Raw genomic sequence first — 67,518 nt, 5'->3', positions numbered from 1 at the left:
TAAAATTAATGACTAGATACTACTTGTATAATGAACTAATTTTTAATATATTCCTATGTTTTTAATTGTGTTAATTTAGTTTTTAAGCGAAGAGTTTTTTTTCAATTATTTATTTCATCTATTTTTTTATTCAAATTAATAATAATAAAAGTCATGTGACTTGAACATGATATATTTAACGCCTAAGATGTCCTTTACTCTATATAGAATAAATAATTTATTTGTCCCTATATTTTAAAAGTTATTTCCACTAAATCCACATGTATAATTTGTATATGTTATATTTTTAATTTTAAGTTGATAAAGAATAGTTTATTATAAAAAAGTAGCTTATAAGTCCTAAGCAATTCTCGCAAAATTTAGTTAGTTTTTTTATTATAGACCTATACCCTACGATATCTTAAAACATAGAACAAGCATATATTATTATGATTAAATTATTATTTTAATCATGTATGTTTGCCATATATATATATATATATATATATATATATATATATATATATATATATATATATATATAAGAATCAATTGCGTATATGTTTTGCTTTTCTAAGATATTAAAAGGAGAAAAGTCTATTTTTAAAATATGAATTTATAGATCATATATAATTAAATTACATATTTTTTTTGTTAATTTTCTGAGTACATTATTGTACATGGATTGATTGAAGATATAACTAAAACTTGAAGAAATAAGAGGTACAATTATACAAAGACATCTTTTAAAATATAAAAATAAATAAAGTACTTATTTTATTTATAGTACAGAGAATTTTAGAAATCAAAATATATTACATGTAAGTTATGTAATTTTTTTGATAATATAACTTTAAAAAATAAATGAAATAATATATTAGATAAATATTATTTACTTAGAGATTAAATTGATATAATTGAAGTTATAACAATATATATATAAAGTTATAACAATATATATATATAAAAGGTCGAACAAATTGAGCCATTTTCCTTTGAAATGCCTAATGTTTTTTCTTTGAACCCATGACTAAGTATATTTTTTTGCCTATTCAAAGAATCTTGGTCCAAACTTCATCGAGTTCGCTTGGTCATCACATATAAACATAAAGTTATAGATTTAAAACGGTTTGTTCACTTACGATCTTAAACAAGAAACTCATTTTTCACTTTAAAAAGAAAATTATATAGTAATTTTGAAGTTTTCATACTTTATATTCTAAAGACACAAGGTATCATCCTAAGAATAGATTTACAAGAAAGTTAATCTATTTATTATTTCATATTACATTCATCTTGAATAGACATTACAATGTTATGGTTGTCTGCTATTATACATCAAAACTGATATAAAAGATAATCATGAAAATATGATCGCAATATTACAAAGAGAGGATTGTGGCAGAAAGAATCATGAAAATATGATCACAACATTATAGAAAGCATATCTTTTCACCCCCCCCCCCACTCAAGCTTATGTCAGGATTTGATCGATGAAGAGCTTGCTATGATTATGAACAAACTTGAGAGAACTTAATGATTTTAAATGACATGAGCTACTTATTCCCAAACAAAATGAACATCAATCTTAATATATTTAGTGTGATGATGATAAATGGGGTTTTTTCCCATGTTGATAGCATTGATATTGTCGCAACATAGTATAGAGGAAAGCTTTACCCAATGCTTTTCAGAAGGTGCATGAATCATACAAGTTCAATGGTGGTTGTCATTAACGTGCAATACTTTGCCTCAACTATTGAATAAGACATAATGGTTTGCTTCTTGATCCCCAATATAACAAGTTATCACCTATATAAATAGCAAATCTAGTGGAGGAACGACGATTATCCCTAGAACTTGCCCAATCTGCATCATAAAAACCATGAAGTGCAATGAGAGAAGCTCAAACAAAATTGACATTGGGGTTAAGAGTGCCTTTGAGATATCAAAAAATATGTTTAACAACAATAAGATGAGTGTCACAAGGATTTTGCACGAATTGATAAACATGATGAACAACAAAAGAAATATTAGGTCACATCAAGGTTAGATATTATAGAGAACCAACAAGACACCAAAAAAATATAGGTTCAGACATGAGATCCTCGTCATTAGCAATCAACGAAGTACCAAAATCCAACAGAATGAATACATGTTTAGCACTATCTATATAAATTTCTAAAAAAGAGATAATAAACAACATGTTTAGGTGACATTAATTGTGGACTCATCACGAGGAATTTGAAGCCCTAAAAAGAAATGAACATCAATAAGATCTTTTATGTGAAATGTGATAGATAAATGAGAAATAAATTTGCTGACTTATGAATTTGAGATTTTGATTAGAAGGATATCATTAACATAAATTAAAATTAAAAGAATATTTAAGACTTGACATCAATAAAATAATGATTGATCATAGGGATATCTTTGAAAACCAATTTGTTGAATATAGTTATTGAACTTTATGTACCAAGCTCGAGTTGCTTGTTTTACTCCGTAGAAAGCTTTATAAAAGTGGCTGACATGACGAGGACAAGAGGAGTCCTCAAAACCAAGTGTTTGGGATTAATAGACATGTTCTAAGTCATCATAAAGAAAAGTATTACTTACATCAAATTACTTAATAGACTATCCTTGTGACAAACCAAGCATAAGAATCAATCTAATATTATTAGGTTTAACTATTAGATTAAATGTTTCATCATAGTCCAAACCAGGAAGTTGTGTGAAACCACAAGCAAATATTACAACTTTATACCATTCAGTTGAACCATCAAATCATGATTTAATTCTAAACACCTATTTACTATTAATGAAATTGATGTTTGGTTTTCTAGGCATAAAAGTCCATGTATGGTTGTTATGAAAAGCATTAATTTCTTCTTGCATGGCTTGCTTCCATTTTGAATCAACTAGAAATTTCTTATACATTTGAGGTTCTTACAGTTGGTTTGCAAGATCAGTGATAAAATAAGTATGTATTAGGTGTCTTAAAGAAAAAAGGATCTTGGTTTTTAATATGTATATGTGAATTGGTTTGATCATATGATAAGTTCTATAAGGAATATATGGTGAGATAAGCTCAATCTATTTTTAAAGAGCACAATTTTGATGCGTCCTAAATAGTAGTTGGAGGATCCTAGCATGATGTACACTAAACCATAATAGAACTAGAAGGATGCAAATGGTTAATTAATGGAATATGATTAGTTACATATAGAGAATTTAAAGGAGAAGATTGTGAAATAGCAATCTAAAGAGGCTTGGAAAGTTCATGAACTTTAGATCTAATAGAGCTTTATAGACACGTGAATAAAAATATAAGTTAATTAAATTTTATAAGCTAATAGATATAGGTGTGGCTCATATGTATGTCAAAGCATTAATACTCTTTATTTTGATTAAAGCATTCCAAAAACATATATCATATAGATTTATACTTTAGCTTTGACCTATGAAAAGGTGTAAGGCTTGAATAACATGCATATTCAAAAACTCATAGAAGAGTATAAGATAAAGGGGACCTAAAAACAAGCTCATAAGATGACTTGTAACCAAGATTAGAAGTAGGCTACTAATTAATAATGAATATTGCAATGGTAAATTCTATTATCCAAAATTCGATAGGAATAAAGGCATGTGCCATTAACATTAAAATGGTTTTCATAATGTGTCGGTGTTAACATTCTACAAATGTGTTTGCTTTGGTGTTCCTTAACATGATAATTTGTGAATAATCCCATAAGCTAGAAAATAAGTTTGTAAGATTTTGTTAACAAATTCACCATTACCATCACTTTAAATTATTTTAATATGAGCATTGAGCTAATAATTTATCTGCTTCGGGAAAGAACAAAAAATGGTAGCTACATCAAATTTAAAAGTCATAGAAAAATGTCATTTATATCAAGAGTATTCATCGACAATGATTAAATAAAATCAAAATTCATCATAGAAAGGACCAAGTGCACGACCCTACATATCAGTTTGAATAATATGTACAAACGAAGTAACACAAAATTGATGAGACTCAAATAGCAACTTTATTGATTATTTCAAACATAACTTTTTAAAATTCAACATTTTTATTCAAATATGGAAAAATAATAATAAAAGTATAAGAGTCTAAGATTGAGGGTGTCTAAGTCGAGCATGTCATAAATTGTTGGGTACTTAATTTGCTAGAAGTCCAACTAGAGAATGTAAATGTCAGTACAGGTTGATTATGTACATTTCATTTATCACTAAGCCTTTAAGTAGCATTTATTCATTCTGATTAGTACTTAAAAGTGTATTTTTATCAAGATTTTATATCATCATTTTGCACTTGAAGTATTAATAACTCCTTAACTAGAGCATGTTTTATAATAACATATCTAATAATATAAGATACCTTTAATATATAGTAAATGTTCATCTTAAATACAGGCCTATCAAATAAATCAAATACGACCCGAGAAGAACAAATCTGAAATAAAAGAAACTAAAATCAACTGCTTGTGATTGTTGCGTTTCTTTGTTGTTTTGCAGGTCACGGCGTCGCCAGCGTTGCAGAAGAGGAGCGGAGAAGAAACTTGGCCGGCTGTTTTCCCGGCACGCGCCGCCACTGGCGGTGGCGCGTTGGAACACGCGCCACAACTGTTCCTGCTCCAATTCCTGTGCAGAAGGGTTCCCTTGCAATTTTGGAGTTTTAAAGGACCATTTTGTAAATTTGAAATTATTTGATGGATCTTTTCATGATAAGACGGCAAAAGAATAAAGAAGGATTTAATATTTTGATTGGATCACGGTGTAGAAGTACAAACTTGTACGGAAGTTGTATTTCTAAAATCCGATGAAAAGACAAAATTTTTAAACTTCTTTAACACATCAAGCCATGAAGCAGCTTACCTCAGGTAGGGTGCGTTAGGGGTGCTAACACCTTCCCTAATCACAATCAGTCCCTTACCCGTGAATCTTTGACAAGACCAGTCAACTCGGGTTTCCTAGTAACCCTCAATTAAATACTAGGTGGCGACTCCAAACAAAATCAATTCCAATAACAGAGAGCAAAAAACCGCCATCGCCAGGACGGGCCGACGCCGCGTGCGGGTGTTTTCCGACGTGCGACAGAATGGCGACTCCACTGGGGAGGTACTGTTTCTAACAACATTGGACTAAGCTTTGTGTATTTGATGTGTTTAAATTTTGCTATTTTTGTCTCTTTAATTTATCCATGTATTTTTAGAATTGTTTCATGCATCACTTGTATTTATTTTTGAAAGCACACACAAGCTTCTAAGTTAGGTGGGGAGTAGCAGTCTGCCTCATGACTTTCAGTCGGGGTTCAGATTTGTGAAATATCCAACTATGAGCTGAGTGTTTACTCGGTAATGGCGGTCACAGGGTGCCCTGACCATTCCTTGTAAACCCCTATACCGCCTTCACATGAGGTGGTCACTAGGCGGTTCATAGACCCTTTTGAGACCAGGTAGAAAACCTCTCATGTTCACATAATCAATAGAACCTGTCCTTAGGTTGTACGTGCTATCATTTATCTGCATTGGGGCAAACCCTTCTTGAAACATCTTGAATTCAAGATTTGTGGGTGACAGAATGATCGTCACTCCGAAAATTTTCATTGTAGAGTTTGGGCAAGAATCAATATTCTTGTTTCATCATACAAAAGTGACAATCATATGTCACCCCTCGAAGGGCAAGTTCATCATATAGATTGCATGCTCATACATTTTCTCATGCATGCACCAGAATAAAAGGTGGGTCCCCTACGAGTCTGCAACACCCAATTTTGAGTGGAAAAAAAACATTGGAGATACAGAGTGTGCTCGCCGCAGCACCCATTTTCAAAAAGAGTTGGAGTCTCTGAACAAAAGCTTGACTTGCCTCTGGCTTACTCGAGCAAATACTGAGAAATGACCATAGGGAAGTTCCTTCCAACTGACCTATCATCTTTGTTCAAACCCCAACAACTCAGCCCAAAAAAAAAAAATTGGGGGGCAAACATGATCAAGAGCCTAAACACAATCCGAAGGGGAATTGCACCTCCGTGGCAGAATGGAGTCTGTTTTTGTTCTCCCAAAAAAAACCTACCTCTGCTTGATCATGCCTGCAAAAAAAAAATTCTAATTTTTTTTTCTCTTTTTCAACCTATTCCAGTTTTTGTCGGTAATTTGGCTCAAAATTCCACAAGACTTTCTCTGTCAAATGAGCCTTTCCTGTGAATAAAAGCATGTGTTTTCTTTTTTTTGGTGTGTTCATGCAAATAACATACTAAGCACACCTTTGTACTTACAAAACCACCGCACCAAGAATCCTTTGGTGTTTTTCCCTTTTTCCCAAAACAACAAACGTGACCCCATGTTTTCACAAGGATTTTTGGGAAATCAAAGTTTAGTACAAAAACAGAAATCATATTGGTGTTTGTTCAAACAAACAAGTTTTGAAAATTCAGGTGATTCCTTATAGAGGTAACCATACACCTAAAAAACCCAAAAAACAAAAAAACACCATGAAGTGACTCTAAAGCTGAGTTTTATTTGCATGAATAATGAGAAATCACTCTGCATACTCGCATGAAAGCAAGGCTTACCGATCCTAAATGCAAGCATTTGAGATGAAGAAAGGTCATCTTTGATAATCCTCTCACAATGTTGAAATATATCCTTTGCAGTCCCCTTTTGAGCCTGGTAGTGTTTTTTGGAAATAATCTTGACTAGGATCACACCCTACACTGGGGGGAAAGTGCCAAAAAATCCTCAATGATTGAAAGTGCCCAAATAACTCTTGAGGGCATGAAAAACCTCAACGATTGAAAGTGCCCGAACAATAATGGGGGGCACAAAAGAAAATTCTCAATCAATCGAAGGTGCCCGTACAAAGCTGGGGGGCATGAAGAAAAATCCAAAGGATCAAAAAATTCTGAGCATAAAAAAAAGCAAATGCAATGACGCTCAAGACCAAATGAAGAAAACAAAGAGAAAGAGCCCAAGCCCAACACTGGGGGGCACCGTGGACCATTTTATAAATCAATTCCAAGGTCCAGAAATGTATAAAAAAAAAGAGTTTGGGATATAAGCACAAGTGATCCTTAGTCTTAAAGTCCCTTAAACACCTTTTGAGCCTACAAATATCCTTTTCTTCATAGCCAAGAGCCCTTACCTCTTAGGTAGTGTGTTTTCCTAACCATACCTCCCTTTTAATGTGCCTTCAAGCCATCACACCTTAGGTAGTGTGTTTCCAACCCTACTTCCATTTTCGAGCGGGCTTTCGAGCCCTCACACCTTAGGTAGTGTTTTTTCTAACCCTACCTCCTCTTTTAAGTGGGCTTTCGAGCCCTACTTCCTTTTTCGAATGGGCTTTTGAGACCTCATCTCTTAGGTAGTGTGTTCTCTAACCCTACCTCCTCTTTTGAGTGGGCTTTCGAGCCCTCACACCTTAGGTAGTGTTTTTTCTAACCCTGCCTCCATTTTTAAGTGGGCCTTCGTGCCCTCACACCTTAGGTAGCGTGTTTTCCAACCCTACTTCCTTTTTCAAATGGGCTTTCGAGCCCTCACATCTTAGGTAGCGTGTTTTCCAACCCTACTTCCTTTTTCGAGTGGGCTTTCGAGCCATCACATCTTAGGTAGTGTGTTCTCTAACCCTGCCTCCTTTTGAGGGGGCCGTTAAGCCCTTACCATTTAGATAGTATGCTTTCTAGCCCTGTCTATCTTCCTTAAGAATGTGCCTTCAAGCCATCACACCTTAGGTAACGTGTTTTCCAACCATACCTCCTTTGTAGTGAGCCTTCGAGCCCTCACACCTTAGGTAGTGTGTTTTCCAACCTTACCTCCTTTTTAATGTGCTTTCGAGCCTTCACACCTTAGGTAGTGTGTTTTCCAACCATGCCTCCTTTTAGTGCGCCTTAGAGCCATCACACCTTAGGTAGAGTGTTTTCCAACCCGGCCTCCTTTTTAATGTGTCTTCGAGCCCTCACCTCTTAGGTAGTGTGTTCTCTAACCCTACCTCCTTTTTTGAGTGAGCTTTCGAGCCCTACCTCCTTTTTAGTGTGCCTTAGAGCCCTTACCTCTTAGGTAGTGTGTTTTCTAACCTTGTCTCCATTTTCGAGTGGGCTTTCAAGCCCTCACCTCTTAGGTAGTGTGTTTCCAACCCTACTTCCATTTTCGAGTGGGCCTTCGAGCCCTCACCTCTTAGGTAGTGTGTTTTCTAACCTTGCCTCCATTTTTAAGTGGGCCTTCGTGCCCTCACATCTTAGGTAGCGTGTCCTCTAACCCTACCTCCTCTTTCGAGTGGGCTTTCAAACCCTCACCTCTTAGGTAGTGTGTTTTCCAACCATACCTCATTTTTAGTGTGCCTCCGAGCCATCGCACCTTCGGTAGTGTGTTTTCCAACCATGCCTCCTTTTTAGTGCGCCTTAGAGCCATTAACCAGCTTAGGTAGTGTGTTTCCCAACCATACCTCCTTTAGTGCGCCTTAGAGCCATCAACCACCTTAGGTAGTGTGTTCTCTAACCCTGCCTCCTCTTTTTAATGTGCCTCCGAGCCATCACACCTTAGGTAGCGTGTCTTCCAACCGTACCTCCCTTTTAGTGTGCTTTTCGAGCCATCACACCTTAGGTAGTGTGTTTTCCAACCATAACTCCTTTAGTGCGCCTTAGAGCCATCAACCACCTTAGGTAGTGTGTTCTCTAACCCTGCCTCCTCTTTTTAATGTGCCTCCGAGCCATCACACCTTAGGTAGCGTGTTTTCCTAACTCTGCCTCCTTTTTAATGTGCCTTTGAGCCAACCATCTTAGGTAGCGTGTTTTCCAACCATACCTCCTTTTTAATGCACCTTAGAGCCTTCAACCACCTTAGGTAGTGTGTTTTCTAACCATACCTCCTTTTTAGTGCGCCTTAGAGCCATCAACCACCTTAGGTAGTGTGTTTTCTAACCATACCTCCTTTTTAGTGCGCCTTAGAGCCCTTACCTCTTAGGTAGTGTGTTTTCCAACCATGCCTCTTTTTTTAGTGCGCCTTAGAGCCCTTACCTCTTAGGTAGTGTGTTTTCTAACCCTGCCTCCTCTTTTGAATGTGCCTTCGAGCCCTCACCTCTTAGGTAGTGCGTTGTCCAACCCTGCCTCTTTTTAAGAGCTCCCTCGAGTCCTAACCTTTTAGGTAGTGTGTTTTTCTAACCTTACCTCCTTTCGAGTGCGCTTTCTAACCTTTAAGAGGATTCATCATTCCTCAACAAGATGAGTCAACCATATCTCATCCTTTTTTTCTTCTTTACAACGCTTATTATCTAAAGTCTCTTACGAGACTTTCTACCATAAGCATTGTAAAGAGGGGGGCAACTGTCATCACCCAATTTTGGGTGATTCCCCAAAATTCACTTTTCTTTCAAAATAAAAAAATCAAAATAAAAAAATAAAAATAAAATAAAGGCTGGCAATGCGGAGAAAGCCGATCAAGAAAGGCTGCAAAAATAGGCGAAAATCAAGCTGCAATTTTCGAAAGAATTTCAAGGCCCAAGTATACGCTGTTATGCCCAAAAATAGAAAAATACAAATTCAAAGGTCAAAGCAAATGAGTATCGGATGAATTTGCATAAAAATTAAGTCCAATGACATAATTAAATTTTTAATGGGCCAATTTGATTTAATCAGGGGCCAAATTGAATTTTAATTATGTTTAAGAATTAATTTAGGCCCAATTGAAGGATTTAATTAAGTGCAAGGACCTAATTATACTTTAAGTGGGTCAAAATTAATTGGAGGGCTTAATTGGTGAAAATTAAGTTTGGGAGCTTAATTTGGACTTAATTGAAAAATCAGAATTTTAAGAGATCCAATTTAATTTTTACCAAGTGAATTGATTGAAATTAGGGGCCAAACACAAAACTTGAGGGACCAATTTTGAAGCTCGAAAAACTATTTTGCCTATAAATAGCCTTCATTTTCAGCTAAGAAGGGGGGCATTTTTTACAACAAAAAAAAAAGAAAAAAACCTAACCCTAAAAAACTTAATCTTCTTCTTCCTGCAGCAGCCGCCTCCCCCAACAAAAACATTAAATTTTCATCTTCTTCCTCGGCCGGCCGTCTCCCCCCAGGGCTGGATTTTTGTTTCATCTTCTTCACCCCGTTTATGCTCATCTTCCCTTCCTCGGTCTTCTCCCTCACCAAGCAGCTCAGCCACCATTTTTCCTCTTCCAGCCAGACCCTCTTCATCCAACCCGAGCAGACCCAGCTCCTCCATCAACACCAACCCTCGGCCGCCGCACGCCAAAGGCTTCCCCTCTCTCGGCCGACCATCTTTCTCCCCAGCTGCGAGCCAAGACAAACCCATCTTCTTCGCCATCAGCAGCGACATCTTCCCTTTCTCAGCTGTTCCCCACGCCCTTCCTCCCTCGCCGTTAGCAGCAGCAGACCCGATCTCCTCAGCCGTCGTGGACACCGGCCAACAACAGTCTCTTTTCCCCTGGTGGTGGCAGCGACAGCAACATTCGGACCAGCCAAGCGAGCCGCCTTCTCCTCCAAAAACAGAGATCGGACGCTAGCCCCTCTGCCTTCGATTTCGTTTTCTTCCAGCAGCGGCGGCGCCTCCCCGTGCAGCAGATTCCTCCTGCAGCAACCCCATCGTCTTCTTCATCTCCTTCACCGCCGGTCGCCAATCTCGCCGAAGCAGAAGAGAAGAAGATGAACCCATAACAGCTGACCCGAAGCAGATCTAAACGACCCGAGAAGAACAAATCTGAAATAAAAGAAACTAAAATCAACTGCCTGTGATTGTTGCGTTTCTTTGTTGTTTTGCAGGTCACGGCGTCGCCAGCGTTGCAGAAGAGGAGCGGAGAAGAAACTTGGCCGGCTGTTTTCCCGGCACGCGCCGCCACTGGCGGTGGCGCGTTGGAACACGCGCCACAACTGTTCCTGCTCCAATTCCTGTGCAGAAGGGTTCCCTTGCAATTTTGGAGTTTTAAAGGACCATTTTGTAAATTTGAAATTATTTGATGGATCTTTTCATGATAAGACGGCAAAAGAATAAAGAAGGATTTAATATTTTGATTGGATCACGGTGTAGAAGTACAAACTTGTACGGAAGTTGTATTTCTAAAATCCGATGAAAAGACAAAATTTTTAAACTTCTTTAACACATCAAGCCATGAAGCAGCTTACCTCAGGTAGGGTGCGTTAGGGGTGCTAACACCTTCCCTAATCACAATCAGTCCCTTACCCGTGAATCTTTGACAAGACCAGTCAACTCGGGTTTCCTAGTAACCCTCAATTAAATACTAGGTGGCGACTCCAAACAAAATCAATTCCAATAACAGAGAGCAAAAAACCGCCATCGCCAGGACGGGCCGACGCCGCGTGCGGGTGTTTTTCGACGTGCGATAGTAATATTGGTGTTACTTAAATAAGATAACTAATATGATCATGTTAATAATTTATAATGAGCTATTAATGATAATTCATCCGATTGGAACCTCTTTTGTGTGTGGTTTCTAGTTAAGTAATAAAAAGAGTTTATATTATACTTATTTGAAATAGCATTAGTGGATCCTCTAACTTTACATTTGTTTTTATCATTGTTTAATCCTCACATTAATTTCACATCTCAAAATTCTCTTGAACTCATTATTATTATTATTATTATTATTATTATTATTATTATTATTATATAGTTAATCTCCTTGTGGTTCGACCCTGGTCTTATTGGGTAATTTATGACTTTGACACTCCTGCACTTGGAATAAGACATTAACTCTTTGATCGTGTCACATTCCCATGTCCTTAAGAAGAAATTCACGAGGATTAAAAAAAAATAGTTATTATCCTTTGTAAATTGAAAATAGATATAGATTTCTTTTTAATATCGAGATAATAAAAACATTGTTCAGTTTGATATTAACAATGGGCAACAAAAGTTGTTTAATATCATATATAGGTTATCCATGTCCATTTCCAATCATAACATAATCATTTTTTAGATAAGAATGAATACCTTGTAATTTACTTATATCACATGTCATATGATTATTTGTGCAAGTATTGAGATACTGAGTATCCCCTATAGTATCAATAATTTATAGGGCATCAAGTTTTATATTAGTATAACATCCATTTGCTTTATGGTTTGAGCCTCTATGCATAGAGAAAATAAATGTCACCATTTCTAAAACTACTTCTATATCCATCATAATTTTATAATAGTTATGGTTTAGTTTTAAAATGACCTACTCAGCATCTTTGTATCGTGATTAAGAGTTGGGCAGATGATTGACACCATTACGGTTATAAGGATCATGACCTTTATGAGGTCTTATATTGGTTTTGCCATGATTTGTTTAAAATGCAACATTGGAAGAGGTTGATCATACTATTATAAAGTCTTATTTTGAAATCATAAAGTTTGCTAAACCAATGGAAAAGTATCCTAAGCATTAAAAGTCACTACTATAGGATCAAACTAGGATCCTAAGCATCATATAACACAAATGACGAACTAATATTCATCTATTGGCTTCTTTATATAACAGAGAGACAACACTAAAGAGTTGGCTTTTTACAGATAGTCCTTTAAAGAGAAAATGCCTTATTGAGAGACTATAACTTGATTTTCATATGTTAAATCGATCCCAAGTATGATTACCATGAAAAGTCTTCAAAACTTGCCAAGCTTCATGAAAGGATTCATTGTTAATGACTTAGGATAAGGGACCATCAAACAGAGATCTATTGATCCATCCAAGAATTAATTGGTCAATGTGCAGCCAGTTAGCTTTCGCTAGGTTGATTTGTAACATATCATCCTAACCAATAATAGTTGGTGATAGATATGAAACTTAATTTTACATGTAACTGAGAAGGCCATCACTATATAAAAATGCAATGACCTATGCTTTCAATAAAAGATAATTGTTGGAGACTAACTTAATGGAGATATTATGTAAATGAGCATTAAAGATGAAAATTCAAGAAAATGAGAAGTGAATAAAGGTAGGATTGAAGAGGTCGAAAACCTCATTGTTTGCACCTCTAGTAGCTCTGATATCATGTAGAAAAGTTAACCTCTTTATTCTTTCATGTTACATTCATTTTAAATAGAGATTACAACATAAATATTGCTACACATGAAAACAGATATACAAATCAAAAAAAAAGAATCATGGAGATATGATCACAACATCATTGAAGAAAGGATTTATGGCAAAGAAAATCATGAAAATATGATTACAACATCATGAAGAGCATATATGTTCAAGATAAACATTACGGTGAATTTGTAATATATAGAACATAAAGTACGGTTCAAAATATCAAATGTTTAAAGTTGTTACCTATTTTGTGAGCCCTACATAAAAAATTAGAAAAAATGAAAATACAAAAAAAAATATTGAAAAGAAATCAGAAAAATATATATTAATGGGAAGAACATGAAGCATGCCTCGAAAATTGCCAAAAAATGGTTGGGAATGATCAAAATATACAAGGTTGGAGAATTGGCAGTTCAAATTTGACTGATGAAGGCCTTGTTGATAAGAAAAAAAATAATTTGAGAAGGAAAATACAAATTTAGGTGTTTAAGGACTTAAATGGTTTGGATTCATTCTTCGACATTAACAGGTGATAATGGTTCAGATCATGGTCTCTTAATGATCCTCATTACCATTCAAAAACTCATGATAAAGGCACAAACAAAAAAAGCTGGAAAGAGACATCAGCCCTTCAACCACCTATCCTCAACATTGTTACCACCTCTCTATCTACTCTCATAGACACACCTACATTGTCATTCACCATCACGACTTAAGTAAAGATACCAAAGAGACCATTACTAGTGGTTGGATGGGTTCACTTATGCCAAATGCACGTTGTTCATGGTTAAGAATGTGAAAAATAGTTAACAAAACAATGTTGAAATGTGTTTCTGGTTTGTTATAGAATATAGACTTTGCTTACTGATTTGGCCTTTGATTCTTTGTTTATTGTTGTTTTGATGGTTAAAGAAAATTATTTTGAGCATGATTAGGATATGATTGCTAAATTTAGGCTATTTCCTAGTTTATTAAGGCTTATTTATAGGTTAAACTCTTGTTGAACTTTTTCTAGGCAATTCTTGGTTTTTCTGGTAAATGTTCTTGGGAAGAATATTTCATTGGTTCCATAATTTGGACTCGTTTTAGTTTATTTCTTTTCAATAGACACTTCGTACGACACCATTAGCCAATAATCTAGGGTTTTTTCATCAATAACTTGTATTTCAGTGTTTTATTCTCATGGTTTCGGTTTAAAATTGAAATCTCATCTGATCAAATCGTGATGATTCGGTGATAATCGAAGTGAATAAATGTTAAATTATTGATCCTTGCATGATTTCCAGCCTTCTTATGCCTTTGGGATTGTTATATTTGGTCTGAAATCAAACTCGCATTCTTGGGTTCTTTTATAGTGTTCTTCGCATTCTTCATCAGATTCCAGCAAAAATCTTTTGTTTGATCTTCATATGTTTTGTTTTTATTTTGGGTTGTGTTAATGGGCTTGGGCCTCGGGTTAGGAAGTCCAGCCTATATGGTTAGGCTAAGCCCATTCTAAGTTTAATCTCTGGGCTTGAGCCTTGAGAAGCCTAGCCCACGTGACTAAGCTAAGCTCATTCCTGAAATAAGGCCATATTTGGCTAGTCAAGTTTTTACCAAGAGGAAAAAAAATGTTTTTTTTTTGTGTTCTTAAGGTGTGTTTGCCGAACACAGCCTTAAGACAACTTTTAAGCCTCTGACTTTTAGTTGAGGCGCCCTACTAATTTTCTAGCAAGGTTTATTATTTTTTTTTTTGTGCTTTATCCAAACAAGCCTCAAATAGTTTTCAAAAATTCTGAGAAAATCCAAGGACCATATTAAAATTATTTGTGGATCCCTCGTGTGTTTTTCCAGCAATTTCACTTAATATTGAGTTATAGACTTACACTATAAGATACGATTTTTCAAAATTGCAAAAACAAATCAAAAATTTTCCTTATTCCTAAAATACAAAAATATTTTTTTTGTTTGTGCACATACAGCCAAATTCAAACAAAATTCAAACATATTTTTATTATACTTTGAAAAAAAATAAAAATCAGTCAATATATAGGTATCATAACCAGTTTATGATTTTCCATTAGAACTTAGCCTATATTTTAAAAACATAAAAAAATATTTTGTTTTTTTAATATACGGGATTATGAACTTTTACATAAGACATATTCCCGATATTAAATAAAAAGATAATTTCTTTTATTTTATGTTTTAACTCTAGAATAGCTAGGCTTAGCACCCCCAGCTATGGTCCATTGTGCTGGATTGTACCAGCTTTAATCATTAAACAGACCAACAATTAGAAAACATAATATTACTTTAATTTATATCAGATAAATAAATAATATAATTTATCTTTGATAAAGTATTTTAGGTGTAATACGTCCTTTTTACACCGAATCAATCTTTTTATTCTAATTTTAAGTTTAATTAGGATTTTTAATGGATAAAATATTACGTGATAATTTTTATATTCTGTTTTTACTGAGAAGGGACTTGTCCTTTCCCCTCAACCATCTTAGTCGAAGAGAATAATTACTGATAAGCAGCACACGTGAGACATGTAACACAGAAGTTGCAGTGCAAATGCAATTGCATGATTGATCAGGTAGAAGCCAGAACTAAAGATATCATGTTCACAAAAAAAGCAAATGCTTATAAAAAAAAGAGAGAGAGAGGGAATGAAAGCGCGGGAGGGCGAGAGAATAATCGTGCAGTGCAGCAAACAAAAAAAAACCAGGTGCACGTAATTTGTCTATACATGTTGACAGGACCAGAAGGGGGCTCCAAATGTCCTTACAGTAACAAAAGTAGTGGATAGGGATGATCACTGTGTTTGTTTGAGTGCAACTTTTTGCAGGACCTGAAATGTTGACACATCAAGTAATTTGGAGTTTGCTCTTCTGTGCTTTTTTCGCACATTTTCCCATGGAAAAATGATTATATTCTTCTCTATCTCACCAGATGACAAAAGTGCATCAGCAACTTGAAAAAGAAAATAAAAAAAACTGCTCTTGTTCATGTATGTTCTTTTCGGGATGTGATGGACCTCCTGGTCATGCATATCTTTATTGGAAGCAGAATTTCTGTGTTCAACACAGGATAGCATCACAGCCATTCTTCTTGCTAAACATGTCAAGGAGCTTTTCCTCCATATCTTGCTTTCGGTTTTCCATTTTTACATTATCTTCTACGTGTTATAAATCTGTCTAGATACCCTTTATTGCCTGCGTCTCTTTCTTTTACCTTAGTGTGGATGTGACAATATTGCTCACTGATCACCATACTTGATGTTTCGCCAAGATTGGCATCCTAAAGCTCTGAGATACACTGCCCATTGTGTGTCAACTCTGTAATGGAGTCTGCACGATTATGTTCTTGCAAAAAGGGTGTTGTTGATAAGGGGAGATCAGGCAATTACCTTATGGCATGTGCATGCACCTTTCTTACCCGAGATAATTGACTACTTAACCAGCTAAAATTCGTGGCATATATTTGGTTTTTTTCTTATTTTTTACACCAAGTGTCAAGTAAAAAACCCATTTTAATACATGTTTTATGTTATATTCTGCTTTAGTTTTGAGTTTTGACCGAATATTCAACAGAGGAAGAGCAGCCAAAGATATCTTACGATATAGAGAGAGCATATCTCGTACCCATCAACCTGATTGGGACGCTTTATAGAAACCCTACTCTGTGTTTTTCTCATATTTCCTTTCACATATCAATGTGTGAGGGAGGACCCTCTCTGCCCTGCCATGCTGCATGTACGGATATCGAGGCAACTTTTGTTTTTCTTTATTTCTTTCTTGCATTTGATAGTATTTGTATCCTATCTCTTTCCTTTTTTTTTCTTTTTTTTTATTTGCTCGTAGTGTTAGGTTGTCAGTTAAGAGGGTTCTTTTTTTAAAACAAAATAGCGCTGTAAAAAAAACAATAAAACAATTTAAAAATTAATTTATTTTCACCTAAAAGCAAATAAAAAATCCCAATAACCTTTGTAACCTCATTTCCAATCCCAAAACAAACTATACTTAGTTTAAAATCTAAAAATTAATTCAAATCAAAACACGTCTTTTGAATTCCAATCTACATTTTTTTTACTTGATTTAAGCTCAAACCGTCTCCATTGAATTTCCCTCTTAAAAATGAACCAGTGACACTAAGATTAATGTTTTTGTGGCTAGAATGTGGTAGCCGGAAAGCTTGTTCTCTCTCTTCCTTAATTGTCAATGATTAAAATATAATAAAAATAAAGTTATATGACCAAAACATAAAATGTGAAAATTATAAGGATTGAAGTGAGAAAACATGTCGCATGAATAGTGCAGTGAATAATGATTTATGAGTGTATGAATAGTATTGTGCATTGAAAAAACACCCCCAAGTCTTTTTAGTTTCTTTTGTTAATTGTTAAGTGTTAATAATAATTTTTTATTATTAATATTTATTTATTATATTTATTAAGTTTTTAGGACATTTGTAGTCTACTTTAGATAATTACTATCTATATGACCCGCACTTCACCGCGGATCAAATAAATATTTTTTCAATAAAAAATAAAAATATAGGTTTCTCCAACGTGTTTTGTATATAAACAATTCTCAGAAACCCAAATGTTTATACAAACATGTAATTAAATATATCAATATTTGAACAAGAGATAACTAAGATTAAAATATTTGATCTTGCAATATGAACCATACGCTCAGGTTTGTCTAGTAACTTTGTATCTTAGGATATATATTTTGTTCAATCAAATGATTATTCGTTCTAATATAAAGTAAAAAAAAAATAAAGTCATCAATGAAAGCATATTGAAAAAAAAAACTATAAAGTCCACTTATCAAACAACTCAATACTGAATAGAGATACTGAAAAAAATATAATTTAAAAAAAACAATGAAAAAAAGATATTGGTCAACTTGGCTTAACTCGCTAACCTCGAGACCATGGGCACATAATTAGAATAAACTCATAGAGAGGAAAGTAAAAAATTAAAAGCACAAAGATCAATTCTTAAAAAAAAACAAATAAGCAAAATTCTCAATAAAAAACATTTTTACTGGTGAAACTATAAAAAAAGATTAACAAAAACAAGGATGAGATTGAAAAAAAAACAGTCAAAGTAAGATTAAAAAAAAAACAAAACATAAAGTGATTAAAAGAATAAGAACTAAATTGAATATAAAAAATAAATGATATGACACACTCATACTTCAACAAGGATAAGATAGGGAAAGAAGGATCAGGAGAGGGGAAAATTCCTTTAGAGCCTAACCAAAGCTCCATCTCGCACACATACAGCACCACCAAGTAGAGGACGTCAACGCGCTTTCAATACCACCTTAAAGGTAGTGTTTAGCTGTAAGACGTCACTACATGGATTGCTCGAAAGGCGTGAGCAGCGTCGACATTGCATTCACAAACTTTTTTTTTATGCGTTTTTATATTTACCCTCTTGAGAATAACAAAAAAGCAAAGATCAAAAGATAATAATAAAAAAAAAGCCCCTGCAAGGGAGCTTTAATTTCTTTTACCCTGATGGCATGTAAGTAATTTTATTGTACATTAAAAATTGAAAATCCAATAAAGCCTCTCGACAAACTTGATTATTAAATATAAAAAATTATAAAAATACCAAAACACCCCTAACCATTAGTTAATGAGATTTTACTTCTAAACGGTAATTTAGTCATTTTACTATGCATAAAAAATAAAAAAGATATAAATGCTCCTGGGCATAAGCCTTAAAAATTTTGATTCCAATGGTAATAAAGTTATTTTACTATGCATAACAAACATATAAAGACATTTATACCCCTATGAGAACACCAAAATACCTCTAATAGCTAGGCATTTAGTTTGTTTTTATAGGGGTAAAATGGGAAAAATACTATGGACCACCCACAATGTTTTTCCTATGTGTTTTAGTATTTCTTACTAACTAAGTGACTCGTGCTCCACCAATAACCAAATAAAAAAAAATTGAGCAAAAAAATTGATATTCAGGCGACGCAATCATGTTTTAAAGAATAGAAAAAACCAATGTCAAATGAGAAAAACTAATGTCAAATGATGAAAATCAAAAAAAAATAACCTAAAAAAACGATGTCAACTTATGTTAACTCATTAAGCTTGTGATCTAAATCATTTGACTAAAAGGATTAAATTTGACGAACTTGAAAGCTTAATCTTCACCTAATCAAATGTTGAAGGATGATATTGAAAGAAAAATCAAACATAAAAAAAAAAAGCAATTATAAGCCAAGAAAAGGCTTGAACCCGTCTGGGTTAGCCCGCCAAACCCACGAGTTATGTTATGAAATTGAGATAACCTGACAAAAAGAAAAACAAAGAAAATCACGACACGTAATTTTTAAAAAAACCAATGTCAAATCATGAGATGAAAAAACATAAGTCCCAAAAATAAATTGAAGCCTACTCTTATCCTAAGCCATTTGATTGGTAGCATTGAATATAAAAAAAAAACCCACATAGGTCAATTCTTAACAAATCAAATATTAAAGGATGAAATTTAAAAGAAAAACCAATTACACAAAAGGATCCAAAAGAAAAAACAGAAATTAATAGCACAAAAAAAAGGTATAAGTCCACCCGGATTAACTCGTCAAACACACGGAGTCAAGTCATGAAATCAGGATAACCTTATAAAATGAAAAAAGAAGAAAAACATTAATTCTATTTTTTAAAAAAAAATCAACATCAAATAATGAGATCGAAAAAGTAAATAAGTCCAAAAAACAATGTACGTCTATGTTATCTTATAAAACCCATGACCCGAGTCATTTGATCGGAAACACCAAATTTAAAAAAATCATGAATCCTAAATTTCAATAAATCAAAGATAAAATGGTGAAATTGAAAAACAAATCACAAAAAGAATTTAAAAGAAAAAATAACAATTAAATGAATGAGAGTCAAATTTGAAAAACAAAATGAGATTATGGATAATTTTAGATTGAAGGGCTAAATTGAAAAGAAAAATCAATTCAACAACAGAATTAAAAGAAGAAACCATCAAAATAATAAGAACCAAATTTTAAAAAATAACAAATTAAAAATTTTAATTAAATGATAAAATTGAAAACAATTGAAAGTTTACAGAAGAGACAAGAAAAAATGAAGGAAAAAAAAAGAATCGAGACTAAATTTTTTTAAAAAATTAGATTGAATGATGAAATTGAAAACAAATCAAAAATTTATAAAAGGGTCAGGGACAAGAATTACAAATCAAAAGAATAAGAAATGACACTCAAATATCTCCACTTAAAAGGACTACCCTGAAATTTTAAATATCAATCGTGAATTTTAAAGGAGGAGAGAGGGAAGAAATAAAAAAAAATGTCAGTGGTGTCAAACCTAATAGTCTTTGGCAACACAAGTCTTCTCTCTAAGGAGGCAAAGCCAATACGGTTTAAACATCGTCGTGGAAGGCGATGGCCTCACACGCGACACACTAAGGATACAGGGGTTATATCATCAAGTTTTTAAATAATATTTATATATATTAAATTATATAATTTTCCCAAGCTAGCCTGATAATTATAAAATAACTTGAGTGCAGAGATTAATAAGAAAAAAAAAAGCCCCTGGCTATGTAAAATACAATTCCAATGACATGCAAGTCATTTAACTATTTATTAAAAAATAAAAAAGACAAAAATATCATTGAAGGTAAGCTTTAAAAATATTGAATTTGAGAGTATAAAGGTCATTTATATTATAAAAACAGAAGGATGCAAATTATCCGACAAATAGACCAATGTGAAATTACTAAATTACCCCATTAAAATTGTTTTTTGGTTTATTTCAAAGAAAATAGGTATTTCACTCTAAAGTTCAACTAAGCCATTTTTTTTTTCATTTTGATCCCTGTCATTCAATTTCACTCTAAAGTTAAATTGATTATCATCCATTCCTATCATTGTGGTGAGTTTTTGCTGTTTGACTTATCATTTAGCGGGGGGAACTGGATTGAGTTCATGTCGTTGTCAAGTTCTTGGATAGATCACATGGGGGTGGCTATGAAAGGCAAAACATGATAGTGAACTTTGGGCTACCGGCCTTTCTGGATTGAGTACAAGGTCTATGAAGAATTGCCAAAGCCATGAGAACAATTTCAAAAAGATAAATATTCCCATAGAAAGACCAAATTCTTTGCTTTCTTTTTATTTTCACAAATGAAGTTGTAGTAATTTGCATAGCAAATAAAAAAAAACAGAGATATGCTTGCTTTCTCTTCATTTATCTAAAAGAATTTCCAAGACTGGGCTCTCCAGTCCACAAGTTTACATCAAAATATCCATCCTGAATTCTTTGTGTTCTAACTTTGGTTTATGAATAATTGAATAAAAAGCTTGTATGTATACATGCATGTATACATATGTATGTACGTATCTTCTTCGGTACTAGATATGGTCACCCTCATGTTATGTAAAAAGGTGCTACTACTTATTTCTGATTTCTCAGATTAAATTTCAACTTCTTTCGTGTCCATCTTCGTATGTTGGCAAATAAAACTGATCTCAGATCAAAATTACCCAGAGGAGGAGGAGACATGCATGCTCAGAAGAAAAAATATATCAGTAGTACGCTAATTGATGGAACAGTCATGCTGCAACATTCCCTAAAAACCTTCTATCTGCTAAACAAGCAACTTATGCTTTTCTTTGAGCAGGCACCAGCAATTAGCATACATGTGGGAAACCAGTGGCGCTGCTGACCATTCATCAAGAACACTCAAAAACTGCAACACACACCAGCTAATTTTATATGATGGAATTATTCACTAGCCTTTTTAGACCTTATCACTCCAAGCTTGCCTTTACACTTTAAAGTATTTTTGTTTCCAACAATGATTATGGAATATGTAGACGAAGTGCAGGAAGTATGATGAAATGCCAAAGATGAGAGGAAAATGAACATCTAGTTAGAAAACTTTTGTTGAAACAAATACAGCAAACCATTCCAAAGATGAGAGGAAGTGATCTCGAAATGCGCTTTGATCATTTGAATTATACTAATTTTTTGAAGCCAAACAAAATACATGGGTCGAAGGTATAAAGTGTTAATAGAACTCCAAATGGTAGCTAAATAATGATTCCAAAGGAATGATCTTATATTGTTGACATAAATTAGAAATCAGAAGCAGAAAGACTTCTCCAAACCAACTTACTGCATTTGCAGCTTCAGCCTTCAAACCAGACTAAACTTGCGAGGTCCGAGTAAAACTGGCGCTCTTTCTCAACATTGAAGAATGGTCAGGGACAAGTGAAAGATCATTTTGAGTATTCAACAGCCACTGTCAACACTCTTGACAGGTCAGCAACTAGAGAACCATTGTTCTCTGGATTCTCGAAGACTCTAACCAGACTTGATGGTCAAAAGTAATGGCAACAAATGTCATATCTCATTAATCTTTTCAGCGAAACCAGGAATTTGAAATTTTGCATAGAAGATGATGAATCGAAGAAACCTGCACATCAACAAAGAAGACCCATCTTCTGTATTCAATAAGGACAAACATGTATGTCGTAGCATTGTGATCATATGGAGGCTGAAAAAATCAAAAGACATCAAAAAAAGAAAACTTCTAAAGAAGAGGTTTGCCGGTATGCACCATATGATTACTATTATTTTACAAGATCTACTGTGGCAGAAACTGCACATGACATCCATAACCAAGTTATATTCTTCAGGATTTGGAAAACTCACTTTCTACATTAATTGAGGAGAAGACAATATGGTTTCTTCTCAATTGTTGTCTACCTGGCCTTTGCATGCAAATGGATGAAAAACCCATAACAACATCTCGGTTTTTTTTTCTTTTTTTCTTTTTGGAAAAAGAATCAAAGACTAAGTTGAAGTCCACACTTAGTCTTGCTCTCTTAAACTAACAAAACCATGAGGAGAAATGAATGGTATGGATAATGTAACATCCCTGTAAGCAGTTTTATCTGTATCTTTGCTCAACTTTATTCTTCAGTTAATGAGCCCTGCTCTAAAATAATGTCAAAAACTTTGATATAATGGTACTCCTTTCTTTCTTCTGTGCTGTCCAGATGGTTGACACAACAACCTCATGCCATCAAATGCATTTCTATTGACAATTTCACATGACAAAGCAAATAGGAAAGGCAAATAAGTTGAATTGTTGATACAAATAAAAGTTGTTACAACTGTTTCAATAAAGCGGCATATCATGAATAGTAAATTGAGAAAAGGGGCAATTACTGCACTGTTCTTGAATTGGAAACCACCAAAGATACATGCAAACAAATATGGATCCCATATTCATCATAAATATGTGCATATTCTATAACATTGATCAAAGAATAGTAGATCAGTACTTTGGAAATCATTACTCCCCATCCCATGACAGAGAGCATGCATCTAACAAAGGCAGATTCCCCATTCACCACCTCTGTTTCTCCATCTCAATTCTAAATATAGAATACCATGAAGTAGTATGTTGAGCTAAGCATGTGAGTGAGGGAATCCCCCTTTGGCTAGCAAGGAGAAGTTTGAAGTGCATATATACAAAGATGGCTCAATAACCCAAAAGCTTAGGCTTTTGGGTTTGAGATGGTGTCTATCAATGCATTTGGGCCCTCATGTGCCCAGACCAATGAAGGGTCTATGAAGACTTTGAAGCGCAGATCTTAGAGAACTACCAAGTTCTTGGATTAAAACAAATAAATCAATAAAATCAGAAAGACCGTAGAAATTAAACTCAATGAAGACAGGCAGGGAAAACAAGTCCTGCAAAACCATTTCTAAACAACACAAGATAGTCAATGCTTCAACGGTCTCATTACTGCAATTCTTTTCACCATCTAAGAGTTAAGCCTCTCATGCACAATTCAACATGTTCTTTCAGTTTGGTTGTAATGATGCTTATTTGACTTCAGCTTATCAACTTTCATATAGAGGTGCTCAGAAAATATTGGCACTGCAAGCTTAGAGGCACAGGATTCCACAGTTTTCCAGTAATAATGGTAGTTACAAAATCAGTAGGATTAGAATCCTATATCGGAAAGCACAAATTTTGAGAAGAAAATCAGGTCCCAGGTTTCCTTTTGCTTTTGTTAGGCAACAATATAAAGAGTTAACTAAGTTATGAAAGAGCACATTATAAGCATGTAAATTTGCATTCCCTTGCCCAAATAAAAACAAAAAAACAAACAAAAGAAAGAAATAGAACAAGAAGCTAACCTGCAGATTATTAGTTTAGACAGATAATTAAATCTTTTAAGTAGCAGTCCTCATGGCTGTCAATGATTCCTTCTTTTTCTTAGGCGAAGCTGATCACTCTTGTGACCTTTCGTGGAAATTGTACCCTCTACTCATTTCTTTTCTGATAGAATCTTTTGGTCGAAATTCCTTGGTCTTGAAATGGCGCTTTTCAATCCCTCTATCTCTTCCAGCATTCCTTGCATGCTCCCTTGAATCTAAAGTAGTCTTCTTATCTCCTCTTCCTCTGCTGCGTGGGGCATTTCTATGAGCATGTCTCTTACCCTCTCCTTCCTCCCCATCATCATCATTGAACATATAATCATCTTTTGATACAACTTTATCCCTTGTCTTACCGTGGTGTTTCTCGACCACCCTTTCTCTTCTAACATTTCTTGAACGCCCCCTCACATCTAAATTCTTATTCTCATCTGCTCTCCCCCTTGGGGATTTTGTACAAGCATGTGTCCTAATTTCACCTTCCTCCTCATCATCGTTGTACTTACAATCATCTTTTGATACAACTTTATCCCTTGTCTTACCGTGGTGTCTCTTGACCTCCCTTTCTCTTGTAACATTTCTTGACCGCCCCCTCGCAGCTAAATTCTTATTCTCATCTGCTCTTCCCCTTGGGGTTTTTGTACGAGCATGTGTCCTACTCTCACCTTCCTCCTCATCATCATTATACTTATAGTCGTCATTTTGTACAACTTTATCCCTTGTCTTACCATGGTGTTTCTCAACCCCCCTTTCTCTTCTAGCATACTTCAAGTTCCCCCTCACATCCAAATTCTTATTCCTGTCTGCTCTTCCCCTGTTAGTTGGGGCATTTCTATGAGCATTTTTCCTACTCTCGCCTTCCTCCTCCTCATTATACTCGTAACCATCTTCACTATCATCCTCAAAATCAGACCCCGCATCAGTCACTTCCACACAATTATTAGCATCTTGTTTTTCTCCTTGCCCTTCAGATTTGCCATCAGTCTTCTTTTCTTGTTGTTGGCTTCCTCCATGTACAGTAATTGATTTACGTTCTTCGACAACTGTGTGCATAAGATGAATATACTGATTCCTAATATCCACCACTGGATTCTTCTCAACTAACAATCCCCTCTTATATCCCTCCTTCAAAACAACAGTATAAGTTCCTATCTTATTCGACAAATAAAATATCCCTGGATGGTGTAGCAATGCTCTCTTAAACCTCGACCGGATCCCCAGCCACTCTCCTAAACACAACAAAGTGTCCTTCTCCACTTTCTTCGAAACAGAAAGATTAAGTACCTCATGCAACACACTCACCGCCCACCTATCTGATTCATCAGTATTAGGCCCAAGATGCATAGCATTCTCATAGGGAGAAACATAAGGTAACTTTTGCCAGTCACTAATCCACTGCTTCAACCTCTTATCTATTTCAAAACCCTTCGAAAACTGCATTGGAAACTCAATAGGCATCCCTTTAACATAACCAGTTTCTCTACTTTTCGCCCTCTTTTCCATAACTGAAACAGCCAGTTCATCACTCCAGCAAACCAACTCCAACCCCAAATCCGAACCCGACCAAGGTGACAAATTCTTATCCCCGAGAACTCTAAAATAATCAGGGAATTCAGGAACCAAACTCTTGACACAATCTTGAGGCAAACCCAAATCCCATAATAAAAAATCAAGAAGCTTTAATGGAATTTTATCAATTCTTGAAATCATTAACAACTTTAAAAGCCTATTAGCAACATCATTCTTATAACTATCACTTTGATAAACTAACTGTTCTTCAATATCAAGGTCAAGTACCTGTTGTGTTAACTTGACATGAGGATGGATTCCAATGCCACCAGGTAGAAATTCTTCAAAGACTGAAGGGTATCTTCTAATTAACTCTATTGGCCGTATTGGTATTTTGAGGAAGTCTTTTTGTTGAGTGATTATGGAGATAGGGAGTGATCTTGATGGCTCTGATTTTATTAAGTTCTTGATTGAAAGCACCGGCTTTAAGTGCTTTTCTCGCTCAACTGCATGGTCTAAGCCCCTGTCTCTGACGTGCTTGATGGCCGCAAAGTCGACGAGGCTGCGGCGGTGACCTTGGATGCGGGGTTTAGGGAGGGAGCGGAAGAGGAATTGCATTGTTCAGGCTGCAGCTTCCTCTGTTTCTTTTGGAAATGAGAGTATAGTGGGGAGGGAAGACCAGGGGTTCAAGTAGGGTTTTGGTTTTGCCTTTTTATGTCTCTTTAGATGTCGTGAGTTAATTATTTTATATATTTTTAAAAGAATTAAAATTTAAAAGTGTTAGATTTTTTTATAAAGTTATACCTTTTAGATTTAGTTGGAACGTTAAATTCAAGAATAATAATTATAATATTAATAATAACATTAAACTTGCATGATCTCAATTTAAGTGGGGTTAGCTGTAATACCAGACCTAATAGCATTAGACGTGAGTCTGGCTGCAAGGTCGTGTCATAAAAGTGTGATAATTAAATAGATTAATTAAAAAACAAAGAAAAAAAACCAACAAGAAGAAAAAAAACTAATGAAGAAAAAAAAATATGAATTAATTGGGTTAACCTTTCAAACCAGATTAACCTGTCAAACCTTAGATTCACGTCGTAAAAGTTTGATAATTAAATAGGAAAAAAAAATAAATGGGTTAACCCAGAATTAATCGGGCTAACTCGTTAAACCAGGTTAACCTGTCAAACCCGAAATCTGTGTCATAAAAGTTTAATAACTAAATAGAAAAAAATTTAACATTAACAATTTAAATTAAACGAAAAAAATTAATTAAAAAGAAAAAAAATACAAAAGTCATCAGCCTTTTCACCGTGGACTCCATTGTGCAGTCCATAGTTAATGGCATAAAAACAACAATAAAAAAAAAAAAACTAAAGGCATCAGCCGATAGCTACATAGAAAAAAAAATTAATATTAATAAACTAAATTAATTAAATAAAATTAATTAAAAAGAAAAAAAAAACCTCTAAGAAGTAAAAAAAACTAAATAGAAAGAAATTAAATATTAACAAACTAAACTAAAAAAAAAAATTTATAAAGAAAAAAAAGCAAAAAAAAAAATTCAAGTTAAATCATCAAAACAGGTTAACCCGTTAAACCCGAGATCCCTGTCATGATTTCTGGTAACTAAATGAAAAAAAGTAAACGTTAACAAACTGAACTAAATGAAAAAATTTTAATTAAAAAGAAAAAAACAAAAAAAAGCTAGGTTAACTCGTCAAACCATATTAACCTATTAAATTCATGATCTGTGTCATAAAAGTCTGATAACTAAATAAAAAAATTAACATTAACAACTAAATTAAACAAAAAAAATTTATGAAAATAAAAAAACAAAAAAAAAATTGACGGGTCAACCTAGAATTAACTGGGTTCACCTGTGAAACCAGGTTAACCCGTGAAACTCGGGATATGTGTCATGAAAGTCTAATAACTAAATAGAAAAAAATTTAATATTAACAAACTAAACAAAACAAAAAAATAATTAAAAACAAAAAAAATTAGGTTAACTTGTCAAACTAGGTTGACCCGTTAAACCCAAAAAACGTATCATAAAAGTCTGATAACTAAATAAAAAAATTAAACATTAATAAACTAAATTAAACAAAAATATTTTGTTAAAAGAAAAAAAAACAAAGAAAGAAGCAAAAAAATAATCTCAAAAGGCACAAAAAAAATAGCTAAAAAAAATAAGACAACTTAAAAAAAAAACCTAAAGCATCAGTGTTTTACTATGGACTGCACTATATAGTCCACAGTAAAACACTGATCCCTTTTAGTATATCTTACAATGGTTTATTCATTTATTATTATTTATTATTTTTAAAATTTTGTTTGGAAGTATGATAGATATTATTTTGTAAAATAATTTTTATTTAGAAATTTATTAAAATAATATGTATTTTTTTTTTAATATTAACTTATTAAAATAATAAAAAATATTAATTTAAAACTAAAATAATTTTAAAAATATAATTATATAGCAGATATTGACTTTCAAACCACAAGCACACCACTGAATTGCTTAGTCGACACAAATGTCCATGTTGTCTTAAATTTTTATTTTTATTTAAATTAATTTTTTTATATTTTTTAAATTATTTTAATGTACTAATATTAAAAATAATTTTTTAAAAATAAAAAAATATTATTTTAATAAATTTTTAAATAAAAAATATTTTAAAAAATAATCATAACTATATTCCAACATTTAACCATAAACCAAAAATATTATTAAGATTTTTCACGTGTAAACCGATAATTCACGATTCGGATTTTGAACAATAACTTGCATTGACCAATTTCTTCAGAAGCGATCCAGTGAAGAACTGTTTTTCTTCTTAACTTTTTATTTATTTTTATTACTTAATAATGCAATAATGATTTGGATCTAATAACTAACTAAGGAAAAATAATTTAATAATATTCAAAGAATTGAAAAGCTAACTAAGCGTGTAATTGGAATTGCATTTGAAAGTGTTTTTTTTTATAAATTAAAATAATAATTGTTTTTATTTTTAAAAATTTATTTTTAATATTAATATATCAAAACGAATTAAAAACATTAAAAAATAATTTTAAACATAAAAACTCAAATTTTAAGCAGGCAAACAGTGTTTTGATCCCAATATCGAACATTAGTGATAATAATATATAGGTAGGTATGTTGCAGGCTCCACCATTATTTTTAAATGGAAAAAAAGAAGAAGATTCAAGTCATAAGAAAATTTTTAAAACCTTTCAATCTTATTATTTATATAACCCGAGTTTTAAATGGAAAAATACCTTAAGCTAATACATTCAACTTGACCGATTTAAAAACAATTATAAAAATAATTATAAGAAAACAAATATGGTTTAAAGGCAATTATAATGAACCCACCAAGTTTAAGAATTGTATTCATTATAAAACTATATTTTATTTAACTTGATAAAAAAATAAAATCATAGTTCTAAAATTCGAGTTACCATGACAAGTTGGTTTAGGACTTGAACAATCTAGAATGTAGATTGGTCCAGGTTAAAAAAAGAATAAAGGAAAGAATTGACCCGGGTTAATCCATTGAACCCGATGAAACCCACTCAATAACTCATTCTTTTTTTTTTAAAGTTTTGTTTTTAAAATAATATTATTTTGATTTTTAAAATACAAAAACACAAAGTGGTGAATCTAGGCTTATCCTTCTAACCCAATGCCCTCACTTTGCCACTGTTTGTTTTTTTAAGCTTGTTTGGCTCTGCGGTTGAACCTGTGTTTGATCAAATTTCAAATTTTTTTTTGTTAAAATTGAGTGCGGTTTGTATATTTTGGATCGTTTTGATGTGCTGATGTCAAAAATGATTTTTAAAAAATAAAAAAACATCATTAACATATATTTCGGTACAAAAAACTATTTGAAAAGTAATTACTATCACACTGTCAAACACGCTTTTAGCTGGATATAATAACTTTCGGAAAAATCAAAAGAGGAAGGGAAAAAAGGGTTACGTGGCAAGCCTCTAAAAAAGCCTAAGTGCATCGTTTTGAAGCAGGGTCACACCTATACTTTTTTTTCTTTTTAGTCAGAGATGGATGACATTCTGTCCACCATTTTCTTCTAAACAAAAAATAACACAGGTGGCGCGTCATTTCCAGCTAATATTAAGGGCATAAAACACACATTTTAATTTTTTTTTTTATTAAATCTCATGTTTAATGAGTTAATTTAATTTAATGGGTTAATTTAATTAATTTTTTTAATTAATTTTTTATTTAAATTTTATTTTTTAATATCGATTTGATTAATAATTAAATTTCATAATTTATTTTGTTTATTTTTCATTAAATTATCATAATTTCATGAAGGATTTTACTCTACTACTCATCGCAAAGCATTATTCATTGTAATAATGTTTTATTTTTTTTAATTTTATTTTTTAATATTAATTTTTTTATTTAATTATCATACTTTTATAACATGACCTTGCAGTCAGATCCACATTTAAAGCTTTTGGATCTGATGTTGCAACAAAACCCAAAGCTCTTGAACCTAGTGTTGCAGTCAGATCCACTTGAACCTGAGTCATATGCAAGTTTAATATTATTATCAATATTATAAATATTATTATTTGTATTATAAATATTATTATTTGTATTATAAATATTATAATTTTTATTTTAATTAATATTGCTAATATAATAATTAATAAATTTTAAAAAACATTATTAATATTAAAAAAACAATCATAAATTTGATTTAAATGATAAAATTAAAAATTATAAGAACCTGGGTTATACATGTTTAATATTATTATTGTCATTATTATTAATATAATTATTAATAAATTAAAAAAAAACTATAAATTTAATTTTAAAAGATAAAAAACTATAAAAAGTTAGGTAAAAAAATTTAATATTATTATTATTATTAATATTAAAAATATTATAATTAATATTAAAAATATTATTTTTAGAGATCCAACCTGAATTATAACTTTCGGTTATTAATATTTTTAATATATTTTATGTAAAAAAAAATTAGCGCGGCCACCCCACTCATTAATCACTAACTCCTCTTAGTTTAGATATATATATATATATATATATATATATATATATAAATTCCAATTGCAATTGCTTGTTAAAATAAAATAGTCTTTTCCTTTCTCATCGAACCACTGTCCAGTCCAGTCCAGTCCTTTTTCTTTGACTCCACCCAGACAAGACAGCTGGGAAACCTCATTTCATCACGCCCTTTTCGCCACCGGAAACCGGCCATGGCCTCCTCCTCCGCTGGCAACTCGCCACCGATCTCCACCATATCTTCCCTATCGAAACGTTTCGAATTCTCTCCCGATCCGCCGCCCAAAATCTCTCTCTCGACCGACCAGTACCAGCATTGCTCCGAGGCTTTACACTTCTTTAAAAAGAAACTCAGGACCCGGGAGATAATCGCACAAGAGTTCGCTCATTTACAGGTTCAAAATGGCATTTCTTTATTTATCTATAGTTTTTTTTTCCTTACTGGGATTTGTTTTCAAAGCAAAATAAGATTGTTTTGATATGCCAATTTTTTTAGGCATTAAGTTTATAGATGGGAAGCATCAAATGGGTTCTTGTGGTTTGCTGTTTTAAGGATGTTTTGAGGGTTATTCTGTTTGGTTGCTGAGAAAAAAATGGGAAGTGAAATAAAATGTTTTTTTTCCTTTTCTTTTTCATGATTGAAAGAAAGTTAAAATTCATTCTTCAAAGAGACTGAAAGCAGAAGCCAAACTAGATATAGAGTAAGCCATAATTACTGCAAATAGTGACTGTGTAATGGCAAGATCACGGATTGGAGTTCCTGGAAGCTTACATTTTACAACAAAAAGAAAAGAATCAAGGACACTGTTATGGGGGAGCATTTTCCTTCATGACATCTAGCATTTTTTCCCTCCAGATAAAATAAAGAGAGGCACCTCCTGGCAATGCTTCACAAGATAGAAGAAAGCTATCTTCTGAAGATTTGGCGACTCATCTTGTCTCAGCTTAATTACTCTGCCAGTCCCCAATAGGCCTGTTGATATTGCATTTTTGTAAAAGATGATGTCATGTAGGTCTGGCATAGAGACATGTGAAATCTAAGTGAAGCCAAGTTTCATTGCTTTGATTACATAAAAAAGAGAGAGGATTAATGCTCTTTCCCAATTTAATTTGTCTGTCGTTTGTAGAAAGCTTGTTGAGCACAATCAGCCAACAGTGGTGCTGTGTTTTGGAACAAAAAGAGATCCCCAGAAAAGTCAAACTGAAAGTTTGGTTCTTTCTAAAGACAAGTTTTTGCACACGAAAGGGAGACAGATACATTTCCTTTTAGGGTTTTTGGAATTGATTATTAAAGGAACTGTTTTATTTTATGCAAACATGTTCTCAAATTTTTGTTTCTGGTTCTTTATTATTTTTTGCTAGCAAAAATATGATAAAAAAAAGTGGACAAAAAGATTAATTTCAATTTAACATCAACAAATCAATAAATGGGATTCTAATTGATGTGGGCTGGACTTAATCTTGGTTTTTAAAAGCTGCATATGTGATGTTAAAGCATGTTGTTCTCTTGTGATTTTCTTGTTGCAGGCTAGTAGGATAACACCGTCTCAGATGGCAAGAAGCTGCAAGGTGGCTCTTGACGGTGTGAATGTGAACAAAAACCGGTACCTGGATGTTGTACCATGTAAGCTATAATTCTTAGAGGTTTAGATCACTTGTATGATGCTTCAAGAACCTTTTTTGACTAATGAATTTTTTTTCCCATGTTATTTATTCCAGTTGACCAAAATAGGGTTGTTCTTAATCCATGCAAGGATTATAGACCATCTGCAAGAGGATATATTAATGCGAGCCTCATCACGGTAGAGTGCATCAAAGCTTTAGTTTATTCTCTCTCAATATAAATCTATATGAGGTACTTGAAACTATATTTTTGCTTGTCCTTCTGACCCTATAGGAATTACTTGTTTTTGCAGACTTCTTCATCAGATAACATTTCACAGTTCATAGCTACACAGGGCCCACTACCACATACATTCGAGGATTTCTGGGAGATGATAATACAGCACCATTGCCCTGTGATTGTGATGCTTACTCGATTAGTGGACAATTATAAGGTACTTCACTGTCTTAAGTTCAAGTTATTTATTCTGATTCCTAGTCATATGTGACCGCCATGGAAGTGATTGAAAGAGTATATGATGCCTCAATTCTGAAGATGCTGCAGGCCATTCCTGTATTTTGCTGTTCAACATTTCTTTGTGTGTGGGTATGCGCACATGTGAGTGAGTGGGTTAACATTCATAGCGTTCCTATTGAAAAAGAACAAGTACTGTAATTAACCATAGCTAAGCACTTACACCTCATTGTACAGGCTTTTATGATATACACAATTTAGTTTTCTTGACATTTAAATGTCCTGAATCACTTCTGAATTTGAATTGTATGTGCAGACAGTAAAATGTGGAGATTACTTTCAAGCAGAAGATGGTCCTAGAGATTTTGGAAATATTTCTATTGTGACGAAGTGGATCAAAACTACTGACACCTCATTACTGTTGCGCAACTTGAAGGTGGGCTATAAAGAGGTAAATTTTATTTATTTACATTTATATTTTCAAATGATCAGAGGAAATGTCAATGATGATGAAATGAAAAAAAAATGTGGTCAATGGTGAAATGCACTATTATTTCTCAAAAGGAATGATTTCTATGTTTTTTTTTATGTGCTGAAATAAAGAACTGCTAGAAGCACAACTCTACCTTTCTCATCAATTTGGCTGTTTTTTTAGGATAAGGAATTAATGTACGAGATTGTTGTGAATATGTAGGCCAGTATCACATGCTAATATTCAAATGCAGTTTTAGGTTCTAGGAACATGAATGATTAGGGTTCTGGAATTTTGAAAGAAGCAGGAATGGTCTCTTGTAAGTTGTTTGCACTTGTGGAGGAAAACAAGGGATCAGGGTGTACTGGAACAGTACGCTTCTGAAAACATCAGGGTGTACTGGAACAGTACACTTCTGAAAACATGCAGCTGGGATCTTGCTTACATCCTGCTGCTATGAGACTTCATGGGTTCTGTCATAACCTGATTTTTTACCATTTTTTCTTATTTTTTTCAAAAAAATCCAAGAAATAGCAAAAAACAACAAAAAAATCTAAAAAATATATTTTTGATATATTTGCATTGTTTTTGGTATTTTTAGCGTCTTTTCAAAAGAATTAAAAATTCAAAAATTTACTTTCGACGTGTTTATTTTTAACACACTCCTTTCAAAATCATTGATAATTTTTCTTATTGAGTTGACGTTGCCTTATTTAAAAATATCAAGAATAAGATGCATCAAAAATAAAAAAATAAAATATTTGGACAAGGGGACCAAAATGCAAAGGAAGAAGATGAGGGACCAAAGTGTTTTTTTAGTTACTTGGGGACCAAGAAATTAAGATGAAAAAGACAAATTTGTTTTGCCTATAAATAAGTGGTTGTACCACACAAAAAGGGAAGAGAGTTTTGGGGAAGCATTAGCAAAAAAAAAAAAAGAATTAGTTAGAGCACAAAAAAAAAATACGCACGATCACTCTCTCTCTCTCATAAATCACCAAAACCAAACAAATAAAATTTCTTACCATCTCTCCTATTGAGGAAAAAAAAAACTCTTCTCTTCCCACGGACAAACACACACTACACTAGCCTCTCCCCAAAACCTCATCTCCTCCAACTCATCATCGTCAACCACCACCAACAACTTTTCATCGCTTTCAAGCCATCAACCTAGCATTTGACCCGAATCCAGCCTCTCTCCCTCTCAAACCAACCCTAACCATTAGCTGCCTCTCCACCGACATTGCAAGTAAGACCCATCTTCAACCTTTAGCCAACGCTGCCCACCCAAGCTCCACCGGGATCCTCATCTTTTCTTCCCCTAGAACCAAAGGTCCCCCATCAGCTCCTTCCTTGTCAAAAGCAAACCTTCTAATAGCCATTACCAAATGCCATCACCACTCCCGCCAAAACCAATACAGCACCTTCTAGCCACCATAACCCATACCAACCATCACCATATTCAACGCTGACAGCATTTCCTCCACCCAGCTGTGATTGAAACTCAGTAGCCTTTCCACCTGACAACCTCGTTTTCTTCTTCACCGTGGGCAACCCAGCGTAACCATCCACAATCAGCCATCACCATTGACAGCCGAGACCTTCTCCACCATTGGTTAGCCTCCACTCAGTAGCCCCTCCCATCAACACCAGCCTCCTCCACTACTGCCTCCTCTGAAACCATTCAAAACACACCAGCCAGCCGTGACCCCAAGTGTCCAGCCCTTTCCCTTTAACTTGCCATCAACAACCCTTGTTTCACCCAACTGACAGCTAACCACCAAGACCCACCAGCAACACAAAAAATCTCCATTCTCCCTCTCTTGCCCAACAGATCTAAACTCACAATAGTTGTTTCCTTCTCCTACTTCGAAACTGAAGTTTCCATTGACTGTAAATCCACACCCCTCTCGTTATCTCATACTCTATAGCTTCGGCTTACCACCCAACTTCTTCTGTTAGTGATAGCAGCTGCAACCATCTAAAGAGAAATTTTAAGAAATGGGGATCGAAAGTTTAAGCCTGTTGATCTCCCAACATCTACACTAGTGGATGACACCGCCGATGTAGAAGGAGAGAAGAAGACGCGGAGCTTCTATTGAGCCAACTGACGCGTCTCCACTCCCTTATTGGCGCATGCAACGACGTGCCAATAGTAACGGCTATCCACTGTCGTGCGTGAAGTCACGTGCCACCACTATGCACATCAAGTCCAGAAGTTCCCCCCACCGTATGTCCATCCAAATCTGGTCCAATCATCTTGGAAGGTCGATTCATAACCTCAAAAAATATTTTGGACAAATTGCTATAATTTCATGAAATTTGGGACAGAATGCTTGTTATTGTGTTTTTTGGATTGTTGGACACTATTATTTTGGATCCATGTGTGTTTGTTTATTTACAATGACTTGAAAATTTGTGTTGATTTGTTAAGTTTATTCTTTAGGACTCTGATTGATAATTAAACATTAAATCTTGATGCATGAATTATGCTTGGGCTTGTGTTGATTCATTTGAACTAGTATGCAATTTGAATATAATTTGTGAAATTAACAAGATTTGATGCTTGATTGTTGCATTGTCAAATTATTATGTTGGTTAGTAATTTGCGTGGAGTTGATATCATGGCTAAAATAGCTCGATTAAAACGTATTTTTTTGTGTTTTTCCAAACATGGTCTTAGTCTAATTTTAATAATTTTTATTTTTATTTTTATTTTTGGAAGATCATCTTGTAATTAATTTTGGGTTCCTCACATTTTCCCCACATTGAATATTTGAAATTGTGACCTTCACGTGAGATGTTTTTTCAGTATTAATTTAATCAGTTTCGCTCTGCAAAAACAACAAAATCTTTCTTTTAAAAAAACATACAATTTTATTTTAAATTGCATATGACCAAGTCTCTCAAAAAATAAAAAAAAATAATATTAGCATAAATAATAATAATAAAAAAATACACAACATGATTTAGAATCCTTAAATATAAAAAATCAAGAAAAATAGTTTTCTTGATATCTTTGCATGCATTTTTTGGATTTAATATAACCAGTTTATGAAATCAATGAGAATTTAGCCTATACTTTAAAAATACAAAAAAAAATTATTTTTATTGTTTGAATATCAAGGATTACAAACTTGGATGTAAGACATATTCTCGATATTAAAAGAAAATATAAAACATATATTGACATTAGAATGATTAGGTTTAAATTGATAAGATAAGGACCTCTTTAGCGAGGAGGATTTTTCTTAAACTGTAGATAGACCAACGGTTAGCAATGTAGTTTCCTTTGGGTAAGGTGTTTTTAACGGATACACCCGTCTAGTTGGTGTGCATTTAGGATGGAAACAAAAGCACTGTTAATGCCCCGTTTGTTTGCTGGAAAGTAGTTTTCTTTTGAAAAGTGAATTCCGGGAAAGTATTTTCCGATGTTTGGTAGTGTAATGGAAAATAAGTTGAAAAACACTTTCCAGTGTTTGGTTATGTTATGGAAAATGAGCTGGAAATAACTTATTAATGTTTTATTTTTTTCAAGTTTATTAAAATAATGAGGAACAAATCTTACAAATTAAAATGTTGAATGAGAATGAAATTGAAAAAAAATATAATTTCATAAATTATCTCAGATAAAATAAGTAACAATCAAAAGAATGAGGATCAAATTTGATAGATAAAAAATTTCAATAAAAAAATGATAAGGAAAAAGCAAATAGCAATTATAAAAATAAGGACCAAAGTTAATATAAAAATTAAATTTTAAAAGATGAAATTAAAAAATAAATATTCAAAACAAAATATATATAGCAATCAAAAGTTTGAGGATCAAATTTGATATAATCAACAAATAATGACATTTCTAAATTTTTCACAACTTCCGGAAAGTGTTCTCCGCCCAAATTTTCCAGGAAAACACTTTCCTGAAAACCAAGTCAAATTTTTCTTTGACTGGAAAGTGTTTTCCGTTGACCAACTTTTCTAATGGCAAACAAACACATGAAAGTTTGGAAAGTGGTTTCTCTTCCGGGAAACAAACATGGCCCAAGTAAACAACTAGGCCAGAATGCCATGTGTAGTAACAAACCATAATTTGGTTCTATGGCTGTGGGAAATTTTCTGGAGTTTTGGATCAACTGTTGGAGTGTACCCCTGCTTTGTAAATTTTGTTTGGGAAGCCCCCCCCCCCCCCCCCCTTCAGCCAATTTATGATCAGGAGGCACTTCTGTATGTTTATAGACTTCCCTTTTACAACTCAGTGTTTTAATTTAACTAATCATTTTTTCCTGTAATTTTTTAAAATAAAAACTCAAGCCAGAACTGACATCCATATAACACTTGAGTTTTTCCTCCAGAGGTATGTAGTTCTATACCTACATCCACTACCATTTAATCCTGCTTTCAAACAACTTGCTGACCAAAATTGATGTTCTTGGAACATGTATAATGTTTGGTTCTTTCAGAATTTTATTGCTTTGTTTTTTACAACAATAGCCCTCTTTAATGATGGAAACTGATTAACATGTTATTGCCTTCTCCTATATTATTTTTCTTCCAGGCAGAGGAGCAACCCATGAATGTTTTGCATATTCAGTATCCTGAATGGCCTGACCATGGAGTTCCAGAAGATACAATTGTTGTCCGTGAAATTTTTAAAAGAGTATATAATGTACCACCCAGTCTTGGCCCGATAGTGGTCCACTGCAGGTTCAGCTCATGAATATTGATTTTTTTTTCTTTTTATGACTGGTGATTTGCTAGATCTCCTTAACATCTGAGACAACCTCTCTGTTGCTCAGTGCAGGAATTGGTAGAACAGGAACATATTGCACAATTCACAACACAGTCCAGAGAATCCTTGTCGGTGACATGTCTGCTTTAGACATTGCTAATACCGTTGCCACATTTAGATCTCAGCGAATTGGGATGGTTCAAACCATGGTATCTTCTTCTGCTTGTTTAAAGCTTCAATTTTTTTTTTCATATGCTTAGGCTTTCAAGTTCATGAAGACCAGTGCCTTTTAGTGTCGCTTGTTGCTGTCTATGAGTTGCTAATAGCATTAAACATTAACAAAATGAGCATTCATTGACAAATGTGTGAAGTAGCTCAGCCAAAAGAAAGTCCTTTTTCTCACAATCCACGAGTGGATGTCCTCATTTTCAAGGACACATCTTAGTTCACTTTTAATGATTTTTTTGAAATTAATATTGAACTTGACTGTTTGAGATTTCTTCCTTGGTTACTTTGTTTCATTGCCAGCTTGAGAAAGAAATTTTATTTTTTAACTTACGTCAAACTTTATTTACTGACCATGAAGAATTATTTATATCCTATGGCAGTGCTGCCATAATTTCTATGTTTCTTTCCACGGTTCTTCGTCTCCATTTTTTCTCCTTTTTCAGGGATGGTTTTTTAGTCCATTCTTGGTTGTCATCGTATAGAGCAGAAAGAGCACGGAAAATTTTGCAATGGGATGTATTTTGAAGCAATTTTTGCAGTTATCATGCATCCATCCCATTTATCTTTGCTGACTCTTTTCAACTCTGATCACCAGGAGCAATACTTTTTCTGCTATGAAGCAATCATTGATGAATTAGAAGATCTCGTCTCGGAGATGAACAGTTAGCATACCTCAAAATTGTATGCCATTTTTTTCCATTTAATACTTCTTATAGGATTACGCTTTATTCAACATTATCTGTGTTTCAGCTGCTGGGTAGAATAATATTATGGCTTCAGTTCATTTCCTTTATCTAATCACAATATTATCATTTTGGTGTTTTAAATTATATGTAACCCAGTCGTTTGATCCAGCTGACGTGTCTTATTTCTTTCATGCAGCTACATCAGTGACTTTTTCTCGTGGTAAAAAATGAACTTAAATTGAACCAAGAGTGCTGCGACTGCTTGATCAATCCCCAGAAAGTAATGAGTCATGCCGAGTCATGCCTCCCTCGATATGTTTGTCCCCTGTAACAGACTCTGTAACTCTGGCCTTCTTGCGAAACAAAGATTGCTCTGGATACTGCAGAACAGCCAATTTTCATGTTAGCAAGAAGTTGCCAGGACTGAATCCTTTCGACGTTGTAGTAGATACCTGCGGTTGTCTGCATGGAGATAATTGTAGCCATTTGAAGTTCAGTTCCTAATTATTATTATTATTTTGAGATGGTTGTAAAATTCTAAATGCTAGCGATGTTAATGGACAAATGAATTTCTTGACATTCTAAAAATTCTTCAAATGATGCTCAGGGGATCTTAAAAATATGGTTTTGGCTGCCTGGGTAGTGTCGGAGAAGCTACCTCAATATGCCAAGAAGCTGAATCATTTGCTGGTTCCTTCTTTGGTCATCGTTTTCAAAAAGAATTGCAATCGTTTGCTGTTTTTTCATGTTATTGAAAACAAAAAACAATGAATTTTCTTCTGGTTGTGAGTTTTATGAAAACAAAAACAGCAAACCAAGCTGATGTGTTGTCTGAAACAATGTCTATTCTAAATTATTGGGCTATCAAACTCCTCAGCTGACATTACCGGTTTTCATGGCCACCATTATCATAGCCATGACTGCATTTGATTAAGACGACTAGCATATTCTTCCATGCTGGGTTGAATTATTCTTTTTCTAAATTAAAAAAAACATTAAGTATGGAGAATTTTTTTTAGAATTATTAAGTTTAATTAAGCGGTTTGATTTTGAAACTTGCTAATTTGATTTTAATTAAATGATTGGGAGTTGATTTAAAATGAATTATTTAATTTAATGAGTTTAAAGATATCTTGAATGACTTTTTATTAATATTAAAATGATATTAAATTGGATTGAACTTGGTTATCCTATAATCTGGGTCATGGATTTCAATAGATTTAATAACTTTGTTATTTTTGTAAGTTATTTTGTTTAATTTTATAATAACATTAGATACTTTTAAAATCGAGCATCAACTCTAAAAATAACATTTATTTGAGATCGTGATAATTCTATAAAAAATAGAAAAAAATAAACTATGAATTTTATTTTTCAACCAATCTGATATTGAATAAGAGTGAAATAAAAAAAAAACAAGTAGAAAATTAAAGGACTAGAAACCAAAAAAACAAACATATTAGGTTTGATGGATAAACTCACTAAACTCGTGAATTAAGTAATTTCTGTCAACACGTCAAACCTGCAAACCGGATAATGGACCCTATTGGGATTAACAACTTGTTTTTTTTCTAAATTATTATTTATTTAACTACATGATAACAAAAATAGATGATTGCAAAATCGAGCTTCAAACCAATACTGAGACATTTTTTTTAAGATTATGATAACCTCATAAAAAAATAAAATGAAACAAATTATGAAACTCAATTCACAAGCAGTCCAATATCAAATGATAAAAAAAAATGAATATATAAAAAAAATAGAAAAGCTAAACTCGTCATATCCGTCAACAGGTCTATGGATTTTTTAAAATTTAATAACATTTTTTAAAACTATTTTTTTTAAATATATGATAAAAATAAATAATCACATAATCAAGTTCAATTAAAGAAAAAATTATCCTGCTCAACTCGTAAACCAGGACAACCAGGGTTACCTCGCAAAATTCACAAATTAAGTCATTAACTCCACAAAGTTTATTAACCTTGTTTTAAAAAATTATTTTTTATTTAATTAAATTTTTTAAAAAATAGATCATATAACGATGCTATAATATTTTTCTGATACCAACTAAATACTAAAATATTTTTTTAATACTGTAATAATTATATTAAAAAATTAAAATAAATTATCCACACCAAACCCCTACTAAACCCCTGTAAACCTATTATATATTATATAAGAACTAAATTAAAAAAAAAAAAACACTATACACAGTTCTAACAGATGTGAGAAACAGTGTTTTCGCCATAACTATAAGCTTTATTTATTTATTTATTTATAATTGCTTTAAACATATCCGCATTAAATGCAATTAAGATCACATCAATCAAACAGAAAGAGGACATGAGCTCGAACTCCCTTCCTCGAATGAAGCTTCATCATGGTGGGCCACGAACAGACCGAGTACCATGATTCTATTCACTCTTTTAATCTTTCGTCCTCTTTTCCCATGTATCTGTCCCTGTGTGTCTCTATATATATACACACTAATTTCTTTTTTTTATTAATTTGACAATCTGGATTTTAAAATTAAATTATATAAATTTTTAATAATTTTAAATTTTATAAGACTCAAACAGTGATCTATACATTAATTTTTATCATATATTTAAAGTTTTAGTCCCTAAAACTGAAAATCCTGTAAGTTAGTCCCTAAAGTTCTGGGGATTTTAGTTAATTTAAAGTTAATTGTTTTTTTTTTTTTTGAGTTTTCAACTTTGAAACACATTTTCATTTTTATTTGTAGCTGAATATCTTCAAAAAAAAAAACAATTAAATTGTTGTGAAAAAATAACAGAAGAATTAAAAAAACATTAGAAAATATAATAGCGGTTGTTTTTTTAAAAATTAAATACTTTTTAACATCAATATATCAAAATAATTTAAAGACATAAAAAAATTAATTTAAAATAAAAAAAAATTTAATTTATTTAAAAATATTTTTAAAATATAAAAACAAAGAGGAAGGAGTTTAAAAACAATTATGGAAATACAAGAAATCGGTATCAACAGTTTTAAAACAAACAAAAATCAATTATTTCATCAAGAAACACAGAGATCAGATGATGATGATGATGAAGATGAACAGTGATGATGGCACTTGGATGAAGAGGCTGTAATATCAAAGCGAAGCACGCAAGAGAAATCTTGCTTTGGGGAAAAAGAAACATCTTTTGACTCTTACAAAAAAGACGTCCCCCCCACCCCACTGTCCGATCTTGTACCAATCATCCTTGACTTGGTCTTGCTGACAACGAAAGCAATCATATCCTTTTAAGATCTTTATGTGCTTTTATTCTTTCTCCATTCGGTTCATTATTACCATTTTGTATTTTGCTTTTGCTTTTTCCGTTCAGCAGTTTTTTGGGATCAATTATGCCCACCAAGATTAATGGAGTCTTGATGATGGTTTTTAAAGTAGTTTTTTTATTTATTTAAAAATATACTAAAATAAATAATTTTCTAGATTTTATTTTTATATCGGTCCATCAAGATTATTTGAAATTATTAAAAAAATATTAATTTGTGCATTTTCAAACCAAAAGTTCTTTAAAAAATACACATATAAGAAGAAGCAGAAGTCATGCGAAACACCCTTTGAATTTTTTAAAAATTATACATTTAAAGTCTTTCATTTTTAATAGCTAAATAAAATATTATAGAAATGATAGAAACCCTTTCTTTAAGATTATAGAGGGATTGTGGAGTCATATTATATTCTTGCTTTTATTGTTTATCAAATCCATTATAAAAATTGAAAATTATAATTAATAAATTATATAAATAAAAAAAACAAAGTTCTTTTTTCTATGCCGTGTGTTTAAAATCAAAGGTTCTTCTATTGTGTTTTTTTTTTTAAAAAAAAAAAATGGTTTATGATGCAAGAAAAGGAAAGGGCAAATATCAAATATAGAAACAAACTATAGGTGTATTATCATTTTTACACCTAAACTTTTTTTTTAATCAATTTTACCACTAAACTATTTTGATTTCTCTATTTAGAACTTTTATTAGAATACTTAATAGAAAGCATTAAGTTCACAACAAAAGAACGTCACTTGTTAGGAAAAAAATCAATATAATTTGGATGGAAGGGGAAATCCTTAATAAATTACTTTTAAAAGTTTGAGAGTAAAATAGACATGTTTCTAATGGGTATAGCGTGATGATGACAAAAAACTTGAGATCTTCACAGCAGGTTCCGAGTTCGAGTTAAGGCGTGCATCTCTTATAAGAATCTGGGACAGCTAGGGTTTTATTCTCTCACCTGAACTCACAAAGTGCGCTTTACAGAAGATAGAGTTTTCTCGGATCCAAAATAATAATAAAAAGTAAAATAGACATAAAAAATTGCTAAGTCATGATAACATTGAGACTCCCTGGAAAAGGTTACGTAGAAAATGTATATAGATCAATATGTTAAATTGTGTAATGAGGGAAAAAAGTTATAGAGGAACCTTGTATTAGAAAAAGGTAAAAACAAAACTTAAATAACAGGAAACACATATTCAAATTGAAAATATAGAAAAATAAATAAATAAGTGTATAATGATCTTTTAAATAATTTAAGGATATTATAAAGAATTTTTTTTATCTAATTCATGCTTTTACACACACACCAACAGTAGCTGGTTCAAGTGATTCAGTGTTTATTCTACTTAAATAAAATTCTAAGTTCAAGTCTTGTGTATGGAATATATAATTATTGAAAGAGTTTTATCTTTTAATAGACTGACCTGACTCAATCAACTTAGTCGAGGTTCAATGAACTTTTAAATACTGAGATTAAGATAAAAAAAAATCTTGGACTAAACAGTCAAGGGATTAACATTAAGGGATAACTTTGGCTTTATTCATGGAAAAATGACAAAAATAGTACTATTCTATTATCCTTTTGCAATAGGATTTTAAGCTCAAATACTTTAAATATAAAATTTGAACCTTTAACCTCTTTATAAATGAATAGCTCACTATCACTTAGCCAAGAAAACCTATCATTATTAATAGTGGAGGAGTGAGAATAATGTATAATACATAGTCAGATCCTATGTGTTTGGCCCCTCATCTTTACCACCAGAAAAGGAAAGGAAAAAAAAAAAAATCAAATTTACCTCTAAGCTTAATCACACGCTAAGAACTACAATATTTGTTTTTTCCCAAGTAGATTAAAGTCATGACACGACAGAACATCAACATCGGTGTATGATGTTGGAATGAAAAGTATTAGAAGGTATTTAATTTTTTAAAATATTTTTTATTTGAAAATATATTAAAATAATATTTTTTTATTTTTTTAAATTTATTTTTATTATTTATGATCAAACCATTTAAAAACATAAAAACAATATTAATTTACCTCTAAGCTTAATCATACGCTAAGAATTACAATTTTTTTTTTTCAAGTAGATTAAAGTCATGACACGATGGAACATTGGTGTATGATTTTGAAATGAGAAGTATTAGAATCATTATGAACTCCTTTTTAAAGTATTTTTTTTATAAAATAATATTTTTGTTATTTGTAATTAAAACAATCTAAAAACAGAAAAAAAATACTAATTTTAAATAAAAAAAACTCAAATTTACCCGGCTCGCATTCAGAACACAGTACCAAACAGAAACTTATCCTATAAACACGAAATTCTTTGTTTACGAATCTTACTCGTCTCAAGACTCACAGGTCGTCGACCCTCCCAGTCAAAGAATCATATATCAACAAGGGAGCCCTCAAAGTCAGTTCTGTTTTGTCTCCCCATCAAGCACATTCCATGTGGAATTTCTTGTGTTCATATTACTTGACCTCCAGTGTTCATATGGTTTGAACACATTTATTTTAATCAGAGTGATAAGGATATTTTGCATCAACTTAGACGTAACATCCTTTTCTTGACAATCTTTATAGCGTATTCTTCACATCGGCTTGATGTATTCAAAAAAATCAATAAATTGCTTTTACATTACTTAGTTTTAAAAGTTCCAATTCAAAAATTTTTTGTGGATTTTCTTAAATTATAAATTAAGCTATATATATATATATATATTTGCAATATTAAAACACCGTTTGGGAATGCTGTGCAAACCTCGTTCCCAAAAAATTCAAATTTTTTTTACTGAAAATTATTTTTTTTGTGTTTTGAATCATTTTGATACACTAATCTTAAAAATAATTTTTATAAAATAAAAAAAAATATCATTTTGATATATTTTCACCCGATTGAAAAATCTCAAGTGCCCAGTGATTAGTCATTCTGTAGGATTGGATCATAGGAATGCCTCTAACTTCATAGGTATTCTTGGATAAGTTAAACGAGCCACGCCATTGTTTTTTTAAAAAAATATTACTACCAAAATTCAGTATTTTATTTATTGATTGAGGGGGCACTCTTTTTGTTTGTTCAAATTTATGTCAAATTAGTCTTCTTCAATTATCATTATCATTGGTTATTTGATTGTTTAACTAATAATAAATTAAATAAACTGAATGAGAATGTCTACATGTAGAAAATTCAATAGTTTGAAAACTTGTTTTTCCCACGAGTCTAGTAGTGTGAGGACTTTGAATAAGTAGTTGTAACACAAACAATCTACTTCAAAACTTTAGAGTCATCCTAGATTGGGGGTTGCAATAAAGTATGAATTGGATTAAAATTTTTCTAACATGAAAAAACAAATGTTGAGTCAATGTCAATGTTTTAAAATAGAAAACAAATTTAAAATTTAATTATTGATTTGACTAGGTTGAATAAACTCGATTAATTTAATAATATAATTACAAACAAGATATTGACAATAAATAAAACAAACAAAAAAATTGGTAATAATTAACTATAAAAAAATAAGTTGTCAATATCATACTCGAGATGAGAAGAAAGAAAAGTCTGTTGGAGGCTCATCGTCACTCTATCGCAATCACCGCCCCATCAATAGATAGAGCTCGCCAATAAAGCTCTAACGCCGCTGTGAAAGGCTATGTGATGAAATTGATAGAGGTCACACGTGCCACTAAAGCAACGATCTAAAAGGCAAACCAATTAAAATATTATAAAGTGAGTATTTCATGCTTATATTTAACTAATTAATTTAGTTTAATTCAAAAGCAAAAACTCTTTTAAAAAAACTAAATTTAACAAAGAACAATAAATAAAAAGACTTAAGATAATCAATGTCATTTTTAAAATCAGTGAAAAATTTTATTGCAAGCAATAAAAAAAATAACATAGCCCAATATCAACTTAAATAAATGTTCAATGATGAAACTAAAAAAAAAAACAAAATAAAAAAAAAAAGCTTAAAAAAAGGGGGAAAAACCATACAAACCTGAATGGATCTTCTAAACCACGGTTAATCTTCCAAACTTACAACCCGTGAAATTCTAGATTCGAGCTCAACTAAAAAGCTCAACTCCCAACCGATTTAATGTTAAAGGATAAAATTAGAAAAAAATATTAATTTATAAAATTTACCAAAGTAAAAAAATAGCAATAAAAAAAATAGAAACCAGATTTGATATATGAAAAAAATTGAAGGATGATGAAACTGATAAACACTCCAATTTTATAAATTATTTAAATAAAATAAATAATAATAAAAGGAACAAAAACCAAATACGAAGGAAAAATAAATAGAAGGTCTGTGTAGAAATAGAGGATGATAAAGAATAATAATAATAAAAAAGATCGTTGGCACTAAACTAGAGATTAATAACCAATAAGCATGACCCAGGAACGGAGGGGTCATTGAGATGATTTCAACGATGCCAAGGGAGACCATCTTTGGTTGAGGAATCTGCACTGTCAAAAACCTAGTAGCAACGGATTCATTACCGCGTGTGATACATGCGCCAATCATTTTGGTTTTTAAATAGTATTTTATATTTATTAAAATACTAAATTTTTTCCCAGTGAACTTAATCAAAACTAAAAAACCAAGTTGAAAATACGAAAAAACCATTGAATACCAGTTAATTAAGAGATTTTGTTTTTAAAGATAATTTAGTTCTTTTACTGTGTTTTTTTAAAAGTAAAAAAAATTCAAAAAAACCCCTATATGCTAATTAAATAAAATTGTTTTTAAAGATAATTTAGTTATTTTATTGTTATATAAAAAAAATTAAAAACCTGAGATTGAGTTGTCCTCGAAACAATATGCTATTGACTAATATACTATGTGACTCTCAATAGCCAAGCCAATGATTTTTTTAAAATGATTTAATTATCATTATACTGTTTCAAGCCGCTATGTAATGAGTTTGTGTGTATAATAAAATCATAATTCTTTTTATTTTTATTTTTTAAAATTTAATAATTGTTTATAATAATTATAATTCTCATAATGTTATTTTTTTGACAGTGTAATTTTCAGAAGATGGTGGTGCATCCGTGGAATGGGAAGATAAATTTCTAGCATTTTAGATTGTGTTTCTTTCAGAAAATAAATATTTAGTTTTAATCTCTAACTTTTTTATTTATTTTAAAAAATATCTCAATGAAAAGAAAACATGTTTAATAATCACAAATTTTCTAAAATATAAAACAAGGAATTTATTTTTTTTATTTTAAAAAATAATAAAAATGGATATAAAACATTAAAGAAACCAATTAAGCCCTTATTATTATTTTTTAATCATAAAGAATGTCTTTGTTTTTAATCGTGGAGAATTTGGAAAACAAACCATTTTCTAGAAAATTAAAGAATTAGAAAACATGTGCTTTCAAGAAAATATTTTTTATTTTTAACTAATAAATACACATATTTTAATTTTTTTTAATTCATAAAAACTTTTTCTAAAAAAATGATTTCTTTCCCAAATAAACACATTTAATTGTATAATTATTTTCTAATTAGTTAAATTAAGGCCAACAATGATAAGTTCTTTTCATGTCGGATTTATTAATGTCGGTATCTTATCTATTATTTTTAGAATAAAAAATTTAGATATTCATAAATAATTATAAAGTCTTGGGTATTTAATGAGTATCTATTATTATTTATTAATTAATAAATTTTAAATTTTAATAATATTTATAAATTATTTATTATATATTAAATCCAAAAATATACTCATTTATTATATATATAACTAAAAGGAATCAGTGTTTTACTGTGGACTGCACAGTGCAGTCCACAGTAAAACACTGATTCCTTTCTTAGGCGTTTTTTTTTTAAAGGTTATTTAAGGTTTTTTAGCTGTATTTTTATTTGGGATTTTTTTTGCTTCTTTCTTTGTTTTTTTTAATTAATTTTTTTTCGTTTAGTTTAGTTTGTTAATGTTAAATTTCTTTCTATTTATATATAGCTAAAAGGAATCAGTGTTTTATTGTGGACTGCAATGCAGTCCACAGTAAAACACTGATTCCTTCCTTAGATGTTTTTTTTTAAAAATTATTTTATAAGGTTATTTAAGTTTTTTTAGTTGTTTCTTTTAATGCTTTTTGGGATTTTTTTTTGCTTTTTTCTTTGTTTTTTTTAATTATTTTTTTTTCGTTTAGTTTAGTTTGTTAATGTTAAATTTCTTTCTATTTAGTTATTAGACTTTCATGACACATATCCCGAGTTTCACGGGTTAACCTGGTTTCACGGGTGAACCCGGTTAAATCCGGGTTGACTCGTCAATTTTTTTTTATTATTATTTTCATAAATATTTTTGTCTAATTTAGTTTTTTAATGTTAAATTTTTTTTATTTAATTATCAGACTTTCATGACACAAATACTGAGTTTAACAGGTTAACATGGTTTGACGAGTTAACCCGGATTTTTTTTCTTTTAATTAATTTTTTTTGTTTAGTTCAGTTTGTTAATATTCACTTTTTTTTATTTAGTTACCAGATATTCATGACACAGATCCCGGGTTTAACGGGTTAACTTGGTTTGACAAGTTAACCTGAATTTTATTTTATTTTTTTTCTTTTTAATTATTTTTTTGGTTTAGTTTATTTTGTTAATGTTAAATTTCTTTCTATTTAGTTTTTTTTCTTCTTAGAGGTTTTTTTCTTTTATTTTTCTTTTTAATTAATTTTATTTAATTAATTTAGTTTATTAATATTAAATTTTTTTCTAAGTAGTTCTCGACTGATGCCTTTAGTTTTTTTTTTATGCCTTTGACTGTGAACTGTACAATGCAGTCCACAGTGAAAAGGCTGATGCTTTTTTTTTAATTAATGTTTTTTGTTTAATTTAAATTGTTAATGTTAAATTTTTTTCTATTTAGTTATCAAACTTTCATTACACGGATTCCGGGTTTGACAGGTTAACCTGGTTTGACGAGTTAGCCCAGTTAATTTTGGGTTAACCCATTAATTTGTTTTTTTCTTTTTAATTATCAAACTTTCACGATGCAAATTCAAGGTATGACGGGTTAACCTGGTTTGACGGGTTAACCCAATTAATTCATTTTTTTTTCATTGGTTTTTTTCTTCCTGTTGGTTTTTTATTTAACTAATCTATTAAATTATCACACTTTTATGACACAACCTTGCAGCCAGACCCACGTCCAATGCTATTGGGTCTGGTATTGCAATCCAGACACTTTTATGCTAAGGGTTAACCCAAGTTTAATGTTATTATTAATATTATAAACATTACTCTTGGGTCAGGCGTTCCAATCAAACCTGAGACTCTTGGGTATAACTTTGTAAAAAAACCTAACACTTTTAAATCTTAATTATTTTTAAAATGCAAAAAATAATTGACCCGCAGCATCGCGCGGGGCATGTAAGTAGTTTAAATTAAATCGGGTCAACAAGCATCAATTTGGGATTAAATTCTCATCCGCACACCGAAACAATGAGATTAATTAGAAAGTGTGAACGTTGAAGGGGTTCCCCGGGTTACCTTGTTCAAGGGAAAATGATTAGCTAATGTCCCACCAAGGCGCGTGGATACACTCTCTTCTTTTGTTTTGATATAGAACCCCCCCTTTTCTTCACTTTAAAAATAAAAAATAAAATAAAACATAATAATACATAGTCTTGTTCTTTCCTGGTTAATAAGAGTTTTGGCACCCATATTACTATACTTTTTTTTTAATTAAATATTTTATTGACGTCACATATAGAACAAGGAATCATGTGTATGCACAATTCAGAAAATAAATAATATATTTTTTCACATGCCAAATAATTTTTCTTTAATTTAATTATATATATAAAAAATTGTAGATGTGGATCGAATGTAATAAATATCAATTAAGATATTTATAATAAATATCAAAACATGAAATCTAAAAATCAATTAAGATTCTGATCAATTCACAATGTATTTTAATAATAAAAATTCCAACATATATGTCAAAAAGCAAAAAATCACAAAACTTTTATGGTATAATCATGGAAAATAAAAAAAACGAAAATAAAAATGAAGTGTGTTTCTAGAGCCTTAAACGAGAGTGGGCGTTGAATGTTTGAAAATGAGAAATGGTAATAAAGCCATGGTTAAGTAGCTATGACTATGAGTGTGTAAGCTTGCTCGCAGCAGCAGCAAGTAGAGTTTTGACCACTCCCTCTCTCTCCCTCCCTCTCCCTCCCTCTCTCTCTCTCTCTGTGCTAGTTACTGTACTAGTTTTGCTATGATTTGGTTCTTAACAGTCCCATAGCCGCTTAGACTCTCTCTCCAAAACCCTCTTTGTATATGTACTTAACTTACTGATCTCTTTATTTCATCATCATTTCTTTTTCCTGGGCTGTTTCTTGTTTTATTCTGTATTTACTTGAAAAAATAAAGCACAAGTCGCAATCTTTTTATATTGTCTATCACAGATCTCTACCTATCAAACTGGTAAGTTTGTCTTCCTGTTTTGTTTTGAATTAGATGCAAATTTAATGCATTTGATTAGGTCTGTGTGTTTCTCCAGTAAAGATTGATGCTTTCTCTTGACTGTAGTTTTGGGTTGTTTTTGTTCTCATCAGCACATAAGCTAATTTGATTCTGTTGTCATTTTTTTTAGTGTTCTTGAATTTGTACCAATCCTGTTTTAAAAGTTTTGGGTTGTTTTGTTCTTTTTAATTTTGATAGTACAAGTCCTTTTGATTTGATGTTGATCATGCTGTTTCTTTTCTTTTCCTGATTTATAAGTAGGAACTTATTGGCGAGTTGTTTTCTTGGTTTACAGTTTTGGTGGGGTGGTGGTGTTAATGGATTGGAACTGCCGCAGGGATCAAAACTGGTATTGTGGTGATTTTGATGTAACAAGGAACTACATTTTCGGCTTCGAAGTGATCTAGAACAATTCTTTGGTGAACTTATTAAGGGGGCTCTTGATTTGCTAGCAATCGCTTCATTTTTGAGCTCCTGAGTGTAACTTGATAAAAGGGTTTTTCTGATTCTTGTAAATAACAAGCTTTTACCCTTTGTATGGAACTTTGGAACGATAATTGAATATTTTTGTGATCATCACAATGGGGGGGCTTTGCTCGAGGAGCTCGACTGTAGATAATGCTCCCGGTGGAGGCTTTCCGCAGTTGAATGGTCATTTTAGTCATGGGTCTGGTTTGGTTTATCAGACTCGTGAATTGAAAATAGATAACAATGCAAATCCATCTCCAGTTGTGGAGAACGTGGATAATAAGCAGCTACGAGAACCGTTTTCGTTTCCGGAAGTGACCGTGGTTCAATATGAGGTGAATCCAGATGACATTGATGATGGGATTCCTCGCTTGTCAAGGGCTCTATCCAATAAATCCGGATCAACCAAGTCCAAGCAGGCAGCTGTTGCAAAGGTTAGTCTAATTTGTATGTTGTTTACTTTTTGTCAAATTATTATCAATTCCTTCTCTTCAGTCTGGAGTTTCCTATGTGATGTTTTCAGTGAATCTGTGATATTGCTTGTAACAGAAGTCGTAGTATAAAGTGTTTACTTGACATGCATTCCTGGTAGTTATGCTTGTTAACTATGAAATTTGAAGCATATATTATACCACTGAAATGAGGCCATCACCATGTCACTGAAGATTAGGACTCATTAGAATGAAGATTGTTAAAAGCTGCAACCAGATCACGAAATATGTAAAACTAATATTTATTTTATGAAATGCAAAAAATTGTCTGTCAGTTCTCATAACTACTAACTTCTGGTCAAAAACTTTGAACGCATTGGCCAGACAGCAAGTTGAATGAGCATGCCACTCGTTTTCTATGCCCATTTATCTCCTTTATCATGAGTTGTTTAGAAATTCAAATCCCATTGGATTTGGATCCTTGTGTTATTTAATAAAAGAAGTTGTAATGAGCGATTCCTGGCTGTGGGGAACAAAGATTAAATTGTCTGTCATTTCTCTGTGTATTATTTTGTGTCTCCTGTCATACCTTAGAAGAGTTAAAAGTTCTAGTTAATTTATGTATGGCCTCTTTATTATTTGAGAGGCTTGATTCAAGGGCATCCATCACCTCCTATTTTCATTTTCTTTTTGTGGTATGCTGAAAGCCTCAAGTAGAATGTTTCAGATATACGTGGAAAACTGGCGGGGGGTTAAGTCCGATGATTTGCTGGCTTCGCATTTATTATTTGCGAACAATCCTTTGTTGTTTTGCAATGCTAAGTTGATTACATGTGATAATATTTCCTTGGTTTGGGGTACCTAATATGATATAGGGCTAATTTGAGAAAGATTGCATTCTTTCACTGGATGAGATTTAAGTTTCTAAATGGGGGATGTTATCTGCTATTTCTGATATCAAGTGAGAATCAAATTTGGCATCTTTATCTGAAGACCTGTGGTCCTCCCTTGTGGAGCTCGCATGAGATTCCTTGATGCAAAGAAAAGGAAGAGCTGGGAAGTTTCAAACTTTCAATGTTTGTTGGGGAGGGGGTAAAGGGTGGAAGGGCATTGTTATTTGATTAAGAGTACTATCTGTTTATCAACTTTGTCTATTTTACCCACCCTTTTTGGTCCATGAAAAGGATTTGAGAAATTGTGGAGAGATTTTGTGCACAGTGGAATGTCATGGATGATCAGGCATAAATTGGGGAAAAGGGCACATCTCTCCATTCAAGCTGATTGGTTGTGTGTCAGAAGGTTGTACATGTTTAATAGAGCTTTATCAAAACTTGATGTGGAGGCTTACTGCACAGGGAAAGATTTTAAAAGTTGGTGATGGCTAAGCAATGTTGAGCCTGGAGAGAGGCAGGGTTGTGTCTCCTGGTTTGAACTTTGTTGGGTTTCACTTTTGTGGAAGCATCAGAAGTGGGTAGTAAGTTTTCTAAACTTATCATTTTTAAGGTAAAGGACAATAGGTTCTACTTTATGACGGGGCATCATGCTGGTGGAGCCTTTAAAAGTAGGATCTTTTGTTGGGAGTATTCTACGTTGGAGCATGTGGGAGAAACTCTCATATATTGCCTAGGATACATGAATGCTAACCCTTGGTCTCAAATTAGTAGTATTGGCTATTCGGATCCTTTGTCTCTATTATTGTGTTCTGTTGAGGACCAAACTTTTAATTAGTTGTTGTAGCCTAAAATCCCTTTTCTCTGATGCCTTGAGAGTTACATATTTCTTGACATGCAAAATTGGAGTTAGTGAAGGTGCTTTTAATTGCCTGTATGTGTTGAAGGTGGATATGGTGTGCGACATATATACCAGGAAGAATCATCATAATGAAAAAGTTTTACAAGGTTTGGGGTGATGGCTGAATAGAACATTCTTGTGGAATAGTGCATAGTGAGCAGGCTTCCTACATACTTTCTATCCATGGAGGCAGTTATGTCTCGTATTCTTTCATGAGAGACTATCAAAGAGGAAGAAATTTATTCTTAGCTGGTTTTATTTGTACTTTAGAGATGGCAAATATTGAACTATCTTCATTGATTTTTACCCAGGACTTCCATGTATTCTCCTTCTTTTATAGTTGCTTAAGTTCCTAATATGTTGCTAGATTTGGGGAGCAGTTGGAGAGGAATTTTAGGCTCAAAAGTAGTATTATTCTAAGGATGTTAATTGCTTCTGTTGGAGCTTGAAGGAGGAGAAGAATTGTAAGAATATTTGTAGTGGTGCACATGCTTATTGGGATCATGTCTACATATATCCAATTCTGGCTGCTTAAGCATTCATGTTTTCTTTCCCCATGCTTTATTATGCAATTCCCTCATAAAGTCTCTTTTCTTTGATGTGTTCATAAAGTCTATTCCATCAAGAATTAAAACACTAAGGAGGATGACATTGTCATTGATTTTAGTTTTGTTAAATGTTTTAAGTTTCATTAAGTCGTCCCTGAGGTGGGGCTTATTTCTTAATTGACTGCCTCAATATCACATTATTGTCGAATCAGGAGCCTGGAATATATTTGAGAAATGAAGGCATTTTATAAATCAATTACTTGGGAAAGTTGATTTCAGGAACAAAAAGGTAAAAAACAATAAAGTTACATAATTATTTAAACATTTAGGTTTTGCTTGGAATTGGAGTGCTCTGTTTACATGCAGCTAAGCTTGACATGTCTAGATAACTCGAGTAGGAGGACGATAAGGAATATAAGAGAAGAAAGAGAAGAAAGAAAACGTGTTTTGTTTGTGTCATCTGAAAGATTTGTTAGTGCTCTAAACTAGATTTTTTTTAGTTAGGCAATTGCATGTTTCATGTAGTTGTTTGCAGTTTATTATGCACTAGTTACCCATGTGTTCACACCGTAAATTTACAGATTCTGGTGAAAATTATTAAAAATGATGCTTTACAGAGTTCAAAGTTTTGATTGAATCGAGAAAAATGCTACTTTTCTGAATGCCTCATAACATCGACATGGGTCATTTCAGTTATTTGCTTCTGAACCATGTAGACATTAGTTCTACCATATCATGATGTGTATATTTTCTAAAGCACAAATGTGAATACTTTTAAATTTATTCAAAAAAAGTCACTTCCTTGATAAAAAGCATCTATATAATCACGGGAATTAACAATTATTAAAGTTCTACTTATTTGATTACATGAATAACATAACATCCTTCTGTGTATCACCACATTAGTAAATAAAATAACAATATAGTGAAAGTGTCCATAATGTTATGGTTTAAACATTTCACTCTTATATAGCATATAGGAGTTGAAAAGAAAAATAATTGAATGTTGATAAATAAATGAAGCATGTGTGTGGTTTAGTACTTCTGAAAGAAGGTGAAAGTTTCAAGAAGCATTGAAGCCATTTTGGAGTACAAAGCAATAAAAAAGAAGAAAAAAAGAAGAAAAAAAACAGAAATCATGGTCCTGTATGTGCATGGCTCATCAACCAAATGGAGCATGGCAGCTAAAATCTTTAAGTAATCAATCATTGAAAAACAAAATCTTTTAATGTGCATCTAATAAAAAACTAGATTCTTCTTCTTCTTCTTCTTTTTTGTAAGAGTCACTGTGTGTTATTTGTAAGTAGAAATTGGATCCATTTTCTCGTTCTAGGAGATGATTTTTTCATCATATGTTATTAAATGCTCACTAATCCTCTATCTCCAAATACATTGCATCTTATAATATAATTATCAAATTCATGCATGGTATGATCATGTACTTGGCAATGCTCATGGAGCTAATTCATGTGTCCACACTGCAATACTTCAGTGTAGGATCTTCTTTCACACGTGCGCGCGCGCACACACACACACACTGATAATAGATAGATGTTGTAAGTTGCTCTGTGGAATTGTGTATCAGAATTTTGCTCAATTAAAAAAGCTGGTTATTTTGGTGTTGCAGGTCTCAGAAGTGAGCTCACTGTTAGGCAGAGCTGGTACTGCTGGGCTTGGGAAGGCATACAATGTATTGGACACACTTGGTAGTAGCATGACCAATTTAAATCCTAGCAGTGGTTTTACCTCAGGGCTGACGACAAAAGGGGATAAGATTTCAATTTTAGCTTTTGAAGTTGCAAACACAATTGTTAAGGGTGCTAATCTAATGCAATCCCTTTCAGAAGAGAACATTAGACATTTAAAAGAAGTTGTGCTTCCCTCAGAGGGGGTGCAAAATCTAATATCTAGAGATATGGATGAACTCTTGAGGCTAGCAGCAACTGATAAGAGGTTGATATTACCAAAATTTCTATTTTAATTTGAAACAGATTTTCATACATTTTATTACAGTGATCTTATAGCATTGCCTAGAAAACTTGTAGAAGAAATATTAATCATTTTGCTACACAATTATGACAGAGAAGAACTGAAAGTTTTTTCTGGAGAAGTGGTGCGTTTTGGAAACCGTTGCAAAGATCCTCAGTGGCACAACTTGGACCGTTATCTTGAAAAGTAATGCTAATTGCATCTGTTTTATATTGATTATTCTTCAGAATATTTGAAATAAGGTTCTTATAATTCGGTCATTCTATATGATTTTTTTAGGTTGGGTTCAGAATTGACACCTGAAATGCAATTGAAGGATGAAGCAGAGACAGTTATGCAACAATTGATGAATTTGGTTCAGTATACTGCAGTGAGTATTTAACAATACTGTAGTATATAACTGCCCCTAAGTTTCAGCAGACATTGCATATCTAGGTGTGATGATTAGAAAACATTTAACAATGTTCTTTCTTTCTTTGTGCTGGTGGAAGTGCTGTCTGCAAAAGAAGGATTTGGATGTACCACCCATTCTAATTTGAAAGGGAGTGTGACTTTCAGTTTTTTCAGTTCTATTGTATTTCCCTCTTTTCCTTTTGGCCATGATTTTAATGTGGGGAGGAGGAGAAAAACACCAAAAAGCAAACTATTTGCAACATCCTAAGATGTTCTATACTCTACGATGATTCGCAGCCAAGAACAAAATCTTCACTCACAACATGGTCATTGAGCAAAATGCTCTTGAAAAATGAAAGATGTTATAAACTTAATTTTAAACTGTTCTCCTTGATCATCTAATGACAAAAATTTCAGATCAAAATACAATTACTTTTCAAATGCTGTGACTTGAACATAATTGAGTAACTTTATATCAATGGTCCAAATATGTTGTACTGAAGTCATCTATGAGCATCTAGAGTCTGCTTTATGTGCGGCTAGTGCATTATTTGTGTTTTATGCTATTGATTTGTTTCTCCTTCATATGCTGCCAATTTTTAATCTTGCATGAGATGTGGTACATCCATATCTATAAGCATTGATAAGAAATTTATTCCTGCAGTTTAATTTCAGCTCATTATCATATCCACCCATACAATTTCATGCTTAGCACTTCTCTTAAGCTTATCTTGTAAATTTCCTCATGAAGAGATTTTTCCTTTGGGTTGCAGGAACTGTATCATGAAATGCATGCCATGGACAGATTTGAACAAGATTACCGGCGTAAGCTTCAGGAAGATGATAAAACAAATGCTGCTCAAAGAGGTGAATTGCAGTTTAAGTCTCATTTTGCTTGTGATTCTCTTTTGGTTGGCCCATAATATTGACCAGAATAAAATATTTTAGAGAAAGGAGTGCAACCCTTCTATGCTTGAGCTTGCTCCTTGTTTCCCCTTTGTGGTGAAGTTATGTTATGGAGAAGCCCTTAAATTTTTGAACTCCCCTCTTTAGTCGTTATATTTTTTTTTTATCTTTTCACATAGGTCCAAATAAAAATGCATCAATTGCACCCCTTAATTTTTTGAACTTCCCCCTTTAATTCTTATTATTCTTATTATTTATTTTAATCTTTGCCCTCAGGAATGTTTGTTTCTATTTCACATTTTCCTCATTTTGATCAACATTGACATTCTAAAGTGATGCTGTCTCCTTGCGTTTAATTCATTTGTAGGGGACAGTCTTGCTATTTTGAGGGCAGAGTTAAAGAGCCAAAAGAAGCATGTGAAAAGTTTGAAGAAGAAGTCGCTTTGGTCTAAGATTTTGGAAGAGGTATGAAGAAGTAATGCATTGAGGTGGCTGGTGGTGCCAGTTCTAGGGGCATATTGGAGACAAATATGGCCTTATTTTAGTGTTTCATACATTGATGATTCACCCTTGTTGATCATTGTGTTTATGATCCTACCACAAGCATGCAGCAGTGCACTTCTAATGTTGGATGGACCATGGATATTCTGTATCTGTCAAGTGATAGCTACACAATAAATCTTTTTGTTCTTTTTCATGGAACTGTTCTTAGGGTTATTGCAACATAAATCTAACATCTTGTTTACGTAGGTGATGGAGAAGTTGGTAGATATTGTCCATTTCTTGCATTTGGAGATTCATGAAGCCTTTGGCAGTGCTGGTAAGCAATCCAAACAGGGTTTAGGATTTCTTGTTAATGACAATTTTTAATTATATATATATGCACACATATAGATACTTCTTCTCTTTGTTTTCTTGCTTGGGACAATGAAGTGATATGAAATTTATCTGGCTATTTGTGGTTTCATTAACTGATGTTTTCACTTGCAGATGGCGATAGACCAGTAAAAAGTTCTTCGAATCATAAAAAGTTGGGGCCTGCTGGTCTTGCATTGCATTATGCAAACATTGTCACTCAAATTGATACTCTTGTGAGTTTATGATTTCACCAGACTTGATACCCTTTTATCTTTGCTATTAAGGATTTTGGTTCTGTATCTCAAATGTCAGCTTCTGAGTTTTTCAATGTTGCCTTAACCAGGGTTGCAGTCCTGAAGCTCTTATCTAATTGTTGCTCCTTGTTTTTCTTCTTCTTGGCTTTTTTGTTTGTCTGAGCTAATGCCTTAATGTGATCAGGTGTCCCGATCAAGTTCTGTGCCTCCAAATACAAGGGATGCTTTGTACCAGGGGCTGCCACCAAATATAAAATCTGCTTTGCGCTCAAAATTATTGTCATTTCAAGTTAAGGAAGAGGTATCATTCGATGTTGCTTTGGGACTGACTTGCTCATTGAGATTTCACTTCTAGCCATTTTCTTGTCAATGCATTGATATAATTAATATTTCAAATAATGTTCTTGCAGCTTACAGTCTCACAAATCAAAGCTGAAATGGAGAAAACTTTGCAGTGGCTTGTTCCTATTGCTACTAACACAACCAAGTAAGATGCCAGCTCAGTCTAAATTTCTCTACCTTGGCTGGGCTGTACCTTCCGATACCTCATCTTACGTTCTGCTCAATTCCATTTAATGTTCAGAGGCATGTGCATCCTTTTATCCACTAATACTAATAGGAATCACAATCTAACAAATTATTACTCTAGTGAAATTAGGTAGTGTTTGGTACATGGGACTGGACAAGACATGGCAGGACAACTTGACTTGTATTGATGTTTGATTTGCACATGGGACAGGATGAAAAACAGCTTTTCTCTTGTCCCATACCCAAATTTTGTTCTACCTCCGGACATGTTACAACCTTGTCACATCCAGTATCATCCCATCCACTAATCAATGTACCCCAACTGTATGGTCCTTGTGAACAGAAGATTTTAAAGCAGGAGCTAAAACTTCTTGTGGTTTTGTTAACATACTAATGTATTGAACTTATATTTCTTCTCCTCTTGGTTTGTTTCCAATTATTTATCCTTGTGCTTACATTTTTGCATGCACTTAACCAGAGCTCATCATGGATTTGGTTGGGTTGGAGAATGGGCGAATACAGGGTGAGTTCCAAATCTGCTTGTTCTCTTTCTTATTATATCACCCGTGTTGAGTTCCTTACGACAAATTCTTCAGGTCTGAGGTGAATCGTAAACCTGCTGGACAGACCGACTTGCTCAGGATAGAGACATTACACCATGCAGACAAGGAGAAGACTGAAACTTATATTCTTGAATTGGTGGTTTGGCTTCACCATCTTGTCAGCCAAGTAAGAGCTGGCAATGGTCCCAGATCTCCTGTTAAATCTCCGATTCGGTCCCCAAATGAGAAAACAATTCAGTTGTCTACACAAAATCCAAGCTCCCCATCCCCCACATTGACAATTGAAGACCAAGAGATGCTTCGGGATGTGAGTAAGAGGAAAAAGACACCTGGGATAAGCAAGAGTCAGGAATTTGATACTGCAAAAACCAGGTTAAGCAAGCATCATCGGCTGAGTAAAAGTAGTAGCCACTCGCCAATGGGAGAAACTAGAAAAGATCCATTTCCCATTAGAAGGCCATCTTCTGTTCCTGTCATCAACTTTGATATTGACTGGATCAAGGCCTTGGATGTTATTGACCGAGTGGACACAATAAGAAGCTTCTAGTAGTATCAACATGAAGGTCAAGATGCAGAGACAAAGGTCTGTGCTTGTGAAAATTGAGAAGGGTCCAATCAAATGCAAATTTTCCATATCGGGGGTTTTGTCTTTGGTTTGTGGTGGGAAGATTTCATGTCAGTAAGGCAGACGATGAGTGATAAAAGTCCTTTCTTTTTTGTATGTGAGAATTTAAGTTGGTGAGAATATGGGGGAGGGGGGGTATTTAATTGTTTTAGAGGATATTAGGCTATAGTTTTTGTTAGTTGTATATGTACAGAATCAGTTCATAATAATTGAAGTTCATGTTCCTTTCCATGTGTCTATGCTGCTGTTACCTTGTTATTCTGCTAATCATCTCAGTTTTTTTTTTCCATCGCCATCATTGGACATGGAAAGAAGGTTTCTATTAATGTACCAACACAATTTCTTTATGATGCATAAGTTTCAGTTCATAATAATTGAAGTTCATGTTCCTCTCCATGTCTTTCTTGTCTATGCTTCTGTTACCTTGTTATTCTGCTAACCAACTCTCAGTTTTTTTTTCCTTGTCATCGCCATCAGTGGACGTGGAAAGAAGGTTTCTGTTAATGTACCAACACAATTTCTTTAAGATGCATGATTTTCAGGTCTCTACTTGAATAGGCTGGCATTGCCATATCTGTGATTGCCTTGTGATTCCTCGTATGAAGTGGAACGTTGCTAAAATCCATTAGAAGTCAAATTCACAACTTGGCATTCTTTCATGGAGTTCACAATGTGTGTTTGATTTGTGAACGAGGATTGCAAGCATGAAGGCAAAAGCAGTGAGCTGGCTGCTGTCATTGTCCTGGTTTAGCAGCAGACATTGAGTTGAGGTTTTATTCTCGTGACACACTGTATGATCACCATGCTGTAAGAGCAGGAAGCAAGAGAGATGGTTTATTTTTGAAATCTGGAAGTGCGATATCTGTTGAATGTTGTTTTCCTACACAGCTGGGATGGGGCTTGGAGGCTATATAACGAGTAGCGTGTGCCGAGCCAGGGCCATCAAGGAGCACTTTGCTAAGCCCCTAAAGGTGGGTTTAGGTGATAGGCTGAGATTCATTCATAAATGACATAAATTTATGTTAAATTTAGGGACGAAAGACATAAGAAGGGCTTGGAAATAAGAGGCCTTTTCTTGGAAGGAAGCACAGAGGGTGGTTGAATTGGTGAACAACTCCCCCTCTCTTCTGTTGGTTGTTAGGAGGCTTCTAGGGTTTTTTCAGGCATAATGTGGCTTCTTCTGTGCAAGGGCAGTCAACAAACACACAATCATATCATACCATAAAAATTCTATTACTGTAGAGTTTTTCAATCATTTAAAAAAAGCCAGAGATTGGCGATGCCACTGTTGAAGCTCCGGCCAGTACTGCTCCTAGTGTGACAACAAGGTTAATGAGATCATATTCATTCCTAGATCCAACTAGGTCCCAAAGGAAGAATCACTCACGATTAAGTCACTAGGAGTAGGTTAGTGAATTTCATGGATTACTTGCTTTATTTGGATTTAGCACAAGCACAACATCATCGAGTGAGAACACTGGAGTTAATAAATCAAGAAGATCATAATGTCTACGTTCTTTTCTCAGAAGATTCAAGCAAGATTTCTCTCCTTGGTCTCTGTGAACTTTCGGCTCATGATGCAATATACCTTGACCTAGTTAGTTTCTAATTAAGCATGAATTATTCTTAATTTATGGATTTTGTCTTTATTATGAACCCTTTAAATTATTTTGATGCTCTTAACGTTGCTATTTCCTTTTCTTACTTGATTTCAATCAGGTGATACATAGCGAATGGACTTTGAGGTTCTCGAAGAAGAAATCTTCACCTAATTTTATTGATCTCATGCTCAACAATGTTGAAGATGAGCCAAAGGAAAACAATAAAAAGGACTCTGGAACATGTAATAATCACGGTAAGGAACACTACACAGAAGTTGCAAGAAAGCTCTGCAGGTTGATAGAAGAAGAAGATGCTAAAGAGTCAAGGTCGGAAAGGAAGAACACATTCCATTCTGAATGTTTTGAAGAGATCTTAGTGGGGTTTGGCAGCACATCCTTGATTTACTTCTATGTGGAGTGATAGAAGAACTTGGTGAATTTCATATGGAAAAACTATTTTGATTCAAGAAAGTCCTTGTAAATGCGCAAGCTCTTTCTGTTTTTGATAATTTTAACTTGAACGTGTAGTATCTCTCGCTTGGAAATCTAACGTGATCTGGGATACATGCAGAGCATAAGCGTTGTGGAATCATGTGGTGTACGCACGATGGTTATAATTGAATTAAAATTCATATTTTTGGGAAATATAAACATTTTGATCGTGAGAATCTGGCATTCGCCATTGAAATATGTTGCTCTCAACTTGATACATGAACTGTACTAAATTGAATTGTCCCTTGCCAAGACAACACTTGGGGCCTGCAAAGGGTAAAATCTCATGCATTTCTGTACTATCATCCTTAATCTAGTAGTATTTTATTATGGGCATGAAATCAACCCTTTTCATATCCATTTTCTATCCCAAAAAAGGAGCAGAGCACTTTTATAAGGATTAACACTATTATTGTAGTAAGGGAGAGAGGCTGAGGAAGGTTTGGAATGGTGTTGCCACTTGTTATTTCCACCTATGCGTGCATAGAATTGAAATCCGGCCCGGCCTGACGGGTCGACCTAGGACCTAGCTGACCCGGAGCTGAAATCAGGCCGAGTTCAAGAAAAAACAGAGGAAAGAAAAACCCGGTGCGACCCGGCTGACCCGGCAAGATCCGACTGCAAATCCGTTGACTTTTGTTTTTTTTTTTTGTTTTTTTACTAAAACAACGTCCTTTTGATTTTAAAAAAACTGACCTGGCCGACCCGGTCCAAACCCGGAACTCAAGTCTTGGACCGAACCGGGTCTTAAAACTATGATTCTATGTATGAATCAACCTTTGTTTATATATATTTTCTAAGTTAAATTTTTATGATATCTATTGAATCTAAAGAAAAAAATCTCTAAAACTTAATTTTGATAATTAAGTTTAAATTTTATTTAAAAAACTTAAACCTTGTGATAGATATCTTTTATATTATTTTATATTTTTGTAATTAGTTCAGTTTAATTTTTTTAAAAAAATTCATGTAGTAACCCAAACAATTTTTACTTGTTTGATTTTATGTTTTAAAAATATTTTAAAAAATTAAATATTTTTTATTTTTTATTTTTTTGAATTAGTTTTTTTAAAATGTTTAGGTGAACAATATATAAAAGACAACGTTAATGAAGATAAACAAAAAAACAAAAAAGTAAAAAGAATAAAATAGAACTCTTAAAAAAGAAGGTGTTAAAAACTTGATTTGAAGATCGGCCATCGCCATCGCCGCCGTCAGTATCATTATCTACTTGTACATGACGATGATCCAACCGGTTATGGGTGGAGGGAAAGTCAAACAAATTCAGTTGGGGTAACTATCTGTATTCTTAAGGGCCAATCATTGCTCGCCAAGTCAACTAGGATAGTCCAAAACCCGCCAAGATAACCGTCACCACCTACCTCCCCCCATTCACTTTTGAAACGCGTGTGGCCTTCTCAGAAAGGACTTGAGATTGCTGATTGACGACGGGAAATTCTCAGAAGATCTTAAGTGAACAGTTATTTTTTAGAATATTTTTTATTTAAAAATTAATTGAAATAATATTTTTTTAATTTATTTTTAATATTAGTAATTCAAAACAATATAAAAAAATTAATTTGAAATAAAAAATATTTTTTTAAAAAATACTGTTGAAATACAAAAATAAACGTATTTTAATAAAATTATTCAATGAAAATTCTGACAATTAATCTAAAAAAAATGATATTTAAACCTGGTTGGGGGTGTTGACGAGAAAAAAAGTTTGGATCACTTTATTATTAGGTTAATTATTTTTATTAAAATAATAAGTTAACTCATATAAATTTGGTTAGATAAATCAAGTCATTAAAAAACTATTTAGGTTAATTAAGTTTTTTGGGTTAATACTTTTTTTTGGTATAATCATGAAAGTTAGTTCAAGATAAGTTTTAAATCATGAATTTTTTAGATTAACTCCTTAATCAGATTAAATTTAATAATTATAATAAAAATAATTATTATTTAAGTTTTCATGTAGAAATGAGGTTAAAATATCACGAGAATAATTAAGGTTTTTATATCTAGAGAAAATTCTCTCTCATATTATATATAATCGACCGTCCCTTAAATTTTCAAAGAAATTCATTAATTTTTCTACCTCTTTGCATCAACAAGATTTCATGAAAACTAGACTTTGTTTCCAGCCTCCTCTGTAAATAAAAATAAATAAATAAATAAATTTATCTTGTTCCAATTTAATTTAGTGTAGAATATATATCATCAAAGTTATAGTTGGAGACAATTCATAATTAAGACATTTATTTGGAAGTGACAGAAACAAAACTGGTCCATGAAAATCTGAATGATATACTAAAATAAGGAATTAATACGAAGTCGGTTCTTCGAAGATGAACCTTGTCTGGTATTTTAAGTTTCTTGATTGTTAGTTAAATTTTATTTTTATTTTATTTTTATTATTTTTTATAACTTCGAATTATTTTAATATGCTAATATTAAAAATATTTTTTTTTAAATACAAAAAAATTATTTTAATATATTTCTAAATAATTTTTTTTTAAAATCATCATTATATTTCTAAATACTTCCAAAAACATATCCAAATACTTCGGAATCAATCAAAGAAAAAGAAAAGGCATTAATTTACTGTCACCCTCTTAATTAATTAAAAGAAAACACAATCCTATCAATGATGTCAAAGTGAAGAAGATGATTAGGAATTCAATTTAAAACCGAAAGTGTTAAAAAGCAAAGGAATTGGGTGCGGAATGATTCTTTAGCAACTATAATCAATCTCTCCTTCTCATGGTTAATTGTAATAGTTAGATTAACGAAAAGAAAGAAAACAAATTAAGGCAAGTACCAAGCATGGATATTGAACTTAACTTTCAGTTAATCTGGAACAAGTAAGAAGTCATTCGGATCAATTATTTTTTTTAAAAAAATCAGAACGGTCTTGTTATAATTTTTTAAAAAATCAATGATTCTTGATTTGGTCATAAATTAACATGCCTAATTAATTAGATCAATTCTCAAAATAAATTTTTTAAGACGCAATCCAACTAAAAAACAGGTCTGTTAGGTTCTAAGTCGACCAATGCAACCAGACTAAATTTAACAATAATCATATAATTGGTTGCAAATTAAATTAAAATCAAATAAAAAAACAAAGTTCTATGAGATATTGGCTACATATTTATTAGTTTCAATGTTTAGGCAAATAAATAAATAGATAAACACAACAAAGAATTAAAAAAGAAGAAGAGAAAGTATTCAAGTGAAAGATAAAAATCCCAATAGGTTTAAATGAATCATATTCTTCGTAATCATAAAAGGGAAAGTGTGACCTGTTTGGCAACTCAATCCAATGCTTATTTTCTAGTTGCTCAATATTTAACATGTTTAATATTTTTAAATTATTTTGTTGTACTAATATTAAAAATAATTTTTAAACAATAAAAAATATTATTTTAATATATTTCTAAATAAAAAATATTTTAAAAAATAATTTCAATCACAACCACGCTACCCAGCATCTTCTTAATCCATGAGTTTGGAGAGTTCAAGGCTTTATTACTATTTCTTCAACCTGTCCAGTCCAAGAAGCAAGTGGCCCTGATCGAAACATATCCCATAAAGGAGAATTTCCAAAAATTCTTTCATTTTTTTTAATACATTTTTCTTTATTGCAAAAAGCAAAGCATGGGATATATATAACAATTAATGTTCCCAATCCACGTAGTGTATAGGATAAGTGCCTTGGCATATAATTTTAGATTCAGATTCCACACCACCTTCCATCAAATTAAAGCTTAATTATCCCACTAATTACATAATCAGCAATATACAACAACTGAGATTCAAGTTAATTTCTTACATTAATTAATATTTAATAGTTAGAACATAATTTCATTGAGATTATACTAGTTTGGGATTGCCTAATTGTCGCCTTCAAAACGTTTTCAAGCTTCTGTTGTTACATATATATTTTTTCCCCATAAATACTATATATGAACAAAGGGTCGATTTGCTGAAAGATCTCGGTATTATATATTGGGAATAATCATGATATAATTCAAGAAATTTTGTATTAGTTCGTCTCTAATCATGTATTAATTTGTCATAATCAATTGCTGTTAAAAGCAGCAAAAATGTTCTCTTAATAAAGATAAATAAAAGGCATAATCAAAATGTTCTCCCACTTGAAAAAAATTCATCTTAATTGAAATGGAGAAGGAATAATATTGAAACCTTGACATGCAACTAATATCAATTAATTATCCCGCTGATCAACATGTCATTAATTCTTTTATTCTGTGGGTGATTATCAAAACTCAAATTAGAAAAGAAAAAGGCCCCATGGATTAAAGAATGGTATTTTGTAAGTCGTCACCATATTCAACTTTAATGTAAGGTCCACAAAATTAACAACTAACTTAGCTATTAAGAATATAGTTAAATAAACCTTAAAGAGTAACTTAATTGGTTAGATCTTGAGTTTGTTTTCCAATGGTTACGAGCTCAAGTCCCTCCAGAACCATTGAAAGCTTACATGGTTATTAATTTTAGGGCCTGTGAGATTAGTTGAGGTGCATGCAAATTGATCCGGACACCCACGTTAATAAAAACATAAATATTGTTAAACATGAAAAGAAAAGTAATAAAGATAAAGCAAAAAAATTACAATAAAAAAATGAACAAAACAAACTTAACCGGCTTTTATTAACTCATCTAAAAATAGACACACGAAGCAAAATATAAATATACAAAAAAAGTTATAACAATACAACCAAATAGTTTCTTTATAAACTCTTTGCTTAACTATATAATTATTTTATATATGAATATATGTAAAATTTATAGTAGAAAACATAAGATAAGTATGAGAGACATTATTAAAATCATCGTAGCTTTATGATATCGCTTTCTATCTTTTACTCAAATAATGATTTTGTATGAATTACACTCTACAATTCAGATATTAAAAAATGTATAATTAACAACAATGAATACTAGAAAAAAACTTTTTGGATCGTCGAAAACTCAACTTCATTGAATCATGCATGTAAAACAAGAAAATATATAAAGAAATTCCCTAAAGAAAGATAATATAATTATACAATGATCATGCAAAAATGAAGCGTTATGGAAGGGAAATCTCTCCCAACTCGAGTGCCTCAAGGCATGGAACTATGGATAGTGAAGTGACTATGGGGACTTTGGGGAGATTTGGTC

At 32.5% G+C, this 67,518-nt stretch overlaps 3 protein-coding genes across 5 annotated transcripts; 2 read left to right on the top strand and 1 right to left on the bottom strand.

Annotated features, from left to right (window-relative positions):
- Positions 1 to 22,040: 22,040 nt before the first annotated feature.
- On the bottom strand, positions 22,041 to 26,493 carry LOC133669164 (protein WHAT'S THIS FACTOR 1 homolog, chloroplastic). 2 transcript variants are annotated; one of them, XM_062089211.1, is made up of 2 exons: positions 24,271 to 26,493; positions 22,041 to 23,155 (listed from the first exon to the last, which is right to left on the bottom strand). In XM_062089211.1, the coding sequence occupies exon 1, from the start codon at positions 26,413 to 26,415 to the stop codon at positions 24,364 to 24,366; it is 2,052 nt and encodes a 683-aa protein (XP_061945195.1). In that variant the 5' UTR covers positions 26,416 to 26,493; the 3' UTR covers positions 22,041 to 23,155; positions 24,271 to 24,363. The 2 variants fall into 2 exon arrangements, with proteins under 2 accessions (XP_061945195.1, XP_061945194.1); XM_062089210.1 differs by having other exon boundaries at positions 22,041 to 22,531.
- Positions 26,494 to 30,925: 4,432 nt separating this feature from the next.
- Positions 30,926 to 39,645, top strand: LOC133670124 (protein-tyrosine-phosphatase PTP1). 2 transcript variants are annotated; one of them, XM_062090596.1, is made up of 9 exons: positions 30,926 to 31,260; positions 32,393 to 32,489; positions 32,585 to 32,667; positions 32,782 to 32,922; positions 33,259 to 33,378; positions 37,970 to 38,118; positions 38,211 to 38,352; positions 38,967 to 39,052; positions 39,254 to 39,645. In XM_062090596.1, exons 1-8 carry the CDS (start codon positions 31,060 to 31,062, stop codon positions 39,036 to 39,038), a joined length of 1,005 nt encoding a protein of 334 aa, XP_061946580.1. In that variant the 5' UTR covers positions 30,926 to 31,059; the 3' UTR covers positions 39,039 to 39,052; positions 39,254 to 39,645. The 2 variants fall into 2 exon arrangements, with proteins under 2 accessions (XP_061946580.1, XP_061946579.1); XM_062090595.1 differs by having other exon boundaries at positions 30,927 to 31,260; positions 33,259 to 33,393.
- A 10,864-nt stretch (positions 39,646 to 50,509) lies between these two features.
- LOC133669820 (protein PSK SIMULATOR 1-like) lies at positions 50,510 to 60,466 on the top strand. The gene is made up of 13 exons (XM_062090132.1): positions 50,510 to 50,836; positions 51,171 to 51,777; positions 55,741 to 56,066; positions 56,196 to 56,288; positions 56,382 to 56,472; positions 57,269 to 57,362; positions 57,769 to 57,866; positions 58,152 to 58,221; positions 58,392 to 58,492; positions 58,698 to 58,814; positions 58,924 to 59,000; positions 59,520 to 59,564; positions 59,638 to 60,466. The coding sequence occupies exons 2-13, from the start codon at positions 51,457 to 51,459 to the stop codon at positions 60,149 to 60,151; spliced, it is 1,947 nt and encodes a 648-aa protein (XP_061946116.1). The 5' UTR covers positions 50,510 to 50,836; positions 51,171 to 51,456; the 3' UTR covers positions 60,152 to 60,466.
- Positions 60,467 to 67,518: the final 7,052 nt, after the last annotated feature.

The sequence above is a fragment of the Populus nigra genome, chromosome 12 (genome assembly GCF_951802175.1).
Source record: "Populus nigra chromosome 12, ddPopNigr1.1, whole genome shotgun sequence".
NCBI lineage: Eukaryota > Viridiplantae > Streptophyta > Magnoliopsida > Malpighiales > Salicaceae > Populus > Populus nigra.
The sequence above is the reverse complement of the archived record's forward strand: the minus strand, read 5'-3'. Positions and strand labels throughout refer to the sequence as shown.

What these genes read in the sequence shown, in the direction of transcription:
- LOC133669164 (XM_062089211.1), bottom strand. Translation starts at nt 26,415, where the DNA reads ATGCAATTCCTCTTCCGCTCCCTCCCTAAACCCCGCATCCAAGGTCAC.
- LOC133670124 (XM_062090595.1), top strand. Translation starts at nt 31,060, where the DNA reads ATGGCCTCCTCCTCCGCTGGCAACTCGCCACCGATCTCCACCATATCT. An exon ending in AAGAGTTCGCTCATTTACAG is followed by an intron (nt 31,261 to 32,392) that starts GTTCAAAATGGC and finishes TTCTTGTTGCAG; the next exon opens with GCTAGTAGGATAACACCGTC. An exon ending in CCGATAGTGGTCCACTGCAG is followed by an intron (nt 38,119 to 38,210) that starts GTTCAGCTCATG and finishes TCTGTTGCTCAG; the next exon opens with TGCAGGAATTGGTAGAACAG.
- LOC133669820 (XM_062090132.1), top strand. Translation starts at nt 51,457, where the DNA reads ATGGGGGGGCTTTGCTCGAGGAGCTCGACTGTAGATAATGCTCCCGGT. An exon ending in ATTTGGTTCAGTATACTGCA is followed by an intron (nt 56,473 to 57,268) that starts GTGAGTATTTAA and finishes TTTGGGTTGCAG; the next exon opens with GAACTGTATCATGAAATGCA. An exon ending in TCACTCAAATTGATACTCTT is followed by an intron (nt 58,493 to 58,697) that starts GTGAGTTTATGA and finishes TAATGTGATCAG; the next exon opens with GTGTCCCGATCAAGTTCTGT.